The sequence below is a fragment of the Arachis hypogaea genome, chromosome 15 (genome assembly GCF_003086295.3).
Source record: "Arachis hypogaea cultivar Tifrunner chromosome 15, arahy.Tifrunner.gnm2.J5K5, whole genome shotgun sequence".
Taxonomy (NCBI): Eukaryota; Viridiplantae; Streptophyta; class Magnoliopsida; order Fabales; family Fabaceae; genus Arachis; species Arachis hypogaea.
In genome coordinates this window covers 145,345,261-145,408,398 of record NC_092050.1, presented here as the reverse complement: position 1 = coordinate 145,408,398, position 63,138 = coordinate 145,345,261, and the positions used below count along the sequence as shown (strand labels likewise).

The 63,138-nt window shown below is 35.3% G+C and overlaps 5 protein-coding genes across 10 annotated transcripts; all 5 read right to left on the bottom strand.

Annotated features, from left to right (window-relative positions):
• Positions 1-6,202: 6,202 nt before the first annotated feature.
• Positions 6,203-9,110, bottom strand: LOC112751112 (probable serine/threonine-protein kinase SIS8). The gene is made up of 6 exons (XM_025800160.3): positions 8,264-9,110; positions 8,091-8,131; positions 7,748-7,816; positions 7,034-7,134; positions 6,598-6,676; positions 6,203-6,491 (listed from the first exon to the last, which is right to left on the bottom strand). Exons 1-6 carry the CDS (start codon positions 9,030-9,032, stop codon positions 6,486-6,488), a joined length of 1,065 nt encoding a protein of 354 aa, XP_025655945.1. The 5' UTR covers positions 9,033-9,110; the 3' UTR covers positions 6,203-6,485.
• Positions 9,111-9,260: 150 nt separating this feature from the next.
• LOC140179010 (uncharacterized) lies at positions 9,261-51,934 on the bottom strand. The gene is made up of 2 exons (XM_072217137.1): positions 51,685-51,934; positions 9,261-10,999 (listed from the first exon to the last, which is right to left on the bottom strand). The coding sequence occupies exons 1-2, from the start codon at positions 51,805-51,807 to the stop codon at positions 9,452-9,454; spliced, it is 1,671 nt and encodes a 556-aa protein (XP_072073238.1). The 5' UTR covers positions 51,808-51,934; the 3' UTR covers positions 9,261-9,451.
• LOC112751113 (uncharacterized) lies at positions 16,500-21,553 on the bottom strand. 4 transcript variants are annotated; one of them, XM_072217135.1, is made up of 5 exons: positions 19,834-21,553; positions 18,595-19,224; positions 18,077-18,145; positions 16,931-17,009; positions 16,500-16,824 (listed from the first exon to the last, which is right to left on the bottom strand). In XM_072217135.1, exons 1-3 carry the CDS (start codon positions 21,446-21,448, stop codon positions 18,120-18,122), a joined length of 2,271 nt encoding a protein of 756 aa, XP_072073236.1. In that variant the 5' UTR covers positions 21,449-21,553; the 3' UTR covers positions 16,500-16,824; positions 16,931-17,009; positions 18,077-18,119. The 4 variants fall into 4 exon arrangements, with proteins under 4 accessions (XP_072073236.1, XP_072073234.1, XP_072073237.1 ...); XM_072217136.1 differs by lacking the exon at positions 16,500-16,824 and adding an exon at positions 18,401-18,462 and having other exon boundaries at positions 16,941-17,009; XM_072217134.1 differs by lacking the exon at positions 16,500-16,824 and having other exon boundaries at positions 16,941-17,009; positions 18,401-19,224.
• On the bottom strand, positions 37,027-40,250 carry LOC114924107 (probable serine/threonine-protein kinase SIS8). Of its 2 annotated transcripts, none has more exons than XM_029293381.2 (4): positions 39,468-40,250; positions 39,295-39,335; positions 38,953-39,021; positions 37,027-37,082 (listed from the first exon to the last, which is right to left on the bottom strand). In XM_029293381.2, the coding sequence occupies exons 1-4, from the start codon at positions 40,234-40,236 to the stop codon at positions 37,035-37,037; spliced, it is 927 nt and encodes a 308-aa protein (XP_029149214.1). In that variant the 5' UTR covers positions 40,237-40,250; the 3' UTR covers positions 37,027-37,034. The 2 variants fall into 2 exon arrangements, with proteins under 2 accessions (XP_029149214.1, XP_029149213.1); XM_029293380.2 differs by lacking the exon at positions 37,027-37,082 and adding an exon at positions 38,023-38,342.
• On the bottom strand, positions 43,498-51,690 carry LOC112751109 (probable serine/threonine-protein kinase SIS8). 2 transcript variants are annotated; one of them, XM_072217140.1, is made up of 8 exons: positions 48,898-51,690; positions 48,725-48,765; positions 48,384-48,452; positions 47,675-47,775; positions 47,238-47,314; positions 46,973-47,134; positions 46,622-46,772; positions 43,498-44,066 (listed from the first exon to the last, which is right to left on the bottom strand). In XM_072217140.1, exon 1 carries the CDS (start codon positions 49,597-49,599, stop codon positions 49,036-49,038), a length of 564 nt encoding a protein of 187 aa, XP_072073241.1. In that variant the 5' UTR covers positions 49,600-51,690; the 3' UTR covers positions 43,498-44,066; positions 46,622-46,772; positions 46,973-47,134; positions 47,238-47,314; positions 47,675-47,775; positions 48,384-48,452; positions 48,725-48,765; positions 48,898-49,035. The 2 variants fall into 2 exon arrangements, with proteins under 2 accessions (XP_072073241.1, XP_072073240.1); XM_072217139.1 differs by having other exon boundaries at positions 48,725-51,690.
• Positions 51,935-63,138: the final 11,204 nt, after the last annotated feature.

The following is a 63,138-nucleotide window of genomic DNA, read 5'->3' as shown; positions in this document are numbered from 1 at the left end:
CATCATTAGATGCTTTAATAAATAAAGTAGTGTTGGTGGTACCCCTTTGAAATTGATTTTCCAACAAGAAGGCACTTAGCCTTTCATACCAAGCTCTTGGAGCTTGTCTAAGACCATAAAGGGCCTTAGTTAGTTTGAAAACATGATTTGGAAATTCTTTATGCTCAAAACCGGGGGTTGTGCCACATACACTTCTCTATCAATAAAGCCATTAAGGAAAGCACATTTAACATCCATTTGAAACATTTTGAAACCTTTATGGGTGGCATAGGCAAGAAGCAATCTAATTGCTTCCATTCTAGCTACCGGAGCAAAAGACTCATCAAAATCTATACACTCTTCTTGATCGTAACCTTGGGCCACTAATCTAGCCTTGTTACGAACAACTTGTCCATCCTCACCAAGCATATTTTTAAATACCCACTTAGTACCCGTTACCTTCTTACCATCCGGATGAGGTACTAATGTCCAAACCTCATTCTTGTCAAATTGAGCAAGCTCCTCTTGCATGGCCTTGACCCATGATGGATCTTCAAGAGCTTGTTTGACATTGTTGGGCTCTATTTGTGACAAGAGAGCGAGGTTTCTAGGTTCGGTTTGCCTTTTGGTGGAGGATCTTGTTGTTACACCATGAGAGGAATCACCAATGATGAAGTCATGAGGATAACCCCTCATAGACTTCCATTCTCTAGGCTTTCGGACAGGTGTAGAGCTTTGATGAACTTCTGGTGGTCTCACTGTTTCAGTTGCTCGTGCTTGCTCAGGAGACAAAATGGAAATGTCTCCTCCAAACTAACGAGACAAAACCGGGCTGACAGATTCTTCATTTTGCACAGATTTGAGATTTTCTTGATTGGTTCCAGCCTCTTCACAATCTGAATCATTATCCTTCACAATACTGGGAATTAAGTTAGAATCACAAAAAGTAACATGTATGGATTCCTCTATGGTTCTACGTTCTTTGAGATAAACTCTATAGGCCTTGCTTGTGGTAGAATATCCAACAAACATTCCTTCATATGATTTTGGATCAAATTTTCCAAGGTTTTCCTTATTGTTGAGCACAAAGCATTTGCATCCAAAAACATGAAAATACTTAAGATTTGGAGGGGTTCCTTTCCATATCTCATAAGGTGTTTTCTTTAACCCTTTTCTAATGATTGTTCTATTCAAAATATAACATGCTGTGTTCACAGCCTCAGCCCATAAGAATTTAGGAATTTCACTCTCACATAACATAGCCCTAGTCATTTCTTGAAGGCTTTTATTCCTTCTTTCAACCACCCCATTTTGTTGGGGGTTCTAGGGCATGAAAAATTATGAGAAATCCCTAAGTCATCACAGAATTTTTCAAAGTCTTGATTTTCAAATTCTCTTCCATGATCACTTCTCAAATGGGCAATTTTCAAATCCTTTTCATTTTGAATTTTCTTGCAAAGGGTGAAAAAAGCATGAAAGGCATCATTCTTATGAGCAAGGAAAAGTACCCAACCAAATCTAGAGTAATCATCTACCACCACAAGACCATAGTGTTTACCTCCTAAACTTTGAGTTCTGGTAGGACCAAAAAGATCAATATGTAACATCTCTAATGACCTTTTGGTTGAGATTCCATCTTTTGATTTAAAAGAGGATTTTACTTGTTTGCCCAATTGGCAAGCATCACAAGTAAGATCCTTATCAAACTTGATGTTTGGAATTCCTCTAACCAAATTTTTTTTTACTAGCTTAGAAATTTGGTACATTCTAGCATGTCCCAACTTTCTATGCCAAAGCCATTTTTCAGATTCAAAAGATGTAAAGCATGTTACATTTTGTTCCTTTAAATCCTTAAGAATTAATCCATACACATTGTTGCATCTTTTAGCTTCAAGAAGAACATTTCCAGTTTTCTCACAAACAACTAAACAAACAAACTTCTTAAAAATAACTTCAAAATCCAAATCACATAATTGACTAACACTAAGTAAATTATGTTTCAAGCCATGTACAAGGAGAATATCATTTATACAAGATGAGAAATTTTTACCCACTTTCCCAACAGCCACAATTTTTCCTTTTGCATCATCACCGAAAGTGACAAGCCCTCCATCATATTCATCAAGCTTTATGAAGAAGGTTGTCTTTCCGGTCATATGCCTAGAGCATCCGCTGTCCATATACCACATATTTTCCTTCCTTTTGGATGCTAGGCACACCTACAAAACAAGCTTAAGTGACCTTAGGTATCCAAATCTTTTTGGATCCTTTTACGTTAAACCATCTTCTATGTCCTAAGCCATTGTAATCAAAAATAATTTTATAAACCTTATCACCAATCATTCTTTCACCAAAAAAACATTGAATGGGAAAGTGTCCATTTCGGTTGCATAGTCTACAAAATCTTGGAGTTGCTGTTTTGTTAAAGTAGGTTGGATCTTGATACCTTGTATCATTTGAAGATGAGGCAATATTTTCAAAATGAGATTTTTCAAATTTATAAAACCCAACCCAGCCTTATCATAAAGAGGTTTTTGACTAGCCAAGATTTGATTCAGATTTTCAGAACTCTGGGTGAACTTGGCTAAGTCTTCCTTTAGTCTTTTAACCTCTTTGAGCAACTCTTCATTTTGCTTAAAACAATCCACATATGCAAGAACGGAATGATTACTTTCACAGCTCTTAATTTGTGCTCTTAACTGCTTATTCTCTTCAACAAGATCACAAGCAGTTTCGGCCTCTCTCACTTTTTCTTTTAAAAAACTGTTTTCAGCCTTAAGAATGGTGATTTGTTGTTCAAGTTCTTGATTTTCCAGCAGAAAACATCTTATTTTTTCAGAAAGGTGGTCTATTATAAGATGAAGATCTTCAGTGTTAGGATTATGAAAGACTACCTGATCTATGTGATCTGCCATGAGACAAGGTTGTGACTTGGTTTCGGATTCCTCATCATCATCATCCGAGTCATTTTCCAAATCTTCCCATGAAGCCATCAGTCCCTTCTTCTTTCCTCTTTTCGGCTTTTCCTCCTTCTTTAACTTGGGACAATCAGATTTGAAATGCCCAATTTCTTTGCAGTTGTAACAAGTAACTTTGCTAAGGTCTTTCTTCACTCTCCTTGAGCTGCTGCCTTTGCCTTTAAGCTTCATCATTTTCCTGAATTTTTTGGCAAACAACATAAATTCATGTTCAGAGGAGTTATCACTGGACTCTTCATCCAGAGGGTTAGTCATAGAAGAAAAAGCAATTCCTTTCTTTTTTGAATCTTTTTTCAAATAGGTGTTTTCAAAAGCAAGAAGATTTCCTCTCAAATCATCAACTGTTATGGAATCTAAGCTACTGCTCTCAGAAATAATTAAAGCTTTTGTTTCCCACTCTTTTGTGAGACATCTCAACACTCTTCTCACTAGCACAGATTCAGAATATGTAATTCGCAGAGCATCTAAGCCAACAATGATGGCGTTGAACTGTTCGAACAGTTCATCAATGGACTCTCCTTCTTTCATTGCAAACATTTCATACTCTCTATTTAATATGTCTGTCCGAGTCTTCTTTACAATGGTGGTTCCTTCATGGGTGATTTGCAATTTGTCCCAGATTTCCTTTGCTGTTGTGCATCTTGATACCCGTCGGTACTCCTCAAAACTGATAGCACAGTTGAGCAGATTGATGGCCTTGGCGTTGAGCTCCACCTTTTTTCTATCTTCATCCGTCCAACTTGTTTCAGGTTTAAGAGAAACAACTCCTTCGGCACTTGTAACAGTTGGATTTAATCTGGCCCAGTTAGTAACATTTGCTTTCCTGATGAATTTTTGGACCAAGCATTGAACAAATAGGAAAGCTTTCTTTGGGCTTATAGTAACAAAATTTATTCTGGCCCAACTGATAAAATCTTTTCAGCCAACAATCAAAAACAATAATTACATAGGGCTGAATTTTAATTTATTGGGCTTGGGATCTTTCTTTTTATTTTCGGCCCAATAACACCTGCAACAAAATTATTTAATCAATATAAGTTAAATGAAAATCAGATTAATAATTTTGTAATTAATTATATTTAATAATATTTAGTCATCACAAATATTAATTTAGAGTTTTCCAAACTCATCATCCATCTATCATTTTAGCACTGCCAATTATCTTCTTCGAGGTCCGATCCTGAAAAATACCATGAGTGTCAAAGAATGTCACAACACAATTGGAATCCTTGCAGATTTTACTAATAGAGAGAAGATTACAAAAAAGTTTTAGTACGTGAAGGACATTTCTTAGGTCAATATTTTTGGATAATTAATTGTACTTTTTCCAGCAATAGATGAAAATCTACCATCAGCAACTCTAATTTTCTCATTTTTAAAACAGGGAGAATAAGTTTTAAATAAGAGGAGAGGCTGATCATATGGTCAGATGCACCTGAATCGACAATCCATGGTGCATTCAAGTTTGAGGTGCAGTTAAGTGACATAGGAATACTAAAATTACCTGTTTGAGCCAAAGAATCACTAGGAATACTAAACACAAAACTGGAATTTAATAGCCTTATGAACTGCTCAACCTACTCCTTACTCAAGGATGATTTTTCAGCCTCATGAGCAGTTGGGGTAGAACATATTTTGGGACCAGATTTGCTGCCTTTGAGATGTGCTGGTTTTTCATGAATCTTCCAGCAGGTTTTTCGGGTGTGACGAGGTTTATTACAGTGGTCACACCAAAGATTGGAGGGGTACTTCTGGTTTGATAAACTTTTAAGTGCAGCAGGTGTCACTAAGAGTGCATTAGACTCCAAAAAAGTCTGTTCAGTCTTACCTTTTTCCATCATCACACTCTATGAGTTTTCTTTCTTTTAACTTCAGCCAATACTTCTTCAATTGAGGGTAGGATTGTTCTTCCAATAATTCTGCCATGAACTTCATCTAGCTCTACATTGAAGCCTACAAGAAATTGAAATGTCATCCCTTCTTCCACTATTTGTTGGTGTTTGGCATCAGTGGCTGAATTCTACTTGTAGTTATTAAAGTGGTCAAGGTCCTGTCACAACCGCTTCAACGTATGAAAGTATTTGGTGACATTGTGACTCCCTTGTTGAATTTCTCTAACTTTTAGAGTAAGTTCATAAATTTGGGATTTATTTCCAAGATCAGAATACATCTCTTTGACTCTATCCCACAATTCTTTGGTAGTGGTGTACTTCATATAGTTACTACTGATATCCTCCTCCATTGAGCTCACCAGCCATGTCATCACCATGAAATTTTCGGTATCCCACACATTATATTGTGGGTCAGTGATGTTAGGCTGGCTTCGCTCACCGGTGAGATATCCAATCTTCCCTCTCTCACAGATATATATCTGAACTGATTGAGACCATCTAAGGTAGTTTGATCCATTGAGTCGAAATGTGGTTATCTGAACTGAAGGGAGTCACCACTAACTAGTACCCATTGCTCAGATTTTAAATATGATGGAGTAGTAGTAGTGTTCTCCTTCTGTTTATGATTAATGACTGAGGAACTGTCAATCATTGCTATAAATCAGAGGCACAATGCAGAGATCCTGCTTTGATACCAACTTGAAATATTTGAATATTATTTTATATCAAATGTACAGGCTTTATAGAAGAATTACAGAAATAGAAATAACTAGGAAATAAAAAAAATACTAGCCTAAAATAAAGAAAAATTTTTTAATCATAAAATTCTTAAAATTAAGCTAAACTAAAAAATAAAGATATTATAATTAATTTTATTTACAAAAAAATTCATTAAAAAAAATTAAAAAATCTGATTTTGATTTGATTTAGTCAAAAAAAATATATAGCAAAATGAAAAACAAGAGCATCAAAGAACGAATAATTCGGAAGGCAAAGGGTATGAGGTATGACACAGTATTTGAGCTTAGAAATGAGGGTTATGGCAGCTTATACCTTTATTTTAGGCATGAAGTTTGTCTTTCTTTTCTATCTTTTAGTGTGCCAGTTGTGTTTTAGATTTTTAGTAGATTCTGCATGTGGCCATATTCGGCTTTTGGAACATAGTAAAGGGTTTCAGGTTTCTTTTAATTTTATTTTATTTTATTTAATTTTATTTGTTAGAATAGATGTGTAAAAGACTAAAAGGACTCAGATTTTTACATTATTGTAGAATAAAGCAAAACATGTTTGTTATTCTGATATTCTTGATAACAAAAGGAAATAAAGGAAGGAAAATACGATTTAATGCTAGTATAAAAATATTTTTACACGTTATTATACATCTCGTTAACTTGTTTATTGTAAAAATAAGATATGTTTATACCTATCTTAATTATAGTTATAATTGAACAACTAAAAAAATGATATTTTCAAATTAAACCATATCTACAGGTAGCATTCAGCATGCTATCAAGAAAATTCAATCATGACAATTAGTTGGCACCTTCACAACCCAATTTTTATCAACAAGATGATTTGGTGACTTCAAATCACGGTGTACAATCACTGGAGTGCAGTTGTGCAAATAGCTCATTCCTCAGGCCTGAAGAAGATTAAAGAGATATATGTCACATCAACTGAATTTCACTGATTATGGCAATAATTTACTTAAAGAAACTATATTGCAAGAAAACAAAACAGAATCTTACAATATCAAGGGCCATCCTCAACCTCCTTCGCTCATCTAATTGATTGTTTGGTCGATGAATTAGTCTGTACAAACTTCCTCTGCATAGGAAATATACAGTTCAGACTTCAGAGTCATTAAAAGTAATCCTTCCAGAACAACATTAATCAAAATAATAAAAACTCCTGGAAAAGTGTAACAGTCCAACACAATATATAGTAAGGTAAAATGTGTCTAAATTAACCAAATAATAACTGAAATTTTCATCTTATTTTTGCTTATTACGTCTCAATTGACATTTGAGCTATTAACAGCATACATCAGATATTTTAGATGTTCATTTAGAAGTAATCTTTTTGGCCTGCATAGCACTATTCTGTACCAATGATCATATACTAAGATCTATTTGGAATACAGAGTCTCATATGAATCTCAGGAAATAAGGAATCTTAAGTTACCTGGGAAGAAATTCAGTAACAATAGAAAGATGCGGACGTCGAGTAACTGCTCCCATGAAGAGAACAACATTTGGATGCCTCAGTCTTTTCATTATTTGAACCTATGGCAACTTACATCATATGTTAAATATGCAGTAAAATCATATAAATTCATGAAAATGCACAACTAGTTTTGGCATTCATAAAAGAATTAAACAAAATCCTTTTTTTGAATAAGTATAGTCAACTGCATGAACTAAATAACTCCAATGTGCTAACCCTACTTCTTAGTCTCCATCTAATATATTCTTTCCATATATATATGTTCTCTTATATATACATTCATGCACCACTATATTCTCAAATTGCATTAGGAAATCTATTCATAGAGAGAAGAGAAGCACACAAGATGGAAGTATATAACAACAATAGAAGCTATAAAATGTTGGAGAAATAAAACAAGGATTACATCAAAGAGCTTCGAAATGGTCAATCTTCATCATGAACTTCTAAATAAATGCAATTCAACAGGACAAAGTATTTAATCCAACTTTCAAATTATCCTGGGACAAATACAATAGCAATCTAAATAAAGTATTGCAGCTATCTGATATGTCATTATGGAGCATAAAAATCACATCTGATAGTAGTAAATGTGTACTAAATGAAATCATTCATCAACAAAGATAAACATATGAGTAGAAACTACAAAAAGAGACACTAATGAAATATTACCTGACTTGTGAATTCTTCAAGTGATTCACCAGATATATCTTGATCAAGAAATCTTTTTACAGCAACTTCCTACAAACCAAAGCAGAGACCTGATGTAAATGAAAGAATTCATAAACCTACAGCCTAACAGAAAAACACAACAAAAAATGACAAACATAAAAGGTAGCCAAGTATAAGGTATTGATTACTTTTGTTAAGGGTAAAAATGAAACTGAAGCCAAAAATTTCTTGGGCCTTGCTTAGTTAAGAAAAAAAATTACATTTTATAATTTGTTTGTTTAAAATACAATTTGAATTTTTAAGATAGATATGGAATGTATGCCTGAATAGGAATAAAACTCACTGTTCCACGCCATTCACCACAGTATACCTCCCCATACGATCCTGAATGCAAAAAATAGGCCACCAAAATGTAATTGTAGCCATCATATGGGAATTTATATGTATAAAACTATAAATAACACCATCTAACAAAAGAATGTAACCAAATCTTATAGAGCAAAGTACAGTTAATACCAAGTCCGATACGTTCACCCAATGTGATTTCCTCAACCGGAATGTCATACTCGGCAACATCTTCAAGTGTAAAATCAGATTTTGTACTGGCATTGCTTACTATAGATCTATCAGATATTCTATCACCTTCTGAATTTGCTCCTACCACAATATTCTCACCATCACCACTACCCTTCGGCTCATAACCAGTGCCATCCATGTGTCCGTCACTTCGACTGCCTTGCTCATACTGTTTGCTGACAGCTGCAGTGGTTGCTACTACAGCTGCAGCAGTTGCAGTGGCCGCTGCAGCTACTGGAAGCTCAATGTTCGAGTCAGTGTTTGACTTTGTTTCAGCAGCTACCATAGAGGAAGCAACAACAGCAGCAGCTGCTGCTGCAGCCGCCGCAACTGGAACATTTTTCCCATGTGTTACCTGGGATGGTGTATGTTGTACATCTGCTAACTTCGGATCAAGAAGAAGGTTTATTCCTAAACCTTCAACAGGCTTAGAGTGCTCCGGCTGGCTGTTTGAACTTCCTTTCGGATGAACTCTTTGGTGAGGCAAAGTAGGACCGAGATTTTTGTCAACCTGAGTCTCTTGTCCACTTTCTGGTTTGTGTTCATCTTTTTCTTCAGTTGGGGAGCCTAACTCGTGATAAACTTCAGAAAATAAATTTGGAGGAGCAATGACACCACTTTCAAGTAAAACATCATGTAGTTTTTGAGCTAAGTGAGGATTTTCCTTGGCAGCATCAATCATATATAATGAAACATCTTTGACTTTCATTATGCCCACGGCAGGGAACTTGTTGCAAATGGATTTGCAAATTTTTGTAAACCTCTTTTTTGTTTTTCTTAGTTTGTAGCATGATAATAGTTGAGATATATGGTCTCATAGGATAACAGCAAATATCTATTAATTACTATAGAGAGATCTTAAACACTTAACCTGTAAGCTACAACGAGAAATATCCTCTAAAGAATCAATAAAGCACAGTGGAATGAAAAAGGATGATAGCAATTGCAAACATTGAAAGTTTAAACTTAATTGAATAAAAATGAGATAGTCAAGACATCAGTGGTATTGATGTTATGGCATTGCCAAAGTCCTCTGACCCAACAGATTCAGAATTTACAGAACTATGATACACATTCAGCAACAATAGAGATGTGATTTTAATTTTTGTTGATGTATCTTATCTCTTTTCATCCATTCAATAAGCCTCTAGCAATCATTTCCCGAAGAAGTTTCTCCGCCATGTCATTCTCACCTTTTTCGAACAAAGCACGAATAACGATTTCAAAAGTCACAGCATTTGGTGAGCAACCATTGTCTTCCATTTCAGACAGCAGGGCCAATGCTTCTTCAAATAAGCCCTCTTTGCAGAGCCCATTGATCATAATATTGTATGTTCTCACATTTGGACGATGGTTTTTAATGGAAAGATCTTGAAAAATCTCTTTTGCATCCATAAGTCTTCCACTTTTACATAGGCCATCAATAAGTATACTGTACGTGCATATATTTGGATCAATGCCACTCTCTTTCATCTGATTAAATAACATAAGTGCCTTGTCAAGTTGTTTGATATTGAACATCCCATCCAACAAGGAATTGTAAGTGATTATATTAGCAGGTTGACCTTTATTATGCATCTCAACAAGAAGCTTTGAAGCACAAGAGATTCTCTTTGATTTTCCCAAGCCATCAATTAGAGTATTGTAAGTTACCGTGTCAGGAACCAAGTTCTTGCGACGCATCTCTTCAAAGAGATTCAAGGCATCATCCATCAATTTACTTTTGCACAAGCCATTAATAATAATATTGTAACTTCGGATATTAGGAGCCATTCCTATCTGGGCCATTGTGTCGAATATACATTTTGCCTTGTTTAATTCGTTAACCAAGCAATGCCCATCCATTAAACAATTATAAGTAACCACAGTTGGTTCCACAGCATCTTTGGTCATCACAGCCAACACACTCTTAGCATCTTTGATATTTCCCTCCTTACATAGTCCATCAATCAAAGTATTATAGGTTTGAACATCTGGAGTAATGTTTTTCAGCATCATATGATTTAGTAAATCAATGGCTTCCTTAAGTTGACCCACAAGGCACAATCCAAAAATTAGAGTGTTATAGGTGATGACATTAGGAGAAATTCCCCTAGCAAGCATTTCAGAATATAAATGAAAAGCCTCACTTACAAGTGTATCCTTGCAGAGGCTATCAATAATTGTGTTGTAGATGACGACATTAGGAACAGTGCCATACCGTGGGATCTTTTTCAACACTTGAATAGCAGCTGCTGTGTGTCCGGTCTTACCGAGCCCATTGATCAAAGTTGCATAAGTGAATTGGTCGAAGTGAAATCCATGAGCCAGCACTCTGTCGTGAAAGTGCAGTGCTTTTTCAACATTACCACAGAGACAGAGACCTTTAATGAGTGTATTCAATGTTATGGTATTTGGCTGAAAACCCATCCTGAAAATCTTGGCCAATATAGAGAAAGCGAGAGTGATCCGACCCATGCCGCAGCAACAATTGATTAAAATATTCATAGTAACTATGCTGGGCGCAATTCCCCTGGTTTGCAATTGCTGAAAAAGGGAAATGGTGGTTGGGAAATGGTGCGTCTTGGCAAGGGACCCCAAAATCTGGTTAAATTGGATAATGGATGGAGTGCGACGCATAGAGAGCATGCGAGTGAAGGAATCAACAGCTTCATCAACATGGCGAGGGGATGTGAGCTGAGAATGAGAGTGAATGCTTGACATTGAACATGAACAGGAAGGAAAGCGAAAAGGAAAAACATAGGGCACAAGAAAAGAGGGGATATGAAGAGAGAACCTGGTGAATGATGCTGCACGCAACATGTTTGTGTAAAATCCGATCAAATGAGAAGGAGGAGTTGGAAGAGAAAAGAGCAAATTCAATGCTGGAAACAATCACTTAGTGGTGTGCATGGGCTCGGTCAAATCGGATTCAATGCCGGAAATATATATCGAGCCTATTTGTTAGACCCGAATCTGACCCTAGATTCGATGAAATTTATACATTTTCGGGCTACGATTATACCGGGTGAAAATCGGGCCGTTAATATTATATTACCTTGATACCTTCTTGTAAGTTAGCATGTAAAAATATCCAAATTTTCAATGATTCCAACCATTATTTGACATGGTAAAATTTACTTAGAAAAATATAATAAGAACTAACTCTTTCTCTAAAATTAAAGTATATCCATAATCAATACTAATATTTTCTAATAACACCAAATATTTAAATCAATACAAATAACACAAGATTATGCATTAGTCTAAAGTCTTATACATTTTAAACATAAAACATTAACTTATAGTCTTATATATAATGACTAATAACACAAAATATTAAGGTTTACATTACTTAAATTTCACATAATAATAGCCATCATCCATCACTAATAACACAAAATATTAATTGTGTATAATGACCGGGCTACCGGGCCAATTTCGGGTGACCCGAGCTATGGCTCGGACCCGATCCGAAATAATGACCGGGTCTACTATTTCATGCCACAACACTATTTTTTATTCCTCCAACTAATCAGGTTTCTTCCAACAAAAGTATAATACTCAGATGTTGACCTTCTGTCCATGACATTCTCAGCCCAATCTGCATAGGTTTCTATTTGAAGATGTCCATAATTTTTGTAGAGTAACCCTTTTTCAGGCGATCCCTTCAAGTACCTTAGAATTCTAAAGACAGCATCCATGTGTTCTTGATCAGGTGAATGCATAAACTGACTTACCATACTTATAGCAAAGGCTATATCCGAGTGTGTATGGGATAAATAGATTAGCCTCCCCATCAACCGCTGATATCTTGCTTTGTCCATTACATTTTCTGATTTAGTTGGCTTCAATTTTAAGTTAGGCTCTATAGATATTTCAGCAACAACCAAGTAATCCTGTCTCTTTTAAAAGATCTAGGATGTACCTTTATTGGTTCATAAAAATGCCTTCTTTAAACCTTGCAAATTCAATTCTAAGAAAATATTTTAATGAGTCAAGTTTTTTCATTCCAAATGCTTTGGCAAGTTTCTCCTTCAAATCTTTTAGCTCGAAGATATCATTACCTATCAGGATAATGTCATCTACATATACAATTAAGATAGCAGTTTTATTAGCTGTTGAATGTTTATAGAAAAGTGTATGATCAACTTGGCTTTGAGTATAACCAAATCTTTTTACCATCATTCCAAGTCGTTCAAACCAAACTCTTGGGGATTGTTTCAATCTATAGAGAGACTTCTTTAGTTTGCACATTTTATTCCTCCCTATTTCAGCCTCAAATCAAGGTGAAAATTTCATGAAAACCTCTTCCTCTAACTCTCCATTCAGGAAAACATTCTTTATATCCAATTGATGTAAAGGTAAATTGTAATTCGCAACAAGAGATAAGAGAATCCGCATAGAATTAAGCTTAGCAACTAGAGCAAAGGTCTCTTGATGGTCTACTCCATAGATTTGTGTAAATCCCTTAACTACTAGCCTAGCCTTATATTTCTTTATGCTTTCATCAGCCTTACACTTGATGGTGAAAATCCACTTGCAGCCGACCAATTTTTTGTCCTATGATAGGTCTACAATCTTCTAAGTTTCATTCTTCTTGAGTGCATGCCACTCTTCTAACGCTGCTACTTTTCAGGTGGGATCATCTAGTACTTTCTCATGATCTTGGGCTCAAACAGATTTGTAATTTTAGAAGTAAATGCTCGATGATTTTGAGAGAGATTTTGGTAAGAGACATAATTGAAAATAGGATGGTTGGTGTTGATTTTGGGTACTTTTTTTGTGTAGGTTCTGGTTTATTTTCTTAGGGCTATTGGCAAGTTATTATTAGAAGTGACAATTTCAGATTTATCTGGAAGTTCCTGAAGTACTACAATTGGGCCGCCTTCCGAATTTTCAGATTGGGTTGGTACAGAGATGATAGGATGGTCTCTAGTCTTCTTGGGATATTTCTAAACATAACATCAAAGCTCCTTTTCTGATTGTGGTATTTCTTTTCCTATTTTGGTTCCAACTAATTCTGGCACAATTTCAGAATTGGTTTATCGTTTCAGAATTTGTTTGATCAGTGAAAGTTGTATCCTCAATATGTAAGATAGGAGTGGATAAAGGTTCATGAAAAAAAATTTCTTCACTTACACTCTCCCCCGAAGAGAATTTTTCTAAAAAAAGGTTTCATGTTCCAAAAAAGTAACATCCATGCTTACATAAAATGTCTTTGTGTGTGGATTGAAACATCTATAATCCTTTTGGCTTGGGAAATAGCCAATAAAAATGTACTTTTCTGCTCTTGGAACAAGTTTACTTCGATATGAACGTGTATGCAAAAATAAAATACAACCAAATACTTTTAAAGGTAAGTCAAAATGCAACCTACATGCTGAAAAATTCTTTTGAAAGTATCCAATGATGTACAGTAATTTAACACACGCGTGTGCATTCGATTTATGAGATAGGCTCCTGTTAGGACAGCATCTCCCCATAAATATTTTGAAATATTATCCTCAAACATAATGGCACGTGCTACTTCGAGAAGATGTTTATTCTTCTTTTCAGCAATGCCATTTTGTTGGGGTGCATCGGGACATGTAGATTGATGTTGAATACCTTTCTTTTGAAAAAATTCACCAAGATTTTTATTAAAGTATTCAATGCCATTATCACTTTTTAATATTGAAATTTTTATGTCAAATTGGGTTTCTACTTTCTACCATTGTTGAAAAATACCGAAAATTTTAAAAAAACCTCAAATTTTTCATGCATGAGATAGATCTAACATAGTCATATGTGGTCATTGATAAAAATTACAAACCATTTTTTTTCAAATTGAGTTGTTATTTTCGATGGATCCCATACATCACTATGAATCAAGTAAAAGGTTTAGATACTTGATAAGGTTGAGAGTAATAAGGAACTTTATGACTCCTTGCACGAATACAACTTTCACATTTAAGTAAAGAAGAATCAATATTTTTAAACAAACTTGAAAACAAATGTTTGAGATATGGAAAATTAGGGTATCTTAGTCTACTATGCCAGAGCATTATTTGGTACTTTATAGGCATAGAACTTATACCACTAAATCCTTGAGCTACTTTATCCTCCGAAATATCCTCAAAATGATAGAGTTCATCCATCATTTTAGCACTGCCAATTATCTTCCTCGACCAGTCCTGAAAAATACCATGAGTGTCAAAGAATGTCACAGCACAATTGGAATCCTTGCAGATTTTACTAATAGAGAGAAGATTACAAAAAAGTTTTAGTACATGTAGGACATTTCTTAGGTTAATATTTTTGGATAATTAATTGTACTTTTTCTAGCAATAGATGAAAATCTACCATCAACAACTCTAATTTTCTCATTTTCAAAACTGGGAGAATAAGTTTTAAATAAAGGGGAGAGGGTGATCATATGGTCAGATGCACCTGAATCGGCAATCCATGGTGCATTCAAGTTTGAGGTGCAGTTAAGGGACATAGGAATACTAAAATTACCTGTTTGAGCCAAAGAATCACTAGGAATACTAGACACAAAACTGGAATTTAATAGCCTTATGAGCTGCTCAACCTGCTCCTTACTCAAGGATGATTTTTCAGCCTCATGATCAGTTGGGGTAGAACATATTTTGGGACCAGATTTGCTGCCTTTGAGATGTGCTGGTTTTCCATGAATCTTCCAGCAGGTTTCTCGGGTGTGACGAGATTTATTACAGTGGTCACACCAAAGATTGGAGGGGTACTTCTGATTTGATGAACTTTTAAATGCAGCAGGTGTCACTAAGAGTGCATTAGACTCCAAAAAAGTCTGTTCAGTCTTGCCTTTTCCCATCATCACACTCTACGATTTTTCTCTCTTCTAACTTCAACAAATACTTCTTCAATTGAGGGTAGGATTGTTCTTCCAATAATTCTGCCATGAACTTCATCTAGCTCTACATTAAAGCCTACAAGAAATTGAAATGTCATCCCTTCTTCCACTATTTGTTGGTGGTGTTTGGCATCAGTGGCTGAATTCCACTTGTAGTTATTGAAGTGGTCAAGGTTCTGCCACACCCGCTTTAACGTATGAAAGTATTTGGTGATATTGTGACTCCCTTGTTGAATTTTTCTAACTTTTAGAGTAAGTTCATAAATTTGGAATTTATTCTCAAGATCAGAATACATCTCCTTGACTCTATCCCACAATTCTTTGGCAGTGGTGTACTACATATAATTACTACTGATATCCTCCTCCATTGAGCTCACCAGCCATGTCATCACCATGAAATTTTCGGTATCCCATACATTATATTGTGGGTCAGTGATGTTAGGCTGGCTTCGCTCACCAGTGAGATATCCAATCTTCCCTCTTTCACAGATATACATTTGAATTGATTGAGACCATCTAAGGTAGTTTGATCCATTGAGTCGAAATGTGGTGATCTGAACTGAAGGGAGTCACCACTAACTAGTACCCATTGCTCAGATTTTAAATATGATGGAGTAGTAGTAGTGTTCTCCTTCTTTTCATGATTAATGACCGAGGAACTGTCAATCATAGCTATAAATTAGAAGCACAATACAGAGATCCTATTTTGATACCAACTTGAAGTATTTGAATATTATGTTATATCAAATGTACAAGTTTTATAGAAGAATTACAGAAATAGAAATAACTAGAAAATAAAAAAAATAATAGCCTAAAATAAAGAAAAATTTTCTAATCATAAAATTCTTAAAATTAAGCTAAACTAAAACAGAAAAGATATTATAATTAATTCTATTTATAGAAAAAATTCATAAAAAAAATTAGAAATCTGATTTTGATTTAATTTACTCAACAAAAAATATATAGCAAAATGAAAAACAAGAGCATCAAAGAACGAATAATTTGGAAGGCAGAGGGTATGACACAGTATTTGAGCTTAGAAATGGCGGTTATGGCAGCTTATACCTTTATTTTAGGCATGTAGTTTGTCTTTCTTTTCTATCTTTTAGTGTGCCAGTTGTGTTTTAGATTTTTAGTAGATTCTGCATGTGGCCATATTCGGCTTTTAGAACATAATAAAGGGTTTCAGGTTTCTTTTAATTTTATTTTATTTTATTTTTTTGTTAGAATAGATGTGTAAAAGACTAAAAGGACTCAGATTTTTACATTATTGTAGAATAAAGCAAAACATGTTTGTTATTCTGATATTCTTGATAACAAAAGGAAATAAAGGATGGAAAATACGATTTAATGCTAGTATATAAATATTTTTACACGTTATTATACATCTCGTTAACTTGTTTATTGTAAAAATAAGATATGTTTATACCTATCTTAATTATAGTTATAATTGAACAACTAAAAATATGATATTTTCAAATTAAACCATATCTACAGGTAGCATTCAGCATGCTATCAAGAAAATTCAATCATGACAATTAGTTGGCACCTTCACAACCCAATTTTTATCAACAAGATGATTTGGTCACTTCAAATCACGGGGTACAATCACTGGACTGCAGTTGTGCAAATAGCTCATTCCTCAGGCCTGAAGAAGAATAAAGAGATATATGTCACATCAACTGAATTTCACTGATTATGGCAATAATTTACTTAAAGAAACTACATTGCAAGAAAACAAAACAGAATCTTACAATATCAAGGGCCATCCTCAACCGCCTTTGCTCATCTAATTGATTGTTTGGTCGATGAATTAGTCTGTACAAACTTCCTCTACATAGGAAATATACAGTTCAGACTTCAGAGTCATTAAAAGTAATCCTTCCAGAACAACATTAATCAAAATAATAAAAACTCCTGGAAAAGTGTAACAGTCCAACACAATATATAGTAAGGTAAATTGTGTCTAAATTAACCAAATAATAACTGAAATTTTCATCTTATTTTTGCTTATTACGTCTCAATTGACATTGAGCTATTAACAGCATACATCAGATATTTTAGATGTTCATTTAGAAGTAATCTTTTTGGCCTGCATAGCACTATTCTGTACCAATTACCATATACTAAGATCTATTTGGAATACAGAGTCTCATATGAATCTCAGGAAATAAGGAATCTTAAGTTAGCTGGGAAGAAATTCAGTAACAATAGAAAGATTCGGACATCGAGTAACTGCTCCCATGAAGAGAACAACATTTGGATGCCTCAGTCTTTTCATTATTTGAACCTATGGCAACTTACATATGTTAAATATGCAGTAAAATCATATAAATTCATGAAAATGCACAACTAGTTTTGGCATTCGTAAAAGAATTAAACAAAATCCTTTTTTTGAATAAGTATAGTCAACTACATGAACTAAATAACTCCAATGTGCTAACCCTACTTCTTAATCTCCATCTAATATATTCTTTCCATATATATATGTTCTCTTATATATACATTCATGCACCACTATATTCTCAAATTGCATTAGGAAATCTATTCATAGAGAGAAGAGAAGCATACAAGATGGAAGTATATAACAACAATAGAAGCTATAAAATGTTGGAGAAATAAAACAACGATTACATCAAAGAGCTTCGAAATGGTCAATCTTCATCATGAACTTCTAAAATAATGCAATTCAACAGGACAAAGTATTTAATCCAACTTTCAAATTATCCTGGGACAAATACAATAGCAATCTAAATAAAGTATTGCAGCTATCTGATATGTCATTATGGAGCATAAAAATCACATCTGATAGTTGTAAATGTGTACTAAATGAAATCATTCATCAACAAAGATAAACATATGAGTAGAAACTACAAAAAGAGACACTAATGAAATATTACCTGACTTATGAATTCTTCAAGTGATTCACCAGATATATCTTGATCAAGAAATCTTTTTACAGCAACTTCCTACAAACCAAAGCAGAGACCTGATGTAAATGAAAGAATTCAAAAACCTACAGCCTAACAGAAAAACACAACAAAAAATGACAAACATAAAAGGTAGTCAAGTATAAGGTATTGATTACTTTTGTTAAGGATAAAAATGAAACTGAAGCCAAAATTTTCTTGGGCCTTGCTTAGTTAAGAAAAAAAAAAATTACATTTTATAATTTGTTTGTTGAAAATACAATTTGAATTGTAAGATAGATATGGAATGTATGCCTGAATAGGAATAAAACTCATTGTTCCACGCCATTCACCACGGTATACCTCCCATTACGATCCTGAATGCAAAAAATAGGCCACCAAAATGTAATTGTAGCCATCATATGGGAATTTATATGTATAAAACTATAAATAACACCATCTAACAAAAGAATGTAACCAAATCTTATAGAGCAAAGTACAGTTAATACCAAGTCCGATACGTTCACCCAGTGTGATTTCCTCCAACGGAATGTCATACTCGGCAACATCATCAAATGTAAAATCAGATTTTGTACTGTCATTGCTTACTATAGATCTATCAGATATTCTATCACCTTCTGAATTTGCTCCTACCACAATATTCTCACCATCACCACTACCCTTTGGCTCATAGCCAGTGCCATCCATGTGTCCGTCACTTCGACTGCCTTGCTCATACTGTTTGCTGACAGATGCAGTGGTTGCTACTACAGCTGCAGCAGTTGCAGTGGCCGCTGCAGCTACTGGAAGCTCAATGTTCGAGTCAGTGTTTGACTTTGCTACAGCAGCTACCATAGAGGAAGCAACAACAGCAGCAGCTGCAGCAGCTGCAGCAGCCGCAACTGGAATATTTTTCCCATATGTTACCTGGGATGGTGTATGTTGTACAGCTGCTAACTTCGGATCAAGAAGAAGGTTTATTCCTAAACCTTCAACAGGCTTAGAGTGCTCCAGCTGGCTGCTTGAACTTCCTTTCGGATGAACTCTGTGGTGAGGCAAAGTAGGACCGAGATTCTCGTCAACCTGAGTCTCTTGTCCACTTTCTGGTTCGTGTTCATCTTTTTCTTCAGTTGGGGAGCCTAACTCGTGATAAATTTCAGAAAATAAATTTGGAGGAGCAATGACACCACTTTCAAGTAAAACATCATGTAGTTTTTGAGCTAAGTGAGGATTTTCCTTGGCAGCATAAATCATATATAATGAAACATCTTTGACTTTCATTCTGCGCACGGCAGGGGAACTTTTTGCAAATGTTTGTAAACCTCTTTTTGGTTTTTCTTAGTTTGTAGCAGGATAATAGTTAAGATATATGATCTCATAGGATAACAGTAAATAACTATTAATTACTATAGAGATATCTTAAACACTTAACCTGTAAGCTACAACGAGAAATATCCTCTAAAGAATCAATAAAGCATAGTGGAATCAAAAAGGATGATAGCAATTGCAAACATTGAAAGTATAAACTTAATTGAATGAGATACTCAAGACATCAGTGGTATTGATGTTATGGCATTGCCAAAGTCCTCTGACCCAACAGATACAGAATTTACAGAACTATGATACACATTCAGCAACAATAGAGATGTGATTTTAATTTGAGTTGATGTATCTTATCTTTTTTCATCCAGTCAATAAGCCTCTAGCAATCATTTCCCGAAGAAGTTTCTCCGCCATGTCATTCTCACCTTTTTCAAACAAAGCACGAATAACGTTTTCAAAAGTCACAGCATTTGGTAAGCAACCATTGTCTTCCATTTCCGACAGCAGGGCCAATGCTTCTTCAAATAAGCCCTCTTTGCAGAGCCCATCGATCATAATAGTGTATGTCGTCACATTTGGACGATGGTTTTTAATGGAAAGATCTTGAAAAATCTCTTTTGCATCTATAAGTCTTCCACTTTTACATAGGCCATCAATAAGTATATTATACGTGCATATATTTGGATCAATGCCACTCTCTTTCATCTGAATAAATAACATAAGTGCCTTGTCAAGTTGTTTGATATTGAACATCGCATCCAACAAGGAATTGTAAGTGATTATATCAGCAGGTTGACCTTTATTATGCATCTCAACAAGAAGCTTTGAAGCACAAGAGATTCTCCCTGATTTTCCCAAACCATCAATTAGAGTATTGTAAGTTACCGTGTTAGGAACCAAGTTCTTGCGACGCATCTCTTCAAAGAGATTCAAGGCATCATCCATCAATTTACTTTTGCACAAGCCATTAATAATAATATTGTAACTTCGGATATTAGGAGCCATTCCTATCCGGGCCATTGTGTCGAATATACATTTTGCCTTGTTTAATTCGTTAACCAAGCAATACCCATCCATTAAACAATTATAAGTAACCACAGTTGGTTCCACAGCATCTTTTGTCATCACAGCCAACACACTCTTAGCATCTTTGATATTTCCCTCCTTACATAGTCCATCAATCAAAGTATTATAGGTACGAACATTTGGAATAATGTTTTTCAGCATCATATGATTTAGTAAATCAATGGCTTCCTTAAGTTGACCCACAAGGCACAATCCAAAAATTAGAGTGGTATAGGTGATGACATTAGGAGAAATTCCCCTAGCAAGCATTTCAGAATAGAAATGAAAAGCCTCACTTACAAGTGTATCCTTGCAGAGGCTATCAATAATTGTGTTGTAGATGACGACATTAGGAACAGTGCCATACCGTGGGATCTTTTTCAACACTTGAATAGCAGCTGCTGTGTGTCCGGTCTTACCGAGCCCATTTATCAAAGTTGCATAAGTGAATTGGTCGAAGTGAAATCCATGAGCCAGCACTCTGTCGTGAAAGTGCAGTGCTTTTTCAACATTACCACAGAGACAGAGACCTTTAATGAGTGTATTCAATGTTATGGTATTTGGCTGAAAACCCATCCTGAAAATCTTGGCCAATATAGAGAAAGCGAGAGTGATCCGACCCATGCCGCAGCAACAATTGATTAAAATATTCATAGTAACTATGCTGGGCGCAATTCCCCTGGTTTGCAATTGCTGAAAAAGGGAAATGGTGGTTGGGAAATGGTGCGTCTTGGCAAGGGACCCCAAAATCTGGTTAAATTGGATAATGGATGGAGTGCGACGCATAGAGAGCATGCGAGTGAAGGAATCAACAGCTTCATCAACATGGCGAGGGGATGTGAGCTCAGAATGAGAGTGAAGGCTTGACATTGAACATGAACGGGAAGGAAAGCGAAAAGGGAAAACATAGGGCACAAGAAAAGAGGGGATATGAAGAGAGAAGCTGAACCTGGAGAATGATGCTGCACGCAACATGTTTGTGTAAAATCCGATCAAATGAGAAGGAGGAGTTGGAAGAGAAAAGAGCGAATTCAATGGTGGAAACAATCACTGTCATGAAATAAAGGTCGAGACTTGATAGTTGAGAATGAGACCAAAGCAAAGATATTATAATTAATTTTAGGAAAAAAAACAAGTAGGTCTTGACTTTTTAAATTTTTGATAAATATATTTTTGACAAAATTTAAATACAAAAAGGTTTTTGATTTTATTAAATGTAGGATAATTTAGTCTTTTCATCTATTTGTTTCTTATATACCAAACGGAATTGGCTGATGTGGCTGAAACGATGTCCAGATGTCCGTTACGGTGCCATGCTGGAAGGGGAATAAAGTTCGAAAAACAAATAAGTCCTTGACGTCATTTTGCAAATAAAGTTCAAAGGACAAATATGTCCTTGAGAATTTAGTTCATTATACTTCTATTATGCTTTTATTATGAGAATTTAGTTTATAAAATTATGCTTGTATTTTGAAATTTAATTAACTTGTTGTATTCTGCAATTTAAATTATTTGTATTAAAATTACAGAAATTGGGCTTGTTTTGTTTTTACTTTTTTTTTTAAATTGCATTAGTTCAATTTTAGTGCATTTGTGTATTATATTAGAATTTGTTAAATTGCATTAGTTCAGTTTTCACCATACCAGTGGCATTAGTTAGCATGAGTTCATTTATGCATCAAGTTAGCATTAGTTCATTTGTGCATCATTCATGTATTAAGTTAGCATTAGTGCATTTGTGTATTATATTAGAACTAATATTTTTATCTATAATAACATTACGAGAATAAATTTTTTTTAAAATTATAGTTTACTTTGTTCTAACAGTATAAACTATGCATGGCACAAAAGATTTATAAAATCAAACTATTTTTACAAAAAAGTCGTAAGTTGACAAAAGTCTCTGGCTAAAAAGACCAAGATATCTATAGATAAAAAATTAAATAATAAGATTTTTAGTTATTATTTTTATATAAAAAAGTCTAATTTTTTATTAATAATTAATTTTAACATTCGTTATCTAAAATTTAAAATAATTTAATGTGTATACTTTTACATTTAAAATATTTTAATTGTAAAAAAATATCGGATGACATATTTTGATTTGTCAAATTACTAATATAAAATAAAATTATATATAGAATAAAAATAGTAGAGAGAAATAGAAAAATGGAGAGAGGTAGATGAAAGAATTTAGAAAAGGAGTTTATTAATTTTGAAAAAAAAAAATTTCTCTCAATTTTAATAAGAATGTCATGTGACACATTTGATTATTAAATTAGATAGTAATATATGATACATATAGAAGCATAATGAACTAAATTCTCAAGGACCTATTTGTCCTTCGAACTTTATTTGCAAAATGACGTCAAGGACTTATTTGTCCTTCGAACTTTATTCTCCTTCCAGTGTGGCACCGTAACGGACACCTGGACACCATTTCAGCCACGTCAGCCAGTTCCGTTTGGTGTATAAGAGGCAAATAGATGGAAGGACTAAATTGTCCTCCATTTGTGAAAGTCAGGGACTTTTTTGTATTTAAATTTTGTCAAGGATGTATTTGTCAAAAATTTAAAAAGTCGGGACCTATCTGTCTTTTTTCCTTAATTCTATTTACAGAAAAGATTCTTAAAAGAAATTAAGAATCTGATTTTGATTTGATCTAGTCAATACTTGATAAAGAAATAAAAGATAAACATAAAAATAAGAATTCAAACCGAATAAAAAGATAAATTGTAATTGAAATAAAAACAAAAAGAATAAATTAAAATTGAATACAAAGAGAATCACTCTACTTCTACCCAATTTCTTGACGCAACAAGAAAGGGACTCCTCAACCTAACTTGTCAATGCCATAGTTTGGGAATTGATTCGAAGGGACTCCTCAACCTTCTACTCAATTCCTCAATGTAACAAGAGAGGGACTCCTCAACCTCAATTGTTCACACCATGGTTTCATCACGAAACCAAAAAGGGATTTTGAAACCTCTAAAAATTTTATACTACGACTACAATAGCTAAGGAGGTATTTATAACCTCTTATTAGGTTAAAACAAAGAAAACCCTAAAGCCCATAAATATAAGGCCCAATCTAATAATTAAATAAACAAAATCAAAATACATCAAATTAAATTAAAACATTCTAAAAATGTAAACTAATAAAATCTTCTAAATAACACTTGAACTCTTCATATCACAGACATTTGAAGCATGCATCATTCTCCTCCTCTTCAAAAAAGATTCGTCCTCGAATCTTGTAGGTAAAATAGTATATGAAAAGGACAATAATTATAAAGAAGATAATATTTTTTTTCTTTCTTGCATGTATATATATATATATGTGTTGTACGGTATGCTTTTTTTGTTTTTTTTAAACAATAAAATCAACAATAATGAAAAGCAAACGGAAAACAAGAACACAAGAACTTAAAGAAAGACACAACAGACACTGGACTCTTTTTTTTATAAAAGAAGAACAAATATAGATTAATAAAAATTAATCTAATAACTGAGCTCTGATACCAAATGATAAAGAAATAAAAGATAAACATAAAGATAAGAATTCAAACCGAATAAAAAGATAAATTGTAATTGAAATAAAAACAAAAAGGATAAATTGAAATTGAATACAAAGAGAATCACTCTACTTCTACCTAATTTCTTGACGCAACAAGAAAGGGACTCCTCAACCAAACTTGTCAACGCCATAGTTTGGGAATTGATTCGAAGGGACTCCTCAACCTTCTACTCAATTCTCCGATGTAACAAGAGAGGGACTCCTCAACCTCAATTGTTCACACCATGGTTTCATCACGAAACCAAAAAAAGGGTTTTGAAATCTCTAAAAATTCTATACTATGACTACAATAGCTAAGGAGGTATTTATAACCTCTTATTAGGTTAAAACAAAGAAAACCCTAAAGCCCATAAATATAAGGTCCAATCTAATAATTAAATAAACAAAATCAAAATACATAAAATTAAAATAAAAACATTCTAAAAATGTAAACTAATAAAATCTTCTAAATAACATTTGAACTCTTCATATCACGGATATTTGAAGCACGTATCAATACTTCTCCTCAAGCTGGCTTGAAAATATTCTTCATTGATAGCTTGCTTATTATGCTATCAAAGGTCTTTTTGAGTAATCCTTTAGTTAGAACATCTGCTAGTTGTTCCGTAGTCGAAACATATGAGATACAAATCTATCCTCGTTCAATCTTTTCCTTTATAAAATGCTTGTCAATTTTGACATGTTTAGTTTTGTCATGCGGAACTGGATTATGGGTAATATAAATTGCATATTTGTTGTCACAATACAACTTCATTAGTAGAGAAATGGGAACCTTTAGTTCTTGTAGCCACTGCTCTAAACATAGCTTCTGCACTACTTCATGCCACAACAATATTTTTTATTCCTCCAACTAACCAGGTTTCTTCCAACAAAAGTATAATACTCAGATGTTGACCTTCTGTCCATAACATTCTCAGTCCAATCTGCATAGGTTTCTATTTGAAGATGTCCATAGTTTTTGTAGAGTAACCCTTTTCCAGGCGATCCCTTTAAGTACCTTAGAATTCTAAAGATAGCATCCATGTGTTCTCGATCAGGTGAATGCATAAACTGACTTACCATGCTTATAGCAAAGGCTATATCCAGGTGTGTATGGGATAAATAGATTAGCCTCCCCACCAACCGCTGATATCTTGCTTTGTCTATTACATTTTCTGATTTAGTTGGTTTCAATTTTAAGTTAGGCTCTATAGATATTTTCGTAGCTTTACAACCAAGTAATCCTGACTCTTTTAAAAGATCTAGGATGTACTTTCATTGGTTCATAAAAATGCCTTCCTTAAACTTTGCAAATTCAATTCTAAGAAAGTATTTTAATGAAATGCTTTAGCAAGCTTCTCCTTCAAATCTTTTAGCTCCAAGATATCATTACCTATCAGAATAATGTCATCCACATATACAATTAAGATAGCAGTTTTATTAGCTGTTGAATGTTTATAGAAAAGTGTATGATCAGCTTAGCTTTGAGTATAACCAAGTCTTTTTACCACCATTCTAAGTCGTTCAAACCAAACTCTTGGGGATTGTTTCAATCTTTAGAGAGATTTCTTTAGTTTGCACATTTTATTCCTCTCTATTTCAGCCTCAAATCAAGGTGAAAATTTCATGAACACCTCTTTCTTTAGCTCTCCATTCAGGAAAACATTCTTTATATCCAATTGATGTAAAGGCAAATTGTAATTCGCAGCAAGAGATAAGAGAATCCGCATAGAGTTAAGCTTAGCAACTAGAGCAAAGGTCTCTTGATGGTCTACTCCATAGATTTGTGTAAATTCCTTAACTACTAACCTAGCCTTATATCTCTTTATGTTTTCATCAGCCTTGCACTTGATGGTGAAAATCCACTTGCAGCCAACTAATTTTTTGTCCTATGATAGGTCTACAATCTTCTAAGTTTCATTCTTCTTGAGTGCATACCACTCTTCTAACACTGCTACTTTTCAGGTGGGATCATCTAGTGCTTTCTCATGATCTTGGGCTCAAACAGATTTGTAATTTTAGAAATAAATGCTCGATGATTTTGAGAGAGATTTTGGTAAGAGACATAATTGAAAATAGGATGGTTGGTGTTGGTTTTGGGTAATTTTTTTGTGTAGGTTCTGGTTTCTTTTCTTAGGGCTATTGGCAAGTTATTATTAGAAGTGACAATTTTAGATTTATCTGGAAGTTCGTGAAGTACTACAATTGGGCCGTCTTCCGAATTTTCAGATTGGGTTGGTACAGAGATGATAGGCTGGTCTCTAGTCTTCTTGAGATATTTCCGAACATAACATCAAAGCTCCTTTTCTGATTGTGGTATTTCTTTTCCTGTTTCGGTTCCAACTAATTCTGGCACAATTTCAGAATTGGTTTCCACATCTTTTTTTACAATTGTTTCAGAATTTGTTTGATCAGTGAAAGTTGTATCCTCAATATGTAAGATAGGAGTGGATAAAGGTTCATGAAAAAAATTTCTTTACTTAGACTCTCCCCCGAAGAGAATTTTTCTAAAAAAAGGTTTCATGTTCCAAAAAAGTAACATCCATGCTTACATAAAATTTCTTTGTGTGTGGATTGAAACATTTATAACCCTTTTGACTTCGGAAATAGCCAATAAAAATGTACTTTTCTGCTCTTGTAACAAGTTTACTTCGATATGAACGTGTATGCAAAAATACAATACAACCAAATACTTTTAAAGGTAAGTCAAAATGCAACCTACATGCTGAAAAATTCTTTTGAAAGTATCCAATGATGTGCAGTAATTTAACACATGCGTGGGCATTCGATTTATGAGATAGGCTGCTGTTAGGACAGCATCTCCCCATAAATACTTTGGAATATTATCCTAAAAAATAATGGCACGTGCTACTTTGAGAAGATGTTTATTCTTCTTTTCAGTAATGCCATTTTGTTGGGGTGCATTGAGACATGTAGATTGATGTTGAATACTTTTCTTTTGAAAAAATTCACCAAGATTTTTATTAAAGTATTCAGTACCATTATCACTTCTTAATATTAAAATTTTTATGTCAAATTGTATTTCTACCATTGTTGAAAAATACTGAAAATTTTTTAAAAATCCCAGATTTTTCATGCATGAGATAGATCTAACATAGTCATATGTGGTCATCGATAAAAATTACAAACTATTTTTTTTCAAATTGAGTTGTTATTTTTGATAGACCTCATACATCACTATGAATCAAGTAAAAGGTTTAGATGCATGATAAGGTTGAGAGTAATAAGGAACTTTATGACTCCTTGCACGAATACAACTTTCACATTTAAGTAAGGGAGAATCAATATTTTTAAACAAACTTGGAAACAAATGTTTGAGATATGAAAAATTAGGGTATCCTAGTCTATTATGCCAGAGCATTATTTGGTACTTTATAGGCATAGAACTTATACCATTAAATCCTTGGGCTACTTTATCCTCCGAAATATCCTCAAAATGATAGAGTCCATCCATCATTTTAACACTGCCAATTATCTTCTTCGAGGTCCGGTCCTGAAAAATACAATGAGTGTCAAAAAATGTCACAGCACAATTGGAATCCTTGCAGATTTTACTAATAGAGAGAAGATTACAAAAAAATTTTAGTACATGTAGGACATTTCTTAGGTCAATATTTTTGGATAATTAATTGTACTTTTTCCAGTAATAGATGAAAATCTACCATCAGCAACTCTAATTTTCTCATTTTCAAGACAGGGAGAATAAGTTTTAAATAAAGAGGAGAAGCTGATCATATGGTCAGATGCACCTGAATCGACAATCCATGGTGCATTCAAGTTTGAGGTGCAGTTAAGGGACATAGGAATACTAAAATTACCTGTTTGAGCCAGAGAATTACTAGGAATACTAGACACAAAACTGAAATTTAACAGCTTTATGAGCTCTCAACTTGCACCTTACTCAAGGATGATTTTTCAGCCTCATGAGCAGTTGGGGTAGAACATATTTTGGGACCAGATTTGCTGCCTTTGAGATGTGCTGGTTTTCCATGAATCTTCCAGCAGGTTTTGATGAACGGATTTTTGATGGTATAGAATTTCTCAATAATGAAATCTCGTCGAAATATAGTTCCTAAACCAAACAATAATCCTTTCATACAAAAGATTGTTTTTCACAAGTACAAACTCCTAAATTTATAAACCGAAGTATTCAAACCTCAGGTCGTTCTCTCTAGGAATTGCGATAAAGTGTCTTGTTTTTGGTTATGAGATATTTTGGGGTTTTTGGGATAAGAAACAAGAAATGTAAATGGCAATGAAAATAAACTAACAACTAAAAAGGTCTTGGCAAGGTTTGGTGGTCAAGGATCTCTATCCCTATCACTAACCACAACATGAGAATTGGCAAGGATCAATCCTACTAAGTCATCCTCTAACTAGTAGTAAAGGAAAGTCAAATGAGCTATATCAATCCAAGTCCATAAGTCCTAGTTCTCCACTAATTCAATTAGTGAGATCCAGAGTTAATGGCTCCCAATCATCAATTACTTGGACATTAGTAACTCAAGAGTTCCTAAGTTACCTTTCCAAGCCAAGAGCATAAAATTCTACTGTAAAATCCAACCAAGTATTTTATCAAATATTTGGAAGGCATAAAAGGAAAGCATAGTAAAATTACAAGGAAAGTAAATATACTCTACTCAATTGCGAGGAATTAAACAACAATAAATCAAATGAAAAATAAAGCAACATGAATCATAAATTGCATTAAAGAAAAATGGAAGAACAAAAGTGCATCAACATGAAAGTAGAGAATTACAAGAATTGAAATACAAAACTAGAGAGAGGAGAAGTATAGGAAGAAGAATTGATAAAGAAAAAAGTAAATCAAAACATGAAATTAACCTAGATCTAAGAATTTCTAATCTAGATCTAACCCACTCCTAATCCTAGAGAGAAGTGAGAGCTTCTCTCTCTAAAACTAACTTTTCCTCCAAAACTAACCTAAACTAAACTAATGGTAACTAAAGTGTCTCATCCCTCTTCAATCCTTGGGTTAAATAGCATCAGAAATGAGTTGGATTGGGCCCACAAGGCTTCTAAAACCGCTGGCCACGAGTTGCATTAAGTGAATCATGTGCAACCATCGGTGCGTACGCGTACAGTGTGTGTGCGCGCCCCTATGCGCAATGCAACTATGGAAATATTATATCATTTTGAAACTCCGGATGTTAGCTTTCTAACGCAACTAGAACCGCATCATTTGGATTTCTGTAGCTCAAGTTATGATCAATTAAGTGCAAAGAGGTCGGTTTGACAGCTTTTGCGATTCCTTCATTTCTTCATGAGTTCTCCATTTCTACATGCTTTTTCTTCATTCCCTCAATCCAATCTTTGCCTCCTAAATTTAAAATCACTTAAAAAACATATCAAGGCATCTAATGGTATCAAGGTGAATTAAATTTAACTATTTTAAGTCTTAAAAATCATGTTTTCACTCTTAAGCACAATAAAGGAGAATTTACAAAACCATGCTATTTCATTGGATACATGGGAGAAAAGTTGACAAAACCCTCTAAATTCAACACAAGATAAACCCTAAAAATGGGGTTTATCAACCTCCCCACACTTAAACCATAGCATGTCCTCATGCTATACCAAGAATGAAACAAGGGGTATGACATTTATTCAATGCAAAGAAACTATATGCATCTTATCTAAATGAATGCAAGTAAATGCAAAATGATTCTACCTAATTGGTTAAAAATAAATCAATTCCCAAGACATACATGCACAACTAGGGCCAAGATCATATAACGATTCATGAATCCTACCAATTCAAATATCAAGATGAAGTTCAAATAGACTTGCAAGAAGAACGCTCATGAAAGCTGGGAATCACAGAATTGAGCATCGAACCCTCGCCGGAAGTGTTTGCACTCTAGTCGCTCAAGTGTGTAGGGTCAATTCTCTCAATTTTCTCCTAATCATGCTTTCCAAGATTTGTTTTTCATCTAACAATCAACATTTATTTCATGCATTCATACAATTATCATAAGGACTTTTCATAGGTTGTAATGGGGTTAGGGTCAAGGTAAGGATGCATATTTGGTCAAGTGGACTTGAAATTTGAATCTTTGATTACCTTAAACTTCCCACCTAACCTATACAGCAACTATATAATTCTAAACAAACCTAACTACCCATTCTTCACTTTTTTTTTCACATACTCATGCATTTTTTTTCTTGATCATAACACATATGCGTTGATTATTATTGGACTTCACTTTGGGACATTTTGTCCCCTTTTTATTACTTTTCTTTTCTTTTTCTTTTCTTTCTATTTTTTTTTCTTTTGATATATACATATATTTTTTTCTTTCTTTTTATTTTCTCATTTTTTCTTTTTGCAATAAAGTATATACAAAAGTATCAATGCATATGGTTTTACATTTAATTAACACACGAGTATGTACCAAATTCCCAATATTTTTAACAAAAATATAACACACGCATTTTTCACTCAACCAATGTCTCAAATTTTCCCACACTTGAATGATACACACTCACTAGCCTAAGCTAATCAAAGATCCAAATTAAGGACATTTATTGTTTTTCGCTTTAAGGCTTGTAATGTGCTAAAATTATGAACAAGTGGGTTAAGCGTAGGCTCAAAGTTGGCTAACAATGGATGATAAAAGATAAGGCTATTTGGGTAAGTGAGCTAAATGAAATGACAGTCTCAATCATGTAAGTGTATGAATACAAGGAATAATGGACATAAAGAATCAAACAAATCAAAGATTACAATCATAGAAAGAGAATAATTGCACACAAGAAGAAAAATAAGTGGTTATAAGATGTAACCATATCATTAGGCTCAAAACTCACATGCTTGTGTTCTTAGCTCAAAAACCATGTTCCAAAATAAATTCTTTCAAGCAAGTTCAACAAAAGATTTTTTTTTTTCAAATTGGTAGGGTTGCCCAAAAATTATAATTTCTTGGAAGGAAATCATTACCCTAACCAAGTAGTCCTAATAAGAAAGAAGTGGTAAAAATATGTACCAATTCTAACTAACATGCAACCTATCATGCAATGCAACAACTATCTAACATTGGTGTTGAAAAAGGAAATTGTTACCCATGGAGATCAGTCGGACGACCTCCCCACACTTGAAGATTGCACCGTCCTCGGTGCATGCAAAGAAGAGCAAGGTGGACGGGTTGCTACAACTGATGAGCTCCTTCAAAAGGTTGTGCGGATGACTTGTTTGATTACCCCATTTTGAGATTTCTCCTTTTTTCTTTCTCCCTTCTTGGTGGCCAACCTAAAAGGATAGAAAAAGAAAGAAAATTAAGCCTATGACAAAGATATCAAATCAAATAGAGCATAGGCGAGGCCTAATGCCAAATGAAAGTAGGGTTCTCACTACATGGTAGCTACAACATGTGGGTGAGAAAATAATATAAGCTAAGGCATATTAACTAACACTTGATATAAGAGTAAAGTCAAAGTATGAAGAGCATATTGAGCATCAAGATCAAATAAGAAAAAGTGGATCATGAAAAATAATATGAGGTCATATCAATGCACAAAGACACAAGAGTCATACAAGATGAAGCATTGATTTAAAAGTTTCATCATCCAACAATATCAAACAAGTCACGAAGCACCAAAATAATGCAGAAAATTCTCAACAATTGAGTAAGAGAATTCAACACCATTATTAAAATAAGAAACTCGAAAAAAATAAAGTAAAAACAGGCTATAAAAACAAAACGAAAATGAAAAGAATAAAAGTATGCGAATGCAATGGACAAAAGAAAATAGAAGATGAGAGAAGAAAAAAAAACTCTTTTTTTTACCGATGCGGACGCGTCATGCACGCCCACGCGTCGATGTGCAGATTGGCCGAAGGGCGCGTACACGCCAGGTGCGCGCACACGTGGGTGAAGTTGGGTGCAGGGTACAGCGTCAGCCCAAGGTTGGCCCAACTCTCTGGGAAATCTACCAGGAGGGCTTGTGACGCTATCGGCGCGCGCGCGTACAGCGTGCGTACGCGTGCATTGCGCAATTAGAATCAAGGACGCGTACGCGCCAGGTGCGCGCACGCGTGGGTGAGGTGGGCGCAGGGCACAGCGTTAGCCCAAGGTTGCCCCAACTCTCTGGGAAATGTACCAGGAGGGCTGGTGGCGCTATCGGCGCGCACGCGTGCATTGCGCAATTAGAATCAAGGACGCGTACGCGCACGCACACGGGTAGTGTTGGGCCTGGGGCTCAGTGTTCGCTTAATGTTCGCATAACTCTCTGGAAATTGTACCAGGAGCTGCGAAGTCCATCGACGCGTACGCGCCCCCGCCCCTTTTTTTTTTAAACACTAAAACAGCTAAGAAAAATCTCCCTAACAGTACCTACAGCTCAGAACTGATCAAAAATGCAAAATTAAAAAAAATCTTTTTGACTTTTGAAACTTTTCCAACTATTAAACAAGCAAAACTTGCATGTCAAGCAACTAATAACCAAATTATTAAAACAAGCCTATATGAAGAGAAAAACTACCTACAATAGTAACTCAATCACTTATTAATCAAAGCTACAAAAGAGTGGAAAGAGTGTACCATGGTGGGGTGTCTCCCACCTAGCACTTTTATTTATTGTCCTTAAGTTGGACTTACGGGGAGCTCCTCTCAAGGTGGCTTGTGCTTAAACTCATCTTGGAACATCCACCAATGCTTGAGTCTCCAATAAGCACCATTCTTCAAGTTCAATTTTTTCAAACTTTGATGGAGTTCCTCACAAACCATGGGCTCCCAAAAGTGGTCATCATCTTGTAATCCGGGATCCCACACTTTATTTTCACACCCGTCTGTAAGTCGAGTCTCATTAATTCGTCCGGGTGGCAAGCAAGATGAATTCTCAATGAAGTGACCAAACATCCTTCTAGACCCATGAATTCTAGTTCTACACCAAACCTTGCAATCAAACTTTAGACATGCAACCATAATGAACCTAGAATAATGTTTCCAACCACTAGCCATCTCCCTTTTTCTCTTAAAGCCACAAATATGTCTAAGTTGACCATCCGTCTCAAGCAACCCATATTCAAGGGGAATAATAAAGCTTAAGTATAAGGAATTTACCCACTTGAATGAAAGAATGGATGGTGATGGCTTGGGGAGAGGTATTTCCAATGTCCTTGCAAGCTCTACTCCCTTATGTTCTTCCTTGTCAATCTCCACCTCTTCACAAACTTCTTCAATTTCTATCCTTTGTTCATCAATTTCATCTAACTCTTCTCCATCACTCAAGTCATAGATGGGAGGATTAGAGAAATCTACCTCCACATTGCCTTCTATGTCATTGGGAGAAGGTTCTTCAAGTTTAAAGGATTCACCACCAAGAAGATTGAATGCATGATCTTCATCACCAAAGGAACTCAATTTTTGCTTCATTCCCTCCAAGTCTTCATTCAAAATTTGTTTTGGAGGTTGTGCATATTCCTCCTCAACATCAAATTCAATCTTCTTGGAGATGTATTCTTCAACTCTAGGTTCCCAAGGAGGTTCCGCATCTCCCAAGTCTTCAACCACTTCTTCCTTTTCTTCAATGATCATAGGCTCCTCTAATTGCTCTAACACAAAGTGGCATCCCTCATCACCCACTGGGGTTTCCAATCTCTCCTTCATGCTATGCTCGTCAATTGATTCTCCACATGTGACCATGGGAGTGCTTTGAGTGCTCAAGTATTGGGAGGCTAACCGGCATACTACCTCGGTCAAGGTAGCCACAAATTCTAGTGTCTCCCTTTGTATTTCTCCTTGCCCTTGAAGTATAAGGCTAAGGATTTCATCCATTGAGGATTAGGGTGGATAAGAGGGTTCATTGTCTTGGAGAAAGGGTTCATAATAGGAAGGTGGTTCTTCTTGGTAAGGGTGTGGAGGTGGTGGTTCTTGGGAGTATTGATATTGAAATGGTGGTGGTTCTATGTATGGCTCATATGGTTCAAAAGGTAGTTGGTATGGTGGGTAAGGGTCATGGTCATATGGAGGTGTTTGGTGAAAAGAGGCTTGTGAGTATGGTTGAGGTTCATGTTGAGGATATGGCTCATAGGCATATGGTGGTGGTTCTTGAAAGTTACAAGGGAATTCACCATAGCCATTGGATTGATATGCATCATAGAATGGCTCTAGTTCATAGTCTATTGGTGGAGGTTGTTGCCATGAAGATTGATCATATGCATATGGCTCCTCCCACCTTTGATTATCCCATCCTTGATACACATCCTCATTGTAGTCCTAATTTACTACAACATAGTTAGAACCAAACTCATAGCCAAAGTGAGAATTCATGATAGCAAGAGAAAATGAAAATAAAATCAAATGAGAAACAAAGAAAACCAAATCCTAAAACTAGCAAGAGCTAACAAAAGCAAACATATTCACACTATTCAAATATATACAATAACCAATAACACAACACCATTGCAATTCCCCGGCAACGGCGCCATCTTGATCAACGGATTTTTGATGGTATAGAATTTCTCAATAATGAAATCTCGTCGAAGTATAGTTCCTAAACCAAACAATAATCCTTTCATACAACAGATTGTTTGTCACAAGTACAAACCCCTAAATTTATAAACCAAAGTATTCAAAACTCGGGTCGTTCTCCCTAAGAATTGCGATAAAGTGTCTTTTTATTGGTTATGAGATATTTTGGGATTTTTGGGATAAGAAACAAGAAATGTAAATGGCAATGAAAATAAACTAACAACTAAAAAGGTCTTGGCAAGGTTTGGTGGTCAAGGATCTCTATCCCTATCACTAACCACCATAGTATGAGAATTGGCAAGGATCAATCCCACTAAGTCATCCTCTAACTAGTAGTAAAGGAAAGTCAAATGAGCTATATCAATCCAAGTCCATAAGTCCTAGTTCTCCACCAATTCAATTAGTGAGATCTAGAGTTAATGACTCCCAATCCTCAATTACTTGGACATTAGTAACTCAAGAGTTCCTAAGTTACCTTCCCAAGTCAAGAGCATAAAATTCTACTCTAAAATCCAACCAAGCATTTTATCAAACACTTGGAAGGCATAAAAGGAAAGCATAGTAAAATTTTAAAGAAAGTAAATCTACTCTACTCAATTACAAGGAATTAAACAACAACAAATCAAATGAACAATAAAGCAACATGAATCATAAATTGCATTAAAGGAAAATGGAAGAACAAAAGTGCATCAACATGAAAAGTAGAGAATTACAAGAATTGAAATACAAAACTAGAGAGAGGAGAAGTAGAGGAAGAAGAATTGATAAAGAAAAAAGTAAATCAAAGCATGAAATTAACCTAGATCTAAGAATTCCTAATCTAGATCTAACATACTCCTAATCCTAGAGAGATGTGAGAGCTTCTCTCTCTAAAACTAACTTTCCCTAAAAAACTAATCTAAACTAAACTAATGGTAACTAAAGTGTCTCATCCCTATTCAATCATTGGTTTAAATAGCATCAGAAATAAGTTGGATTGGGCCCACAAGACCTCTAAAATCGCTGGCCACGAGTTGCATTAAGTGAATCATGTGCAACCATCGGTGTGTACGTGTACAGTGCGCGTGCACGCCCCTATGCGCGATGAAACTATAGCAAATATTATATCATTTTGAAGCCCCGGATGTTAGCTTTCCAACGCAACTAGAACTGCATCATTTGGACCTCTGTAGCTCAAGTTATGATCGATTAAGTGCGAAGAGGTCGGCTTGCCAGCTTTTGCGATTCCTTCATTTCTTCATGAGTTCTCCATTTCTACATGCTTTTTCTTCATTCCCTCAATCCAATCTTTGTCTCCTAAATCTGAAATCACTTAATAAACATATCAAGGCATCTAAAGGAATCAAGCTGAATTAAATTTAACTATTTTAAGTCCTAAAAAGCATGTTTTCACTCTTAAGCACAATTAAAGGAAAATTTACAAAACCATGCTATTTCGTTGGATACATGGGAGAAAAGTTGACAAAACCCTCTAAATTCAACACAATATAAACCCTAAAAATGGGGTTTATCAGGTTTTTCGGGTGTGACGAGGTTTATTACAGTGGTCACACCAAAGATTGGAGGGGTACTTCTGATTTGATAAACTTTTAAGTGCAGCAGGTATCACTAAGAGTGCATTAGACTCCAAAAAAGTCTGTTCAGTCTTGCCTTTTCCCATCATCACACTCTACGAGTTTTCTCTCTTCTAACTTCAGCAAATACTTCTTCAAATTAGGGTAGGATTGTTCTTCCAATAATTCTGTCATGAACTTCATCTAGCTCTACATTGAAGCCTACAAGAAATTAAAATGTCATCCCTTCTTCCACTATTTGTTGGTGGTGTTTGGCATCAGTGGCTGAATTCTACTTGTAGTTATTGAAGTGGTCAAGATCTTGTCACACCCGCTTCAACGTATGAAAGTATTTGGTGACATTGTGACTCCCTTGTTGAATTTCTCTAACTTTTAGAGTAAGTTCATAAATTTGGGATTTATTCCCAAAATCAGAATACATCTCTTTGACTCTATCCCACAATTCTTTGGCAGTGGTGTACTACATATAGTTACTACTAATATCTTCCTCCATTGAGCTCACCAGCCATGTCATCAACATGAAATTTTCGGTAATTCTTGATAACAAAAGGAAATAAAGGAAGGAAAATACGATTTAATGCTAGTATATAAATATTTTTACACGTTATTATACATCTCGTAAACTTGTTTATTGTAAAAATAAGATATGTTTATACCTATCTTAATTATAGTTATAATTGAACAACTAAAAAAAAATGATATTTTCAAATTAAACCATATCTACAGGTAGCATTCAGCATGCTATCAAGAAAATTCAATCATGACAATTAGTTGGCATCTTCATAATCCAACGGTGTACAATCACTGGAGTGCAGTTGTGCAAATAGCTCATTCCTCAGGCCCTAAGAAGATTAAAGAGATATATGTCACATCAATTGAATTTTACAATATCAAGGGCCATCCTCAACCGCCTTCGCTCATCTAATTGATTGTTTGGTGGATGAATTAGTCTGTACAAACTTCCTCTGCATAGAAAATATACAGTTCAGACTTCAGAGTCATTAAAAGTAAGGTGAACTCTACTATACCCTCCTAAAATAAAGGGTAAATTACCCTTTGTGACATACAATAATTATTGATAAATTATCCTTTTATCAGAATTCTAAGATTCACTTTATCTTTTTTTTTCTCTATATTTCTCTTAAAATTTAATAACAGTGTCATTTTCATCATCTCTACCAAATACACCTCTTCTCTAATTTAAAAAAAAAACTAATGCATTGGTGAAAGCATATTAAACTATTATATTGTCACAAAAATATTAAATTATTATTCAGATAAAAATAAACAAAATGGAATAAATATTTTAATATTCACATTCGCTTCAAACATTAATTAATTATTTTATTATTCATGCCATTAATTACCTACAAGAATTTTATTTATGGTGCAAATTCATATCTGTCATACCATACCCTCTTGCTTCTCTCCGAACATAATATCTTCTAATATGAAAAAAAATCTTAGAAAGAAGAGAGTTGAAAAATTGTTAGTTGTGCTAGTTGAAATTGGAGATTAAAAACCTAAGAACAAATTCAAAATCCTAACTTAATTGATTAGAAATGGTGATTCGATTTGAAAGGAATTAGAATTTTAAAATTGGAGAAGAAGAAATGTATTTAGTGGGGATGATGAAAATGACATTGTTATTAAGTATCAAGAGAAACATAGCGTCAATTGAAAAGAAAAGAGAAGATAACGTGAATCTTGAAACTCTTATAGAAAGATAATTATCAATAATCACTGTATATATCACAAGGGGTAATTTACCCTTTATTTTAGAGAGGGTATAGTAGAATTCACCTAAAAATAATCCTTCCAGAACAATATTAATCAAAATAATAAAAATTCCTGGAAAAGTATAACAGTCCAACACAATATATAGTAAGGTAAATTGTGTCTAAATTAACCAAATAATAACTGAAATTTTCATCTTATTTTTGCTTATTACGTCTCAATTGACATTTGAGCTATTAACAGCATACATCAGATATTTTAGATGTTCATTTAGAAGTAATCTTTTTGGCCTGCATAGCACTATTCTGTACCAAATACCATATACTAAGATCTATTTGGAATACAGAGTCTCATATGAATCTCAGGAAATAAGGAATCTTAAGTTAGCTGGGAAGAAATTCAGTAACAATAGAAAGATTCGGACGTCGAGTAACTGCTCCCATGAAGAGAACAACATTTGGATGCCTCAGTCTTTTCATTATTTGAACCTATGGCAACTTACATATGTTAAATATGCAGTAAAATCATATAAATTCATGAAAATGCACAACTAGTTTTGGCATTCGTAAAAGAATTAAACAAAATCCTTTTTTTGAATAAGTATAGTCAACAACATGAACTAAATAACTCCAATGTGCTAACCCTACTTCTTAATCTCCATCTAATATATTCTTTCCATACATATATGTTCTCTTATATATACATTCATGCACCACTATATTCTCAAATTGCATTAGGAAATCTATTCATAGAGAGAAGAGAAGCACACAAGATGGAAGTATATAACAACAATAGAAGCTATAAAATGTTGGAGAAATAAAACAAGGATTACATCAAAGAGCTTCGAAATGGTCAATCTTCATCATGAACTTCTAAAAAAATGCAATTCAACAGGACAAAGTATTTAATCCAACTTTCAAATTATCCTGGGACAAATACAATAGCAATCTAAATAAAGTATTGCAGCTATCTGATATGTCATTATGGAGCAAAAAAATCACATCTGATAGTTGTAAATGTGTACTAAATGAAATCATTCATCAACAAAGATAAACATATGAGTAGAAACTACAAAAAGAGACACTAATGAAATATTACCTGACTTATGAATTCTTCAAGTGATTCACCAGATATATCTTCATCAAGAAATCTTTTTACAGCAACTTCCTACAAACCAAAGCAGAGACCTGATGTAAATAAAAGAATTCAAAAACCTAAAGCCTAACAGAAAAACACAACAAAAAATGACAAACATAAAAGCTAGTCAAGTATAAGGTATTGATTACTTTTGTTAAGGGTAAAAATGAAACTGAAGCCAAAAATTTCTTGGGCCTTGCTTAGTTAAGAAAAGAAATTACATTTTATAATTTGTTTGTTGAAAATACAATTTGAATTGTAAGATAGATATGGAATGTATGCCTGAATAGGAATAAAACTCACTGTTCCACGCCATTCACCACGGTATACCTCCCCATACGATCCTGAATGCAAAAAATAGGCCACCAAAATGTAATTGTAGCCATCATATGGGAATTTTTATGTATAAAACTATAAATAACACCATCTAACAAAAGAATGCAACCAAATCTTATGGAGCAAAGTACAGTTAATACCAAGTCCGATACGTTCACCCAGTGTGATTTCCTCCAACGGAATGTCATACTCGGCAACATCATCAAATGTAAAATCAGATTTTGTACTGTCATTGCTTACTATAGATCTATCAGATATTCTATCACCTTCTGAATTCGCTCCTACCACAATATTCTCACCATCACCACTACCCTTCGGCTCATAACCAGTGCCATCCATGTGTCCCTCACTTCGACTGCCTTGCTCATACAGTTTGCTGACAGATGCAGTGGTTGCTACTACAGCTGCAGCAGTTGCAGTGGCCGCTGCAGCTACTGGAAGCTCAATGTTTGAGTCAGTGTTTGACTTTGCTACAGCAGCTACCATAGAGGAAGCAACAACAGCAGCAGCTGCTGGTGCAGCTGCCGCAACTGGAACATTTTTCCCATATGTTACCTGGGATGGTGTATGTTGTACAGCTGCTAACTTCGGATCAAGAAGAAGGTTTATTCCTAAACCTTCAACAGGCTTAGAGTGCTCCAGCTGGCTGCTTGAACTTCCTTTCGGATGAACTCTGTGGTGAGGCAAAGTAGGACCGAGATTCTCGTCAACCTGAGTCTCTTGTCCACCTTCTGGTTTGTGTTCATCTTTTTCTTCAGTTGGGGAGCATAACACGTGATAAATTTCAGAAAATAAATTTGGAGGAGCAATGACATCACTTTCAAGTAAAACATCATGTAGTTTTTGAGCTAAGTGAGGATTTTCCTTGGCAGCATCAATCATATATAATGAAACATCTTTGACCTTCATTCTGCCCACGGCAGGGGAACTTTTTGCAAATGAAAGATCTTTTCTTAAAGACTCACTCAAACAAATCCATTATTTAAAAGAAGGCAAAAGATTCGATGGTCCCAAAACGTTTGGACCATTAAATGGTCCTATAACAAAATATATTTTTTAAGTTTTTTAATAACTGTTGAATAGTCTTTATTTAATTTTAATTATAAATTAATCTTTTATATATTATTTAATTATAAAATTTATTTTTTATTTATAAATTATTATTTTATCATTCATCTATCATGTTTATTAATAATAAAAAATTAAAACAATGCCAATGAATAATAGCTCAGATGGCATAGTAGGTTGCGGGTTTGAGTCTCATATCTTTGTTAAAAAAAATTAAAACAATAACAAATTAGATTTTCTATTAATCGTAATAAATATTTTGCAATCTTAATCGATCATAATCTTAAATCGTGATTATAAATTATTATTTTATTATTCATCTATCTTATTTTTAAAATTCTATCTTCAATTTTTAAGTTTTTATTTTGATTTAGATACTTTAATCTTATCTTTTCTTTAATATTAAGATTATAAATTGGTGAATAATCTATCAACAATTACTCAATATTACAATTAGAATCGTTTATCAATCTGATTAATTATCAATTTTTTCATTGTTTATCCATCTACTTAATATCCAATTTTTTTCCTTGTTTATTCATTTCTTTAATATCCAATATTTGTTCATCATTAATTGATAATCATAGACTCACAGTTGGCGATAGAGATCCAATCAATTTTTTCACGGTACAAAATCGAGATTAGTGAATATAATCTCTAATTTTGCAATTCTTTGTTTCGATTCTTTATTCATAAAATTGATTGTGGAATGAAAAAATATTTTTTTTATCTTTTAGTAATGAATTTATTTCTGAAATAAAATAAAAAATTATTATTTTTCAAAACCCAAATTTTCAACTTTAATTTTTCAAATACGAGTTTTTTTATGCAGATCAAGGCGAACTTCACTTCAAATTCTAAAAAAAATTGCTAATTCAAATTATTAAGCTTCACAATAGACAATGGCAACCATTATCATCGTCTACCGAATATACAGGAGTACACAAGAATACACATGAATAAGTCTTATTTTTATTGGAAAAATAATGATTTTTTTAATTTATAATAAAAAAAATTCTTGTTAAATATGGTTTATTCCCGTGTATTTATGTATTTTTCAAGTTGTTTTGATGATTTCAATCCGTGCAAAATTCAATTGATTGTGTATCAATTCCAATCAATTGAAGTTTAGGAAACCTGAATTTCAATTGATTGGTTTGTGCATCGAATTTCTAACCAATACGATTTTCCTAATCCAATATGTATGTAACTGATTAATGATAAAATTATGATCGATTAAGATTGTAAAATATTTATTATGATTAATGGAAGATCTAATTTATTATTGTTTTAGTTTTTTATTATTAATAAACATGATAGATGAATGATAAAATAATAATTTATAAAATAAAAAATAAATTTTATAATTAAATAATACATAAAGGATTAATTTGTAATTAAAATTAAATAAGAACTATTTAGCAGTTATCAAAGAACTTAAAAAATATGTTTTGTTATGGGACTATTTAATGGTCAAAAGAAAGACAATTCTACTTTTTGTCATGTGAATGGTCAAAGAAAAAAGAAGGTTAAGGAGGTGGAGATTTCTCTTATTGGATAATTGTGTCTAACTCATTCTAAGTAAAAGCTAATTTTATAAAATATGTTGAAATTATATTGTAGGATAATTTTATATAATTCTATATACATCGAATTTTTTAAATTTAAATTAGCCATTATAATACTAAATCAAATCAATATGATTCCAATTATACGATGTACTACTAAATCGAATGAAGTCAATTCAAAAATGTAATATATTTAATTGGACTATGATGTACTACTAAATCGAATGAAGTCAATTCAAAAATGTAATATATTTAATTGGACTATAATTTACTTTGAAGTTTGGACAATAATTATCTTTTAAAGAAAGCAATTTTGTTTAAATAAAATAATTGTAAACCCCAACGTTGTGAATTCTAACAATAATTATTTTTTAAGTTTAATTTTGCTAAAGTATAAAATATTTTATATATTGTTTAGAATTTTTTATGCGTAATTATTCAAATCAATCATAAATTACTAACAAGTGGAGTATGAGGAATAAGTACTCTTTTAAATTGCTCTGATAGAGTTTTTCTCAAAACAGAATTGTTGTGCCGTCTAGGTCAATGTTTGACTTTTGTCAATTCCTTTCTTAATTCCTTTCTTTATTTTCTTCTTTATTCCTTTTTTTTAATTCGTTATGAGAGTCCTTTTATGAAACTGTCGGAGTTTGGGAAACCCCTAAAAGTCCATAACATTGAAGTGTGTGTCAATCTCACTACCCCGAAATTGTGTTTATATGTGAAATAAAAAACCAATTTTGTCCGGTGGAAAGTATATTGCAATCTTATCATTTTACAAATTAGAGGATTGTTAGTTCGACGGATAAAGCTGATGGATTGGTTTTAACATAAAAGGAGGGCACAGCGGTTGAGGTTCTTGTTGGAAAAGAGTTTTTCATAGCTGCCAAAGGTAAACTGATTGATGCAGAAGTTTTCACACTTATTATCGACAAGTATACCGAGTCGTACCAAGTAATAAACACACGGTGAGTGAGTGTCGATTCCACCAGGATTTACGGATTAAGCAAGCAATAATTGAATGATTATTCTAGTCAGGCAATCAGAGTTTAGAGTTTCACTAGCAAAAGCATAAAACAGTGAATTAAATGAAGCAAACAGTAAATGCGTGAGAAAATAATACGAGAAGAGAGTTAAGGTATTGGAGATGTTTAGATTTTCGGATTAACAATTATTGCCATTTATCTTGATCATGCAAAGATTTAGTTCATAGCAAACCCTAGGTGATTGAATTCCAATTCCTTGACAATTCAATCTCTTCTAACCTAATCAACCGTCAATTTCTTGATCAATTAATTATGTCAAAAGTTTAAGTCCAAATGCTGATTTATTATCCACACAATTCTTAAGAACCCAGAAATAACCCGATAATATGTCACGTATCACATTAAATCCAGATAATTGAAGAATTATGAAAAAAGGGTTTCAAGTTTTAATTCCAACGATGTAACTTTTTCGAAATTCAAAGGGATTCAATTTGGATTAAGGTTATTTTCCAATATACCGTAATTCGTAAGAGGAAGAACGAAACCAATTCTTGAACATAAATTAATGCATTAATCAAGAGTAAAAAAACAAACAGTATTAATCCATCAAAATAAGTAGAGCTCCTAAATATAACAATGGAGGTTTAGTTGCTCATGATGCAGAAAAAAAATCCTCAAAGTGTATAAGTGTGTAAACTGTAAAAGTGCGAAATTTCTAGGAAAGAAGAGAGCCCGCAGGGCGAATCTTTTCCCTTTTTATAGTTCTAATCCTAATTGATACTAAAATTAAATCTTAAACCTAATAATATCTTTTTCTATTTACAAATTGAATTCAATTCAAATTGATTTCCTTCGTGTGATTTGGTTGCGTGCGTGGGAACCACTTCAATTCACGCTGTCGGCGCTAAATGCCAGTGATGTGGCATTTAGGGCTACCTATCCCGCAAGGTTATGCACACAATCCAAGGACCCGGCGCTAAACATCGATGATGTAGCGTTTAGCGTGACCTTAGCAGAGAAGGGTGAGAGCTTCACCAGCGTTTATCACCACCTTGCCAAAAAGGGTTGGTAAACTTCTTCTTCAAGAATTTTGTCCCATCTTTCACCCGAATGCTACCTGTAATCAACACAATGCAACAACTCAAAGTAGCATCCAATAGAGTGTAGATCACTTAAATCTTTTAGGAAATCAACAAATCATTGTATAAATTCTATAGAAAAGATATGAATGATGCTCAGGCATCACTGATCCTGCTTTGAACTGTTTATGGGAGCTGATTGGAGTACATTTAAATAGCTTGGATGGGATTCGATCTATCCAATACACAAAACTTTCCTCTATTGTACAATGTTTCCTTGGAAAGGTTATAATTATGGGTGATTTTAATGCTATGGTGAGTCTCGATGAGAAGGAGGGGTTTAAAATTAGCTTCATCTATTTATGAATTTGTGAATTTTATTGATGGTGGTGGACTGAAAGACTTGGGTATGATTGGAAAAAGGTTCACCTAGACTAATAGGCGACGATGGCAGAACCAGATCAGGGAGCGGCTTAACCGTGCACTTGCAAACGGTGAGTGGATGGATTATTTTCTGTCAGCCTCGCTGTCTCGGCTCGCAAAAAATGGTTTAGGTCGTGTATCTATCCTCCTTGATACAAATCCAGTCATAGAAAAATCTAAATAGAAGTTTAAATTTCAGGAGAGATGGTGTGATTTAGAAAAAATTAAGGTAATTATTACCGAAGCTTGAAAGGAATGGGTGGATCGCTTAACAATGTTTGTTTTGCCTCCCAATTGAAGCACCGTATTGTTCAATGGCAGCAACGGAACAAATTTAATTCAAAGGACATTGGTGGACTCACATCTCAGCTTGAAATCCTCAGAGAGGAGGGCATTATATGAGGAGAACAAATTGAAGTCTTGAAAAATAAACTTGAGGATGCTTATTTTACGGAGAAAAGCTATTGGAGGAAAAAATATCGAGTAAAGTGGCTAAAAGAAGGGACAGAAATATAAATTTCTTTACCAATCATTCCAATCCAGAATCCGGAAAAATAAAATTTGAAAACTGGAAAAGAATGGTGGTATGTATGCTACCACCCGTGAGGAAATTGCACAAGTAGCTGAAATATACTTCAAGGATATCTTCACATCGATTGACCAAGCTAATCCGGCACATGCATTCGAAGATTTTGAAACCAAGTTTCAGCAACTATGAACAAAAAATTTAATTAGACCGGTCAGTTTTGATAAGATAAAACGTGCGGTATTTAGTAGTCACCCCCAGAGCGCGCCTTTGGTGATGATGGATTTACAGCTAAATTCTTTCAATTCTATGAAGTTTAGTAGGGGAGGATGTTTTCAAGGCTGTCCACAATTTCTTTGTCAGTGGTAGACTATTCAAGAGCTTCAACCATACACAAATCTATCTCATTCCTAAGATTTTTGATGCAAAGGATATGACACAGGTTAGATCCATCAGCCTTTCTTCAGTTGTGTACAAGATTATTTCTAAAGTACTAGTCCATTGACTACAGAAATTAATGAATTTGCTGATCAGCCCTAATCAGAGTGCCTTTATTAAGGGTAAATTGATTTCAGACAATGTCCTAGTCGCTCATGAATGTATGCACTATCTAAAGACAAAGAAAATGGACCTATCGACTGAAATGGCTGTTAAATTAGATATGAGCAAAATCTATGATTGTGTTGAGTGGAATTTCCTTTGGTTCATTTTAGAGAAACTGGGATTTGAATCTAGGTGGATTGGTTAGATACAGGAGGTAGTGACTACAGTTTCTTACTCTATCATTGTTGAAGGTCAATCTTTAGATTTTTTTAAAACCAAATAGAGCTATCCGTCAAGAAGACCCTTTATCTCCCTATCTTTTTCTTTTCTGTGCAGAAAAATTATCCTTTTTACTAAACAAGGCAGAGTAAAATGATCCTGTTGAAGGTATTCAAATCAACCGAAGATGGCCTTCTGTTAATAATTTTTTTGTTTTCGGATGACTCAATTCTTTTTTGTAAAGTGTCAGAAAATAGTTGTAAAAATATTCTTAGTCTTCTTCAGTCATACAAGGAATTCAGTGGCCAAAAAGTTAATTTGCATAAATAAGCTCTATTCTTTAGTAATGATACTCCTTCTACTGCTCGATTACTACTGGCTCGGAAATTGAAAATTGTCCATATTGGTGCACAGGATAAGTATTTGGGTCTTTCATCTACAGTCCAAAAAAAAAAAAAAAACACTTTCGAAGAAATCAAGGACAAGGTGAGGAAGCGAGTTCAAGGGTGGAAAAGAAAACTTCTCTCTTCTACAGACAGACATGTTCTAATCAAAGTTGTTGGGGAGGCTATCCCAATTTATTCATTATCACGTTTCCGTCTTTCTGACATTTTAATTAGGGAGATTCATAACACACTCTCCCAATTTTGGTGGGTCAAAAAGGTACAGAGCGAAAAATTGCATGGGTTAGTTGAGATATTATGACAATACCGAAATTAGAAGGTGGACTTGTTTTTAAGGACCAAGGGGATCAAAATTTGGCGCTATTAACAAAATAATATTGGAAAGTTGTCTCTCAGCCACAATCACTCTTATCTAGACTCTTCAAAGGTAAATATTTTCGATACAATTTTATAATGAATGCAGAGATCGGAGCAGTACCGTGGGATGGAGTAACATATTGAAAGGGCGTAAGGTTGTTGAAAAAGGGTTGATTTGGCGATTTGGTGATAGGTTCAGTATTCGAATCTTCAGCGATCCTTAACTTGCTCCTCCACATCCTTGTGTTGTCCCTCCATCTGAAGCTTTCAATCTGCAAAATCAACCACTATTGATGGTCAAGGACTTAATACTTTCTAATGGTCTGTGAAATTAAACTCTAATTAGAAGCATTTTTTCTGAGAGCAATAGTTAGCGTGTGCTAGCAACAACAATTGGGAGTGGAGAAGATAAAATTAAACCATATCTACAGGGAAATAAAAAAAAAGAAAGAGTGAAAAAAAATAAATAAACCATATCTACAAGGAGCATTCAGCATGCCATCAAGAAAATTGAATCATGACAATTAGTTGGCACTTTCACAACCCAATTTTTATCAACAAGATGATTTGGTGACTTCAAATCACGGTGTACAATCACTGGAGTGCAGTTGTGCAAATAGTTCATTCCTCGGGCCTGAAGATTCAAGAGATATATGTCACATCAACTGAATTTCACTGATTATCGCAATAATTTACTTAATGAAACTACATTGCAAGAAAAGAAAACAGATTCTTACAGTATCAAGGGCCATCCTCAACCGCCTTCGCTCATCTAATTGATTGTTCGGTCGATGAATTAGTCTGTACAAACTTCCTGTGCATAGGAAATATACAGTTCAGACTTCAGAGTCATTAAAAGTAATCCGTCCAGAACAACATTAATCAAAATAAAAAAAAATCCTGGAAAAGTGTAAGAGTCTAACACAATAACACAATATTTAGTAAGGTAAATTGTGTCTAAATTAACCAAATAATAACTGAAACTTTCATCTTATTTTTGCTTATTACTTCTAAATTGACATTTGAGCTATTAACAGCATACATCAAATATTTTAGATGTTCATTTAGAAGTAATCTTTTTGGCCTGCATAGCACTATTCTGTACCATATACTAACATCTATTTGCAATCCACAGTCTCATATGAATCTCAGGAAATAAGGAACCTTAAGTTACCTGGGAAGAAACTCAGTAACAACAGAAAGATTCGGAGGTCGAGTAACTGCTCCCATGAAGAGAACAACATTTGGATGCCTCAGTCTTTTCATTATTTGAACCTATGGCAACTTACATCATATGTTAAATATGCAGCAAAATCATATAAATTCATGAAAATGCACAACTAGTTTTGGCATTCATAAAAGAATTAAACAAAATCCTTTTTTTGAATAAGTATAGTCAACTACATGAACTAAATAACTCCAATGTGCTAACCCTACTTCTTAGTCCCCATTTAATATATTCTTTCCATATATATATGTTCTCTTATATACATATTCATGCACCACTATATTCTCAAATTGCATTAGGAAATCTATTCATAGAGAGAAGCACACAAGATGAAAGTATATAACAACAATAGAAGCTATAAAATGTTGGAGAAATAAAACAAGGATTACATCAAAGAGCTTTGAAATGGTCAATCTTCATCAAGAACTTCTAAAAAAATGCAATTCAAAAGGACAAAGTATTTAATCCAAACTTATAATTAGCCTGGGACAAATACAGTAACAATCTAAATAAAGTATTGCAGCTATCTGATATGTCATTATGGAGCATAAAAATCACATCTGATAGTTGTAAATGTGTACTAAATGAAATCATTCATCAACAAAGATAAACATATGAGTAGAAACTACAAAAAGAGACACTAATGAAATATTACCTCACTTTTGAATTCTTCAAGTCATTCACCAGATATATCTTGATCAAGAAATCTTTTTACAGCAACTTCCTACAAACCAAAGCAGAGACCTGATGTAAATGAAAGAATTCAAAAACCTACAGCCTAACAGAAAAACACAACAAAAAATGACAAGCATGAAACGTAGTCAAGTATAAGGTATTGATTACTTTTGTTAAGGGTAAAAATGAAACTGAAGCCAAAAATTTCTTGGGCCTTGCTCAGTTAAGAAAAAAATTACATTTTATAATTTGTTTGTTGAAAATACAATTTGAATTGTAAGATGGATATGGAATGTATGCCTGAGTAGGAATAAAACTCACTGTTCCACGCCATTCACCACGGTATACCTCCCCATACGATCCTAAATGCAAAAAATAGGCCACCAAAATGTAATTTTAGTCATCATATGGGAATTTATATGTATAAAATTATAAACAACACCATCTAACAAAAGAATGTAACCAAATCTGATAGAGCAAAGTACACTTAATACCAAGTCCGATACGTTCAGCCAGTGTGATTTCCTCCAACGGAATGTCATATTCAGCAACATCATCTAATATAAAATCAGATTTTATACTGTCATTGCTTACTATAGATCTATCAGATATTCTATCACCTGAATTTGCTCCTAACACAATATTCTACCCTTCGGCTCATAACCAGTGCCATCCATGTGTCCGTCACTTCGACTGCCTTGCTCATACTGTTTGCTGACAGCTGCAGTGGTTGCTACTACAGCTGCAGCAGTTGCAGTGGCCGCTGCAGCTACGGGAAGCTCAATGTTCGAGTCAGTGTTTGACTTTGCTACAGCACCTACCATAGAGGTAGCAACAACAGCAGCAGCTGCTGCTGCAGCCGCCGCAACTGGAATATTTTTCCCATATGTTACCTGGGATGGTGTATGTTGTACAGCTGCTAACTTCGGATCAAGAAGGTGGTTTATTCCTAAACCTTCAACAGGCTTAGAGTGCTCTGGCTGGCTGCTTGAACTTCCTTTCGGATGAACTCTGTGGTGAGGCAAAGTAGTCTCTTGTCCACTTTCTGGTTTGTGTTCATCTTTTTCTTCAGTTGGGGAGCCTAACCCGTTATAAATTTCAGAAAATAAATTTGGAGGAGCAATGACACCACTTTCAAGTAGAACATCATGTAGTTTTTGAGCTAAGTGAGCATTTTCCTTGGCAGCATCAATCATATATAATGAAACATCTTTGACTTTCGTTCTGCGCACGGCAGGGGAACTTTTTGCAAATGGATTTGCAAATGTTTGTAAACCTCTTTTTTGTTTTTCTTAGTTTGTAGCATGATAATAGTTAAAATATATGGTCTCATAGGATAACAGTAAATAACTATTAGTTACTATAGAGAGATCTTAAACACTTAACCTGTAAGCTACAACGAGAAATATCCTCTAAAGAATCAATAAAGCATAGTGGAATGAAAAAGGATGATAGCAATTGCAAACATTGAAAGTTTAAACTTAATTGAATAAAAATGAGATAGTCAAGACATCAGTGGTATTGATGTTATGGCATTGCCAAAGTCCTCTGACCCAACAGATTCAGAATTTAGAGAACTACGATACACATTCAGCAACAATAGAGATGTGATTTTAATTTGAGTTGATGTATCTTATCTCTTTTCATCCATTCAATAAGCCTCTAGCAATCATTTCCCGAAGAAGTTTCTCCGCCATGTCATTCTCACCTTTTTCGAACAAAGCACGAATAACGATTTCAAAAGTCACAGCATTTGGTAAGCAACCATTGTATTCTATTTCTGACAGCAGGGCCAATGCTTCTTCAAATAAGCCCTCTTTGCAGAGCCCATTGATCATAATAGTGTATGTCCTCACATTTGGACGATGGTTTTTAATGGAAAGATCTTGAAAAATCTCTTTTGCATCCATAAGTCTTCCACTTTTACATAGGCCATCGATAAGTATACTGTACGTGCATATATTTGGATCAATGCCACTCTCTTTCATCTCAATAAATAACATAAGTGCCTTGTCAAGTTGTTTGATATTAAACATCCCATCCAACAAGGAATTGTAAGTGATTATATCAGCAGGTTGACCTTTATTATGCATCTCAACAAGAAGCTTTGAAGCACAAGAGATTCTCCTTGATTTTCCCAAGCCATCAATTAGAGTATTGTAAGTTACCGTGTCAAGAACCAAGTTCTTGCGACGCATCTCTTCAAAGAGATTCAAGGCATCATCCATCAATTTACTTTTGCACAAGCCATTAATAATAATATTGTAACTTTGTATATCAGGAGCCATTCCTATCTGGGCCATGGTGTCAAATATACATTTTGCCTTGTTTAATTCGTTAACCAAACAATACCCATCCATTAAACAATTATAAGTAACCACGGTTCCACAGCAACTTTTCTCATCACAGCCAACACACTCTTAGCATCTTTCATATTTCCCTCCTTACATAGTCCATCAATCAAAGAACTATAGGTACGAGCATCTGGAGTAATGTTTTTCAGCATCATATGATTTAGTAAATCAATGGCATCCTTAAGTTGGCCGGCAAGGCACAATCCATAAATTAGAGTGTTATACGTGATAACATCGGGAGAGATTCCCTTAGCAAGCATTTCAGAGTATAAATGAAAAGCATCACTTACAAGCGTAACCTTGCACAAGCTATCAATAATTGCGCTGTACATGACGACATTAGGAACAATGCCATACAGTGGGATCTTTCTCAACACTTGAATAGCAGCTGTTGTGTGTCCGGTCTTACAGAGCCCGTTGATCAAAGTTGCATAAGTGACTTGGTCGAAGTGAAATCCATGAGCCAGCACTCTGTCATGAAAGTGCAGTGCTTTTTCAACATTACCACAGAGATAGAGACCTTTAATGAGTGTATTCAATGTTATGGTATTTGGCTGAAAACTGATCCTGAAAATCTTGGCCAATATAGAGAAAGCGAGAGTGATCCGACCCATGCCGCAGCAACAATTGATTAAAATATTCATAGTAACTATGCTGGGCGCAATTCCCCTGGTTTGCAATTGCTGAAAGAGGGAAATGGCGGTTGGGAAATGGTGCGTCTTGGCAAGAGACCCCAAAATCTGGTTAAATTGGATGATAGATGGAGTGCGACGCATAGAGAGCATGCGAGTGAAGGAATCAACAGCTTCATCAACATGGCGAGGGGATGTGAGCTCAGAATGAGAGTGAAGGCTTGACATTGAACATGAACGGGAAGGAAAGCGAAAAGGGAAAACATAGGGCACAATATGAAGAGAGAAGTTGAACCTGGAGAATGAGAGTGATGAAAATGATGCTGCACGCAACATGTTTGTGTAAAATCCGATCAAATGAGAAGAAGGAGTTGGAAGAGAAAAGAGCGAATTCAATGGTGGAAACAATCACTGTCATGAAACAGAGGTTGAGACTTGATAGTTGAGAATGAAACCAAAGCAAAGAACCATGTTAATGAAATTGGAGATAATTTTCTGATTATTCGCACATCATAGCTTATTATCTAAAAGAAAGATAATTGTATTTTTTGTTGTAATGGTCAATGGAAAAAGAAGGTTAAGGAGGTGGAGATTTCTCTTATTGGATTATTGTGTCTAACTCTTATAAAACAATAACACTAGTAGATTTAATTGTAACAAGCAAAATTCAACAATTTCATGTTTACTGTTTAGGACTCAACAAAATTAGAAAATATTTTAGGATTTTTTATTTAAATAAATAAAATAAAAGTAATAATTACCGAAAAAAATAATTTTAAAAATATTTAAAGTTTTGCATTCTCTAATCATATCTCGTTTACACTGTAAACGAGATGACAATTCATGTATCTCGTTTACCGTGTAAACGGGATATGACACGTCAGCCGAATCATGTCTATCTCGTTTATACTGTAAACGAGATAAGGTTGTACCACACCTATAAGTATAAGTCGTTTACAGCGTGTCTTTAAGCCCTATTTTGACTTAGGGTCCATTTGGATAGGTTCATAAGTGACTTTTTTTAACTTTTAACTTATGAAAATGTGTAGTATTAATGTATGGTACAATTTTCAAAACAAAATTGCAACTTTCTAAAAAGCTATTTTGGTGCTTAAGGAGAAGTTAAAAAAAAATGACTTCTCTCATAACAAAAAGCTTTTTATCACTTTTCTTTTAAAATAAGTACTTTTAGAACTAAAAAATCAAACACAAAATAACTTATTTATAAGTTACTTTTAATATAAGCATTTATCGTTTAAGCTATTTCTTCAAAAGTAACTTAACTAAATTGTTTACCCAAACTGGACCTTAGTCAACTTCTTTCTCTTCTCCTTTTTCTCTTTCCTACCATATTTGAGACTGATACGGTGATGGCACGCCAGGCAAGGAACGACGGGGACATCAACAGACTGAGCAAGACGTCGCATTACGCCGGGGCGGCCGACTTCGAGGTTAGTTACGTTCTGTTCGGTTAATCTAAGTATGTGGACATTGTTAGGGTAGGGTAGTCCTGTAGTGACAAGCAATGAATAAAATGCTTTAGGGATTGGACTGTATGATGAATTTAGAACTGTATTTGCTTGTGTAAGATTGTTATGACTTAATTAGAATTTGCTTACTGACATATGTAATTTAGAGACATGTGTAGACTAGAGACATGGAAGTATGTTCTTAAGTAGAAATAGCACTATGTTCTTAAGTAGAGTACAAAAATTTATGATTATCTCTTTATAAGTTAAAATTTTTTTGTTTATTCGGTAGAGGCCTCGCCTTCTACTGCTCCGGCGAGTCAGCCATACCCTTCCTCCATCGGACGCCATCGTCCCGTATTTGGCTGATGCCGGATTCGGCGACACGTTGCCCCTCAGGGACTTCACTTTTGACAATTCCCTGATTTCGGCACTCGTTGAGCGATGGCGTCTGGAGACACACACGTTTCATCTCCCGTGGGGTGAGGTCACTATCACCTTGCAGGACGTGGCGTACTACCTAGGTCTACGCTTGCACGGGAACCCCATTGAGGATGCTTTCGTGACTTCGGTAGGTGGTACAGCACAGAGACGTGGGCCATGGTGGAGCAGCTGCTTGGTGCCATGCCTCCGGTGGCGGCATAGCAGGTTGCGCAGAGGAATGAGTCCTTCACGCTGAAACTGGTGTGGTTGCGTGATCTTGTCCGCCAGATCACCCGGTACTCCGCACTCCTCTGAATACTGTAGTTCTTCACACCCTGAAGCACTGCCTCTCGGCTTCTAAACTTGTGGCCGACCCAAAACTCTACACCGCCGTCTAGGTTGTAGTCCTCTTTACCCGTGTCAAGAAACGGAATCCTCTCATGCATGGCGTCCAGATCCAGACTGTGATAGTGAGATGGAACTGCCGAAAGCACTGGAATTGGGTGAGGCGGAGGTAGGACATGGCGCGCCACAGTCTGAACAGATGTCTCCGGAACACACTCATTCTCATCCCCACTATCGGACAAGTCACTGTCCGCACTATCCACCACGTAATCCTCGTCCGACTCCTCCCCGCCTTCCTCTGCCTCATCTACTGGAATGGCGACATGAATGGGCGGTGGTGCGAGGGGTTGGTCGTCCTGTACATAGGTCGAGTGTATGGAACTCCCACCACCACTGTGTCCCACCTCTGCTGAAAGCTCCATTACCTGCTCCACCATGATCCTCCCATGGATGTCGAACATCAGTCGCACATGCTCGTCCCCTAGAAGTCAGAATAGTCGAAACCAGAAGACTCCGTTACCCATGAGTGCCAGCAATCTATACACCACCCTTCCGATTTTCCTCGCTTGTGTACCACCGAGCTTGCTCAATATCAAACTCTTCAAATCCGACAACGTCTCCACACGCTGAGTGCGAAACAATATCGAATCCTCACACTCAAATGTCACCCTGTTGTTGCCATTTCTCATACGACAATTGGGATAAACAAGCACAACTATGTATGGATTATTACTGGCCATTAATGCCTTGTGTTTGTGAAAAATATGAGACACAAAAAGGATAGAAAAAATTTGTGAAGAATAGCAAAGATTACACATCCTTTTATATAACTAAAAAATTCAAAGATTTTATCATTTGTTACCAAAGACCATTAATCATAATAGAGTGAGTTGGTAAAGTCTAGACAAGAGATACAAGAATTAGTTATGAGAGAAATGTTGGTTGTTAGAACAGTGCCAGCTACGATAGGACAGCTGTAAGTTAGTTATGAGAGAAACTTAAGAATGAAGGGACTGTTCTACCTTTTGTACTAGCTTGCACAACAAGCTACTCCTCTATATATAAGCACAGATTAGCGATAAGCTCACTATAACACTCACTAGTAATGCAGACCATACATTTCCTATCTTTCCCTCTAAATTCTCCATTCTTTCTCTGTGTTTTCTTCCTTCTCACATTCTTTCAAACCTTATTCAATCGACATTTTCTTGGCCCATAACACTAGTAATTGTATTATAAATTGAACATATCATAAGCCGAGGCTGAAGATAGGTATTCATCATCGCAAACGGATTAATATAAAATGCAAAACATAATGAATATTTAAGTGGCAAGAAGCTCCTGACTTTTCAAACTTTTTGTTAAAAGATAATAGCAAGTGCCTCCATTTATGTATGTTTATATATCTTCAAAAGAATATAAAGCACAACGAAATAGAAAACTTGAAGTGTTTGAATATTATGTTATATCAAATGTATAAGGAATCATTTTCTTTGTAGAAGAATTAAAGAAAAAAAAATAATTAGAAAATAAGAAAAATATTAGCCTAAAATAAAAGAAAAATTTTTAATCATAAAATTTTTAAAATTAAGCTAAACTAAAAAGAAAAAGATATTATAATTAATTCTATTTACATAAAAGATTCATGAAAGAAATTAATAATCTGATTTTGATTTGATCTAGTCAATACTCCTCTTCAAGCTGGCTTGAAGATATCCTTCATTAACAGCTTGCTTATTATGCTATCAAAGGTCTTTTTGAGTAATCCTTTAGTTAGAACATCTGCTAATTGTTCCGTAGTCGAAACATATGAGATACAAATTTGTCCTCGTTCAATCTTTTCCTTTATAAAATGCTTGTCAATTTTGACATGTTTAGTTCTGTCATGCGGAACTGGATTATGAGCAATAGAAGTTGCATATTTGTTGTCATAATACAACCTCATTGGTAGAGAAATGGGAACCTTTAGTTCTTGTAGCCACTGCTCTAAACGTAGCTTTTGCACTACTTCATGCCACAACACTCTGTTTTTTACTCCTCCAACTAACCAGGTTTCTTCCAACAAAAGTACAATACTCAGATGTTGACCTTCAGTCCATGACATTCTCAGCCCAATCTACATAGGTTTCTATTTGAAGATGTCCATAGTTTTTGTAGAGTAACCCTTTTCCAGGCGATCCCTTCAAGTACCTTAAAATTCTAAAGACAACATCCATGTGTTCTCGATCAGGTGAATGCATAAACTGACTTACCATGCTTATAGAAAAGGCTATATCTGGATGTGTATGGGATAAATAGATTGGCCTTCCCACCAACCGCTGATATCTCGCTTTGTCCATTACATTTTCTGATTTAGCTGGCTTCAATTTTAAGTTAGGCTCTATAGATATTTCAGCAGCTTTACAACCAAGTAATCCTGTCTGTTTTAAAAGATATAGGATGTATGGTGCACTAATTGTGAATCACACTTTTCACAACGCGTACCACTAACCAGCAAGTGCACTGGGTCGTCCAAGTAATACCTCACGTGAGTAAGGGTCGAATCCCACGGAGATTGTTGGTTTGAAGCAATCTATGGTTATCTTGTAAATCTTAGTCAGGAAGTCAATTATGTTTATCAGTTGAATTGTGAATAACTAAGAGAGCATAAATTAAAGATTACTTGTTGTGCAGTAATGGAGAATATGTTGGAGTTTTGGAGATGCTTTGTCTTCTGAATCTCTGCTTTCCTATGTCTTCTGATTCACGCACGCACGTCCTCCTATGGCAAGCTGTGTGTTGGTGGATCACCGTTGTCAATGGCTACCTTCCATCCTTCCAGTGAAGACTTTCCAAATTCTCATGAATGCCGCCATCAGTTCTAGCTTATACCACGGAGATTCTGATTAAGAGATCTCAGAGATACTCATTCAATCGGATATAGAACGGAGGTGGTTGTCAGGCACACGTTCATGGTTTGAGGAAGGTGATGAATGTCACGGATCATCACCTTCATCACAGTTAAGCGCGAATGAACATCTTAGATAGGAACAAGCGTGTTTGAATGGAAAACAGAAGTACTTGCATTAATTCATCGAGACACAGCAGAGCTCCTCACCCCCAACAATGGGGTTTAGAGACTCATGCCGTCAGAGAATACAAAGTTTAGATCTGAAATGTCATGAGATACAAAATAAGTCTCTAAAAGTTGTTTAAATACTAAACTAGTAGCCTAGGTTTACAAAAATTGGATAAACTATGATGGATGATGCAGAGATCCACTTCTGGGGCCCACTTGGTGTGTGCTGGGGCCCACTTGGTGTGTGCTGGGGCTGAGACTTAAGAAATTCACGTGCAGAGGCCATTTGTGGAGTTGAACGCCAGTTTTTATGCCAGTTTGGGCGTTCAACTCCAGCTTTTGATCCTTTTCTGGCGCTGGACGCCAGAATTGGATAGAAGACTGGCGTTGAACGCCAGTTTACGTCGTCTATTCTTGTGCAAAGTATGGACTATTATATATTGCTGGAAAGCCCTGGATGTCTACTTTCCAACGCAATTGAAAGCACGCCATTTCGAGTTCTGTAGCTCCAGAAAATCCACTTTGAGTGCAGGGAGGTCAGAATCCAACAGCATCAGCAGTCCTTTTTCAGCCTGAATCAGATTTTTGCTCAGCTCCTTCAATTTCAGCCAGAAAAATACCTGAAATTATAGAAAAACACACAACTCATAGTAAAGTCCAGAAATATGAATTTTTCCTAAAAACTAAAAAAATAGACTAAAAACTAACTAAAACATACTCAAAACTATATGAAATTATCCCCAAAAAGCGTATAAAATATCCACTCATCACAACACCAAACTTAAACTGTTGCTTGTCCTCAAGCAACTAGACAAATAAAATAGAAGACTAATAGGTTGAGAAGCAATAATATCTCAGAGTTTTTGATTGAAGCTCAGATCCTAATTAGATGAGCGGGACTAGTAGCTTTTTGCTTCTGAACAGTTTTGGCATCTCACTTTATCCATTGAAGCTCAGAGTGATTGGCATCTATAGGAACTCAGAATTCAGATAGTGTTATTGATTCTCTTAGTTCAGTGTGATGATTCTTGAACACAGCTTCTTTATGAGTCTTGGCTGTGGCCCTAAGCACTTTGTTTTCCGGTATTACCACCGGATACATAAATGCCACAGACACATAACTGGGTGAACCTTTTCAGATTGTGACTCAGCTTTGCTAAAGTCCCCAATTAGAGGTGTCCAGAGTTCTTAAGCACACTCTTCTTTTTGCTTGGACCTTGACTTTAACCGCTCAGTCTCAAGTTTTCACTTGACACCTTCACGCCACAAGCACATGGTTAGGGACAGCTTGGTTTAGCCGCTTAGACCAGAATTTTATTCATTTAGGCCCTCCTATCCACTGATGCTCAAAGCCTTGGGATCCCTTTTATTTGCCCTTGCCTTTTGGTTTTAAGGGTTATTGGCTTTTTCTGCTTGCTTTTTTTTTTCTGCAAGCTTTGTTCTTTGCTGCTTTTTCTTGCTTCAAGAATCATTTTTATGATTTTTCAGATTATCAATAACATGTCTCATGTTCATCATTCTTTCAAGAGCCAACATATTTAACAATCTTAAACAACAAATTCAAAAGACATATGCACTGTTCAAGCATTCATTCAGAAGACAGAAAGCATTGCCACCACATTTAACTAATTAGAATTTCTCTTATTAAAACTCGAAATTTTATTGCCTCTTATTCAAAAGATCTACTACTTTATTCATGTTTAATGATGATGAGAAAAATAAACTATAGCTTAATTGAAGATAAAATCAAATAGATACTAATTACTATTATATGACTTCTAAGGTAAACTCTTTATAAGGACACTGTCACAGAGTTAAAGCAGAAATTGGAATTTAACAACCTTTATTCTGGGGGTATGGGGGTTCCTCTGATCCTTGGGATGCTTGGTATTACAGAAGACTTCTGGCGCTTCAGTTCCCTTAAGTCACGTCCCTGCTCCTCTTGTTCTTTAAACATATGGGTCAGCATTTGACTGTGTTCCTTCTGTTGTTTTATTATTTGCTCCATAGCTTCCTGTATCTTGGTGACAGACGTCTCAAGATATTCCCAATATTCTGCTTGAGGAATCTCTGGGAGGAATTCCTGTGCTCTCTTCTTGATAGGATCCTCCTGTGCTTGTTGTCTCTCCATTGATGCTTTGGTGATTGACTTTTCAATTAGGATATATTCAGTTATTCCCATCTTGACTCCAGCGTCCTTGCAGAGCAGAGAAATCACGCTTGGATAAGCCAAACTGGCCTCTCTTGAATTTTTATTAGCTATCTTGTAGAGTTCAGTGGAAATCAGCTGATGAACCTCCACTTCCTTCCCAGTCATGATGCAATGAATCATCACTGCTCTTTTAACTGTGACTTCAGAACGGTTGCTAGTGGGCAACAGAGAACGCCCAATGAAGTCCAGCCATCCTCTGGCAACTGGTTTGAGATCCTCTCTCTTGAGCTGATTTGGGACGCCCTTGGTGTTGGTGGTCCACCTGGCTCCAGGGATACATATGTCCTCTAGAATCTTATCCAGGCCAATGTCTGCTCTCATCATCCTCCTGTTGAAGGAGTCTGGATCATCCTTTAACTGAGGTAGCTTTAATATCTCTCTGATCTTGTCAGGGGTGGTATGAACAATCTTTCCCCTAACCATGGTCCGAAATTCGTAGCAGGCAGTTCCAGATAGTCTTTGCTTGTCAGTCTGCCACATGTTAGCATAGAACTCCTGGACCATGTTCCTTCCTACTTTCGTTTCAGGATTAGCTAGGACTTCCCAGTTCCTGATTCGAATTTGCTCCTGGATCTCCGGATATTCATCTTCTTTCAGATCGAATCTCACTTTCGGGATCACTGATCTCAGACCCATTACTTTAAGATAATGGTCTGAATGTTCTTTAGATAAGAACTTCCCTTGATTCCAAAGTGATTTTGGAACGCTCTCTTTCTTGCCTCTTGGAGTGGATTGTTTTCCTTTGGGAGCCATGATCTTAGTAGTGATCTCGGATAAACACACCAAACTTAGAGGTTTGCTTGTCCTCAAGCAAAAGAAAAGAAAGGAGAGGGATAGAAGGAGATCGAGGTGCACTTGTTGATGGAGGAGGGGGGAGGCCGAACCCAAATTTAAAGGGGTGGGGTGGTGGATTTTCGAAAAATTGGAAGAGATAAGATAAAAAGATTGAGTTGAAAAAGATAAGATAGAAGATATAGTTTGATTTTGAAAAGATAGGATAGATTTTTGAAAAAGATAAATCTGGATTTTGAAAAAGATAAAAAGATTGAGTTTAATTTTGAAAAGATATGATAGATTTTTGAAAAAGATAACTCTTGAATTTTGAAAAAGATAATATGGATATTTGAAAAAGATATGGATTAGTTGAAAAGATTTTTGAGTGAAAAAGATAGATTTGTTTTCAGAAAAGATTTTGAAAAGAGTTGGATTGAATTTGGAAAGATGGATTTTTAGAAATTAGGGTTCTTGACATGTTCATGTAAAAAAATCATGCATTGAAGCATAAAATTTGAAATTAAAATGGAAATACGTGTGGGACAAATGGATTTGGCTCCTCCCTGTCTTCCTAGTGTTTGAACGCCCAAACACTGCTTGTTTTGGGCGTTCAGCGCCCAAATGCTGATCTCCTGGGCGTTCAGCGCCCAGTTGCTGCCATTACTGGCGTTCAACGCCCAGTGGGTGGCCATTTCTGGCGTTGAACGCCCAGATTGCTACCATTACTGGCGTTCAGCGCCCAGTGGATGCCCATTTTGGGCGCTGAACGCCCAAAATGCCCCTTTACTGGCGTTTTCTTGCCATTGAGCTCTTTTACTCTGTTTTGTGTGCTGATTCCTTCTGTAACCCTGTAAACTTATACAAATGATTTTGTACCTTAGTGTCAGTGAACTTTATATAAACAAATAAAAATAAAAATAGGGCAAAAATGCTTAGAGGATTGATGCCCCATGGTTGGGTTGCCTCCCAGCAAGCGCTTCTTTATTGTCTTTAGCTGGACCTTGCTGAGCTTTTAATCTAGCTTCAGCCTTGAGCATTCTTGCTCGATGTTGCCTTCAAGATAATGCTTGATTCTCTGTCCATTGACAATGAACTTCTTATCAGAATCAATATCTTGAAGCTCCACATAACCATATGATGACACACTTGTAATCACGTATGGTCCCCTCCACCGGGATTTCAGTTTCCCGGGGAATAGCCTGAGTCTAGAGTTAAACAACAGGACCTTCTGTCCTGGTTCAAAGATTCTAGATGATAGCTTTTTGTCATGCCATTTTTTTTATTTTTCTTTATAAAGCTTGGCATTTTCGAAAGCTGTGAATCTGAATTCCTCTAGCTCATTTAGCTGGAGCAATCGTTTTTCTCCTGCTAATTTGGCATCAAAGTTTAGGAATCTGGTTGCCCAGTAGGCCTTATGTTCCAGTTCCACGGGCAGGTGGCATGCCTTACCATACACGAGTTGGTATGGAGAGGTCCCTATAGGGGTCTTGAATGCTGTTCTGTAAGCCCACAGAGCATCATCCAAGCTCCGTGCCCAATCCTTTCTACGGGTATTTACTGTCCATTCCAGGATTCTCTTTAATTCTCTATTAGAGACTTCAGCTTGCCCATTGGTTTGTGGATGATATGGAGTGGCTATCTTGTGGCGAATTATATACCGAATCATGGTAGAATAAAGCTGCTTATTGCAGAAGTGAGTGCCCCCATCACTGATTAGTACTCTAGGGACACCAAACCTGCTAAAGATATGTTTCTGGAGGAACTTCAGCACTGTTTTAGTATCATTGGTGGGCGTGGCAATAGCCTCAACCCACTTTGATACGTAGTCAACTGCCACCAGAATATAGGTGTTTGAGTATGATGGTGGGAAAGGTCCCATGAAGTCAATTCCCCATACATCAAACAACTCTATTTCCAAGATTCCTTGTTGAGGCATGGCGTAACCATGAGGCAGATTACCAGCTCTTTGGTAACTGTCACAATTACATACAAACTCTCGGGAATCTTTATAGAGTGTGGGCCAATAGAAGCCACATTGGAGGACCTTGGTGGCTGTTCGCTCACCTCCGAAATGGCCTCCATATTGAGATCCATGGCAATGCCATAGGATTCTCTGTGCTTCCTCTCTGGGGACACACCTACGGATAATTCCGTCCGCACATCTCTTAAAGAGATAGGGCTCATCCCACAAGTAGTACTTTGCATCAGTAACTAATTTCTTCTTTTGTATTCTATTGTACTCCTTGGGTATGAACCTTGCAGCTTTATAGTTTGCAATATCGGCAAACCATGGTGCTTCCTGAATGGCAAATAGATGCTCATCAGGGAACGTCTCAGAGATCTCAAGAAAGGGGAGGGACGTCCCTTCCACTGGCTCTATCCGGGACAGATGATCAGCTACTTGGTTCTCTGTCCCTTTTCTGACTCTTATTTCTATATCAAACTCTTGCAGAAGCAATACCCATCTGATGAGCCTGGGTTTCGAATCCTGCTTTGTGAGTAGATACTTAAGAGCAGCATGGTCAGTATACACAATCACCTTTGATCCTACTAAGTAGGATCTGAACTTGTCAATGGTGTAAACCACTGCAAGTAATTCCTTTTCTGTGGTTGTGTAATTTTTCTGGGCATCATTTAAAACGTGACTGGCATAATAAATGACATGTAGAAGCTTGTCATGCCTCTGTCCCAATACTGCACCAATGACATGATCACTGGCATTACAATTAGCTCAAATGGTAATGTCCAGTCTGGTGCAGAAATGACTGGTGCTGTGACCAGCTTAGCTTTCAGCGTTTCAAACGCCTATAGGCACTCTGTGTCAAACACAAATGGCGTGTCAGCAGCTAGCAGATTGCTTAGAGGTTTTGCGATTTTTGAAAAATCCTTTATAAACCTCCTATAGAATCTTGCATGCCCCAGAAAGCTTCTGATTGCCTTAACATTGGCAGGTGGTGGTAATTTTTCAATTACCTCTATTTTTGCCTGATCCACCTCTATTCCCTTGTTTGAGATTTTATGCCCAAGAACAATTCCTTCAGTCACCATGAAGTGACACTTTTCCCAGTTTAAAACTAGGTTGGTTTCTTGGCATCTTTTCAGAACAAGTTTCAGGTGATCAAGACAGGAGCTGAATGAGTCTCCATATACTGAGAAGTCATCCATGAAGACTTCCAGAAATTTTTCCACCATGTCAGAGAAAATAGAGAGCATGCATCTCTGGAAGGTTGCAGGCGCATTACATAGCCCAAATGGCATCCTTCTATAAGCAAACACTCCGGATGGACATGTGAATGCTGTTTTCTCTTGGTCCTGGGGATCTACTGCAATCTGGTTATAACCTGAGTAGCCATCCAAAAAGCAATAATAATCATGACCTGCTAGTCTTTCTAGCATCTGGTCTATGAATGGTAAAGGAAAATGATCCTTTCTGGTGGCTGTATTGAGCCTTCTGTAGTCAATACACAT

Coding starts and splice junctions, on each gene's coding strand:
- LOC140179010 (XM_072217137.1), bottom strand. CDS start 51,807: ATGACAGTGATTGTTTCCACCATTGAATTCGCTCTTTTCTCTTCCAAC. Junction 11,000..51,684: donor TCATCACTCTCATTCTCCAG/GTTCAACTTCTC, acceptor TCTCATTCTCAG/CTCACATCCCCTCGCCATGT.
- LOC112751112 (XM_025800160.3), bottom strand. CDS start 9,032: ATGAAAGTCAAAGATGTTTCATTATATATGATTGATGCTGCCAAGGAA. Junction 7,135..7,747: donor TTGAAGAATTCACAAGTCAG/GTAATATTTCAT, acceptor AAGTTGCCATAG/GTTCAAATAATGAAAAGACT. Junction 6,677..7,033: donor GTTACTGAATTTCTTCCCAG/GTAACTTAAGAT, acceptor TTTCCTATGCAG/AGGAAGTTTGTACAGACTAA.
- LOC112751109 (XM_072217139.1), bottom strand. CDS start 49,599: ATGATTGATGCTGCCAAGGAAAATGCTCACTTAGCTCAAAAACTACAT.
- LOC112751113 (XM_072217133.1), bottom strand. CDS start 21,448: ATGTTGCGTGCAGCATCATTCTCCAGGTTCAGCTTCTCTCTTCATATC. Junction 19,225..19,833: donor TCGTGCTTTGTTTGAAAAAG/GTGAGAATGACA, acceptor ATCACGAGTTAG/GCTCCCCAACTGAAGAAAAA.
- LOC114924107 (XM_029293380.2), bottom strand. CDS start 40,236: ATGAAGGTCAAAGATGTTTCATTATATATGATTGATGCTGCCAAGGAA. Junction 39,336..39,467: donor GGGTGAACGTATCGGACTTG/GTATTAACTGTA, acceptor TTTTGCATTCAG/GATCGTATGGGGAGGTATAC. Junction 38,343..38,952: donor TTGAAGAATTCATAAGTCAG/GTAATATTTCAT, acceptor AAGTTGCCATAG/GTTCAAATAATGAAAAGACT.